This window comes from Notolepis coatsorum (genome assembly GCF_963971535.1).
Source record: "Notolepis coatsorum genome assembly, chromosome: 13".
NCBI lineage: Eukaryota > Metazoa > Chordata > Actinopteri > Aulopiformes > Paralepididae > Notolepis > Notolepis coatsorum.
In genome coordinates, this window is record NC_140177.1 from 61541483 (window position 1) to 61613571 (window position 72089).

Sequence of the window (72089 nt, forward strand, 5' to 3'; positions counted from 1 at the left end):
CATCTGTGTTTCACCACACACATGAGTGCATGCTTACCAACTGTCCGTCTGCAACACTACTATCACCGACATCTAAGAAGGGAGATCCCCCCTTGAACGGCCCTTCTAAGGTTTCTCTCCTCCACATTGCCTGTGGAGCTTTTTTTCCCTATTGTTAGGTTTTAGTGAGTTTTTCCTTACCTTCGCGTGGGGTATGTCTGGGAGTGCTTGCATTCTTTCATTTATTTGCATTCATCTAAAAAATGTTTAGACCCTATGGTGTTCTTGTTCTGTTCTTGACTTATTGTTATGTTGTCTTCTTGACTTGTTTAAAGAAGACCTGTACGGCCCATGGGGACATTAACGTGTGTTGTCGGGCCCTATAAATAAATTTGATTTGATTTGATTTGATATAGGAGTTTCTGTAGGAACTTTGTTTCTGTTGTTGCCCCTTTGACCAATCTGCTCAGTCCTAAGGTACCTTTCGTGTGGACTGAGACTTGTCAACAGTCTTTTGAGAGCATCAAGGGTATTCTGATTAGCGCTCCCGTTCTGTCAGCTCCCGATTTTCAACTGCCATTCAAGTTGGCAGTGGATGCTAGTGACCTCGGTGCTGGAGCCGTCCTCCTGCAAGAGGATGCATTAGAGGTGGAGCACCCAGTGTGCTACTTTTCTAAAAAGTTTGACAGGCATCAACTGCACTACTCTACTATAGAGAAGGAGGCGCTCGCTTTGGTTCTTGCCTTGAACCATTTTGATGTTTACGTTGGATCCTCCAGTTTACCCCTTGTTGTGTATACAGACCATAACCCTTTGGTTTTTCTTCGCAGCATGGTGAACTCGAACCATCGTTTGATGCGATGGAGTTTGTTCCTCCAGGCGTATAACTTGGATATTCGCCACATTCGTGGGAGGGACAACGTGCTAGCAGACGCCCTCTCACGATCATAGTACCGGTGTTTGTGGTACCCGTTATCACTGTTGTGGTAGTGGCCCTGACAACTAAGGGGTCACAGTTGTTTTTTTGTTTTGTCTATGAGTTGTTGTGTAGTGGTTGCCTCTTGGGCAACCAGTTTGGTGGGGGAGGTGTTATGTACTAGAGGCCTGATCACTCTGTGTCACGGGGCATGTAGGTGAGGGCTGCCACTTAGTTAATTAGTGCTGATTGGTTACCTGCTGGGAGGTTTAAAACCAGCCAGGCACACACACATGCAGGGTCTGTGTTTAGAAGAGTGTGGGTTACCAGATAGATTGTCACGTTCTTCCAGTCCTTATCCTTTTAGCTTACACCAGTAATTCCTTAATATAGTAGCACTTGAGTTAATACACAGGTTTTGGTGTCGGTTTTGCACATAGGTTGCGGGCCTTGAGCCAGGGTCGTAACATGCAGAGAGACGAAAAAGGTATGCATCTTCTTGTCCAACTCCAGGGAAGATGTTAAATAAGCTAATTTCACAAAATGTTGGAGTTTTCCTTTAAGCGTTTCAATTGGCCAGCCAAACATGTTATCTGTGTACATGTAATATTGTACTAATTGTGTATTTATTAATGAGGTAAGTTATGCCCCGAAATCCGACGTTAGAGTCAGTGTGTCAATATAGTTACTGCACTTTAGCTTTGTAGGGCAGTATGGTTATGCTGTTAAATGAAGTAGTGGTATTGCAATGGCACCATCTCCGTCTGGAGAGAGAAGACATTTGCGCTTGATATAGCGAAGTTTACCTATCCCTATATCTTCTTGCAAGCCACTGACCTTGTATGTACCAATGTATGATGATTCACAGGGATACATGTAGTATGGCTGTTTGTGTCTGTACTTTGTGTAAATTATATATACCTCTTCCTCTGATTTAAGAATATTCTCTACTAATGCAAATCCATCTCCAACCTCAATACAATTGTCTCCTTTCTTTGTGGACAAAGTAAACCGATGAGTGGAGACCTTCCTGTACTGTTGTGAAGAAGTAAACTGTGGGGGGACAGGCCCATCAGTGTGAATATTACGCAAAATTGGATCATCTGTGGGACATGGGGATCCAACATGTGGAATTTCAGACAACCTTTTCACTACCTGTTGTAGAGGCTGATGTGGCTTGCGTAGAAGATGCTTAATTTGTCCAAGATAGTTCTCAAAAGGGAATCCTGAGATATTATCTAGAGTGCCAAACTTCCTGTATTCCTCAGCCAAATGAATAAGCTGGTGTACATTGTACACAATTTCACCTCTTCCATACACTGTCCCAAAGTGTTCAACAAAAGAAACCATCAACTTGTGCGCAAAGGCCAACATTTCCTCAGAAATACTAGGGGACAGCAACAAGTACATTCCAACAGAAAACAACATGAAGTTGTCATACAGCTCACTGGGGAGGGAATCCTTCAAAACAACAGGACCCCAATACAACATGAAGGATCGCAACTCAGTAGCTTTCCAGCGATCTAACTCTGACAGTTCCCTTGGTTTACGGTTAAATTCACAAGGCATGTAGGGACGTAGCTTTAGCAGTTTACCTGAAATGGCTTGTACAGTTTTGGAAGGGACCCTTGTTGCCAAATTCTTCCCCTTTAACCATATATTAAGCAGTTTCCTTGTAACTCCGAGACAACAGAGATGCATGTAATCAGTTGGAAACATAGAAACCATCTTAACTAAACCTGTTAAAGGGCTCGTCCCATTGTGATGTGCCTCATCAACCATGTCTGAGAAACTGGAGTCTGTCCTAAGTCTGACTTTTGTTTCAGGATATGTCATTTTATTTCTCCATACACCCTCCTGAAAACACTTGTCACAACCAGAATAGCCATTAAATGCCTTGGTCTGCTTAATATAAGCTCTAGCCGGGGCATCACAAATGAAAGAAGAAATCTGTACATCAAATTGCTTGTCATTATAAATAATGCCATTAGACAGTACATTCTGAAGATCTTTGACAAACTGCTCTAGGTACTCAAAAACACTCTTTGGCTTGCTTAGACCACAAAAAATGCCAACAACAAATGGGGACTTTGTGTAGTCACATTTGAGACTTCCAAGTATGGGCCAAAACTGAAGTTTAGAACTTTTGAATAAAGGTAAACCATCTATATTAAACTGTAAATTAAGAGTTGTCAGAGTTGCCGGTAAAATCAAACATGCCAACCGTGAAAGCACCCCTTTGACTAAACCAAAATGATAGTATTCTCCCCCTTCAATCTTAGTGGTAGGCACATGTTTTTGTGTTCCTAGCAATGTTCTTCCATCTTTAGGAAGGTTGGGGTGAAACATCTTCAAAAAGGACAGCAAAGATGATAGTGCAACCAGAGAGACTGAATAGGATGTTGCCCAATATTTTAAACTTGTCATGAGGAAATCTTCATTATGCTCATCACTGTCAAAGACATGTTCAGGTTCAATTTCGTCATCCCCAGCTATACTTTCAAAATGTGCATTTGACTCACCTGGTGAGTCAATATTTTCACTTTGATCACTGATAGTTAGTGGTCTGTTTAGTGGCAAGTCTGAAGTTGATAAATCTAGTGGCAAGTCTGATCTAGTTGTTAAATCTAGTGGCAAGTCTGTCTTTGGTAAATCGAGCAGGCACTCAGTATAGGCTGTGACAGGATCTGTGTTCTCTAAAGAGTGATGGTTTGTCCTTGAATTAGCAGCAACAATTAACTTATAATCAGTGAGGATAGCCTGCTCTGTCTCTCTCACTAATTTGTTGACTCTACGTCTTTTAGCCCGAGAATAAGATGACATAGTGATGAGGTGCTGTAGTCAATGTAATGGTACATACATTGTGCTATTTACTTGGCTAGAACAGGTCTTTGCTTCAATTGCTGCAACGTGCGGCTTCTTGAAACTGGTACGTGATTCTGGAAAAAGAAAGAAAAAAGGGGGGAGGGTCGACATTAATGTGCTGCATTGCAATGTGCAGGGTGAAACGCTTGCATAATTCTACATTTTGATCAATATCAAGAGAGTCCATTATTATATTATTGTTATATTGTTCATTAGAAAATACCATGTATATAACCAAACGTCTAACTATATAGTCAATGTAATGGTACATAAATTGTGGTATTTACTTGGCTAGAACAATTAAGTCTCAAACAGCCTGCAAACTACCTGGCGTTCTATCGCCATGCTCTAAGACAAACTCTAACCTTAACCAACTTAGAAAGAGTGCAAGGGGAGATGAAGCATATAGCGATATAAACATAGTCATAGCATCAAATTAGTATTTAGATAAGCCACAGAAAAAAATCACGTTATAAAAATAAGCAGTTTCTAAGAAAAAACTATTTGTTATGTGAAGCGCTTTATCAACATGGGCGCCGCCATTTTGTTTGGTGACATCACCGTTGCGGTGCATTTAGCTAGCTGGCTACCTAGCCGCAGCCGGGATTCAAAGCCAACTAACCGGCTAACCCAGCTCGCTAAATACTGCATGTAGCTAGCAGAACTGTAAAATTAGTTTGAACAGCCATACAAAAAGAAACACGCGGTCCCGTTGTTGTCTGGTAGGCAACGTTGCATTTACGGATCCACGTGTTTACTAGGCCAGCTAGCGCGTGCTTCCTTGACTACTTCCTGTTCACCCAATAAGCATGCTTTTGATTGGCTGAGTCGCACAACGTCATTCAGTACCAACGCACGCAATTGGACCACGCAATTTCTAATCGTTGGCGCTATAATATTTACATCGAAATAACTTAAACAACCGTACGATTCCACTTGCACACTCTCCAGTTATATTAAGTTATATTAAGCACACGCTACGAATATTCATGAATATTTATCTTAGTTGACGTATATATATATTTACCTACCAAACTGCAGCATATCACATGCACAACGCCGTCAAGATCCACTGGTGCACACTCACAATAACGTTATGTTTCACAGAACACAGTTAAGATAAAAGTAATATAGCCAAAACGTTAGGTTATGACTATAACCAAGTTCTGTTAATTAGGGGTGACGCTTGGCATCACTACTGCACTATCTCGCGTACGTGCACGCGTACTGAATAAACCACAAATGTACCTCTAATACCAGTATTAGTCTGACCACACCCCTCATCAGCTTACCTTCATAAGCAGGTGTGTGGTCACCTGCTCTCCTCCTTCCCAAGCTTTCACCACAAGGTGAGGTCAAGGGCTGCAGCGGCCGTCTGATGCCAAGCGTCACCCCTAATTAACAGAACTTGGTTATAGTCATAACCTAACGTTCTGTTTCATTAGGGGCTCTGCTTGGCATCACTACTGCACAAAGGGAGGCCAAGCGGAGCCGCTGGCTGACAAATACACCCCGCTGACAGCCCCCCAAAACCATCAGAACAGGGAGGGCCGAGCCCCCCCGACCCCCCCTAATGGAGGGTATCCCCCCTATTAGAGGCTTCACGGGAAGGCGACGGACCCGACCGTGCGAAGAGGCACTCAAGCAACTTAACGCACAGGGTGAGCAGACCGTGGCTTGACCCCACGACTACACACACGCACAACCCGCATGCCACCCGGGAACGAACGGAGGAACAACCTCGTTACTGCCCCCAGAATCACGGGGTCAAGGGCAAACCCAACCCCGTGGCAAGGCCGTAGCAGCGGAGCGCGAAGGAAGACCCAGACCCACCAAAAGGACTGGACTCCCTGGAATGGGGGCCCGGAGAAGTCCATGATGCCAGCATCAAGACCCCACCAGGTGGGCACGTAGTGCCCCGCCCCCCACATCGCCAGCGTATTCGGACAAAGGCCCCCCAGTTACTGCACCTGGTAATCCCAGGCGGTATCCCAACCAAGTACTAACCAGGCCAGAACCTGCTTAGCTTCCGAGATCGGACGAGATCGGGCGTGTTCAGGTCGGTATGGCCGTAAGCCGAGCGGGCCCCGTCCCCCCAACAGTACACCGCCTGGCACATTAACCCTGCAGAACAGACAGTCAGCATGGCCGTAAGCACACAAAAAAGGTTAACCAACGGAAGCAGGCAGCGCACCGGGGAAAAACCAGGCAACAGGCTGTTAACCCTAGCCTGGAGACTGCGGACGAGACAGGCGCCAGAGGGGACAGCTGAACACAGCTGCCCCGGCGGAAGGGGCGTATGCTGGCGTTGTTGCATGACCAAGCCTCCATCTAAAAACCCCCACCCAGAGGGGTCGAGGCAGAGAAGGCTGACACGATTGGCAGACGTCATGAACGTGCAGGGGCACCCTCAAACGGTGAACCCGGGAGTTGACACTGCACCAACACACCAGGGAACCAACCACCTCGGTGTTACCCAATGCGGTGGTTGTTCCTATAACCCCTCAAGAAAAAACTCCAAAACACACCTGCGGGTATACACCGGCTATACCGCAGTACAAGTGTTTCAGTTTTCAAAAAAGGGTTAACCCAGGCCTACGGGTCGCAAACATCACTTCGGACCGGGCCTGGCGGTACGGGAAGCACAGGGTCACCAGAGGAGGTCAAAAAACCACCCCCACAGGCCCCTCTTCGCCATGCGTGAGAGAGGAGCGAAAAATAATGGAGAACCAGCCCCTAAGCACACCGTACTTGGTATTCCCAGGCGGTCTCCCAACCAAGTACTAACCAGGACCAACCTGTGTAGCGGCCGAGATCCGACGAGATCGAGCGCGTACAGAATGGCATGGCTGTAAGCCATGACGACAGTGCTGAGTAAAAACATACCCAACCAGGGTCTCCATAGCGCTTAACCCTGTGACACCCAGACCGACCTGGCATTTTTCCCCCTGAAAAAAGCCCAAGTCCCTCAGGGTACCAGAACAGCAGATCTGCATCCCCGGCGGACAACGGGTTCAACTGATCTGGACCAGCGTGACCAGAACCAGTCCCGTGCCCTAACCACGCCGACATGCCTACTCCAGGAGAAGGGCAGATATGCGTGTTGATCTTAACATGAAAAGAAGGCGCCACCCAGACGTTCGGACGAACCGCGCCTGGTGGCCCACCCCAAGGGCGTGAGACCCCACCACATATGTTCAGATCCATCCCGTCATCATCCCCCAGACATGAACGAGAATCCGTCGACAACCCACCCAGGTCATGGGATGTGGTCGTCGGAAGAGGAAAAACCCCCATCTCAGTTGCTTTATAAAAACGCTGTTTCAACCACAAGCAACCAAGGCGTGCCAGTCAATCGCCTGTTTACAGCGAGCTAGCACTATACGTGCGTCGGGACACACCCCCATCAATGAACAGGCTATTTAGACCTGTCATTGAATCCCCAAGGCGCCCAGGGGAACGACAAGAGGGGTGTGACACTCCCTAACTCCAACACTTCTGGAATAGAAAGAAGGAAGCATCAACAGTATGTATCCCAGTCTACACAGCCGGGGTAAAAAATGTTCACATTTTTACATCCCACCACCCTCCCATAGGAAAGAGACAGGGATCCCCAGAGAGACTTCCCACGCGAGCTGTACAGATTGAAAAGAATATATTGCACCTTGAGCCATGTATAAAACTGGTTTTAGGGCCTCCGGGGAAGAGGCACTGAACCCATACACACTCAATAAACGAATTGAATCGAATATACATACAATAGAAAAGGACCCTTCTAGAGGGTCCACTCACTTTGACAATCTGAGGAGGAAGGCTCTGTACTCTGATGGAGGCTTCCTCACATGGAAGAAGGAGTCCGAACTCACAGAAGGCCTGAATAGGCGCTTGGTGAGGAGGAGCCCTGACCACCCCCCCTGAAAACAGATCCATCACATGGACCTGAACAGCACACGGAAGTCCTACCAACAGAGACGCGCACGGTGACGTACTCTATGGCGGGGGAATTCCTGCGGTGCACACGCCCAATATACCAGGCCGTGGGACCAGGAACTCCCTCCCCCCCCCCCCCCCCCCCCCGTAACGTGCCGAACCGCCACGTGACGGGAACCTTGAAGGACAGGGGGTGTACCCCTGACCGACAGAACAATGGGGAGAGGAAAGGTTACCAGTTCACCCCTTTACGACCCCACACCCATGATACGATGTAACGACAAAAAGAGAATATGACACATAGTCAGCTCTATGAAGCGTTTCACAGCTCCACACAGCGCATGAGCTAACCTGCTATCTGATTTTTACTAAGGAAAAACACAGAATAGAGAGGGCTCTAAGAACCCCGGTCCAACATACACATGTGCTTCTGTGGCCAGTACAACCCAGTTGTAGGTCACATGACACACACAACCCATCATCACCTACAAAAAATGGCAAAAACACTCAACAGAGGAACGCCGTTTTTTTCACAATGAGAGAATACATCATTCTTGATTAGTATCGACCACAGGCCTTGCTAAGCACACATGACAGCAACCAAACCAATTTCCCTTTAGGAAATAAGTTTCTCCAGCAGATGTAGCACAACCTCAGCAATCAAGCTAAGAGTTACATCGTATCCCTACCACACAAAAGACACAATTAATGCACAACATGTCTGACAGGAGGATGAAAAAGTCCCCAGGGAACCGGGGGGGAAAACACAATCCTCCTATTTTACCCTCAATACGGCCAGTTAAAACAGGAAAACCACACTGTTCATTGTCATTACAGTCTGAGAAAGAACATTCTTTTACTCACTTGTCACCAAGCATAGCTTCATAGGTTAGTTACCTTAGTTGTGAGTACACGGCCGTGTTTCTCACACAACAACCAGATCATTACATCCCGTTTGCACGGAGAAGCTAACTGCCAGTGACAAAAACAGCTCACACATAACCCGCAACGTATCCTAAATGCATTGTAGCAACACACGTTTTGGGAAAAACACCGTTATTCACAATACATTTAGCAAAGTAAAACCAGAAGACGTGTTATGAGGTCTGGTCAACCCCGTTCCTACCCGGAACGCAGATCAGCGAAGTGCAGTCTCAAGACACCGTAGAAACACAGCCGTCCTGTGTTGTTCGATCCGGGCAGCGTCGCCGCTCTACCCGTCGCAACGGTCCCTTTGTTGATGCAATCCTTGCCGTCCTGGCTCAGGGTAGGGTCGACGAAAACATCCCCTGTCAAGGATGACGTCGTGGTCAAGAGTGTAAAACATGTTAAAATCAAAGCACGTTCAACAGAATAGCATCAAGCTAACGATCAGAAGCGAGCTCACGGCAGCGCGCGAGAAGCTAAGCTACCCCGCGCCAGGCCATGGCCATAGCAGCAAGCTAACGTTACCTAGCGACCACGACATGCTAGCCCCGCAGCTAACAGCTGACTGGCTAATAGAAGGCCCTAAGCAGGCCATGCAGCGATCCAGCAGGCTAACGCAGCAGTTAACAGCTGACTGGCTAACCGTAAGCTATGAACATGTAAACAATGACATAACACTCACCCAGACAGGCCGCCGTTCTGAACCTCTCCTCACTTTTTAAGAGAAAAGAGAAAACAAGATGTCAACACCGCTTCACAACGGTGACTTTACCACATCCGACGGAATCAGCACAGTACCAACTGGCCTGTGTAGCTGACTTTGAACATGAATCTGCCGCTATCGCACATTACATGCACATATCCCCTCGTGAAGGAATACTCTCATTTGGATATGAAAGATGGGGCCTTAACACGGTGACAGAGAGAATCCACTCGTCCAGAACACACAGGGATCACCAGTGTCAATGGTCGCGGCCCACTAGTTAAAACTATAATGGTCTTCAGACCAAGGTCTCCTGTCGCCTAGGTGGCTGAACAAAGGACCCTAGCCTGGGGCCGGTTTCCATAAACTTTGTCAAGTAGCCCCCATAGCACTAACAGACAAGTGGAGCCCGCCAGCAAACACTACTCACCCAACCTGGAACGCACCGCTTCTCACAACAGCGGCATGTCCGACAGTTCAGCTGTGGCCTGACAGGTTTCACCCCAACAAACACAGCAAGGAACTGCAGTTGAGAAGCATGCAGCGGCGTGCTCCCAATACGAAAACCGGTGGAGGGTTTTTAGAATGATCATCATCTTCCAGACACTCCAGTACGAAGACAATATCGCCGTATTTTCTCGAAAATAGTGAGAGAGAAAATAAAGATATGATGTCAACGTATCCTTGTTTCCCAAAGCTGCTCCTAAACCTTTCTTCCATCATGGTGTCAAGTGTGGGGATCTACCGAGGCACTTCTTCCTTGTGGTGAAAGCGAGAAGGAGGAGAGCAGGTGACCACACACCTGCTTATGAAGGTAAGCTGATGAGGGGTGTGGTCAGACTAATACTGGTATTAGAGGTACATTTGTGGTTTATTCAGTACGCGTGCACGTACGCGAGATAGTGCAGTAGTGATGCCAAGCAGAGCCCCTAATGAAACAGAACTTACTGTAAAGCACTCAGTAGAATCAAATCCGGGGGAACCAGACGTGCTGTTCTGAACAGCAGTTCACACTGAGAGAGTGCTCAGCTGCATGCTGGGACGTACGTCTGTTTAAATTGGGGGGGGGGGATTCGGATCGGTCCAACGTAATGACGACAAACAGCATACGTTGAACAGCATCCGTTGATTCAACATTTATTAGATATTGGCATTTCAATCATTAAAATGCAACCACAAAACAATATTGATTCAATGATATGTTTTCAACATTAGTCAATTGCTTTAGCGGTTAATGGGTGATTCAACATCAATCGTCGACCTTATGTAGCCAATTACTTAAATAGTTTCTTCACAAACATAGCCACAACACTGGTAAACAAACTACCCTCCCACTCAGGGCATTATGGGGTAGAACACATAGTAGCATACTACAAGAACCTAGGGGTCCACAAAGACGACTTCAAACTGGAAATGGTAACAACAGATGAGGTACTCAAAAAACTGAGCGCCCTCCAACCTAACAAGGCCACTGGCCATGACAACATCCCCTCCAAATTCCTCAGAGACTCAGCAGCCGCCATCACCCCAGTCATCACACACATAATAAACCTCTCCATAAAACAGGGACACGTCCCCAAGGACTTCAAAATCGCGAGAGTGACCCCTCTGCACAAAAAAGGCAGTAAATTAGACCCAGGCAACTACCGCCCTGTTTCTATCCTTACCTCCATCTCGAAAGTCATGGAAAAAATTGTATACGAACAGGTCGAAAAATACCTTGCGGAAAAAAATCTAATCTACGAATTCCAATCTGGCTTCAGAACATCCCACTCCACTGACACATGCCTTCTCTATTTAAACGACCACATCAAACAAGAGGTGGACGCGGGCAAATACTGCGGCATGGTCATGCTGGACCTACAAAAGGCCTTCGACACTGTCAATCACACCATTCTGATTGACAAGCTAAAAGCAATTGGTTTTGATAGTCTATCAGTGAGCTGGATGCAATCCTACCTGGAGGGGAGAGAGCAGATGGTGGAGGTAAACGGTACCCTATCCCCCCCCCTCACAGTAAGCTGTGGTGTTCCACAAGGAAGCATACTAGGTCCGCTACTGTTCCTAATTTATGCAAATGATATGTCGTCAGCTTGTGACTGCAACTTGTTCCTGTTTGCGGACGACTCAGCCCTGCTGGTCTCTGACAAGAACAAGTTACAGGTTGAAAAAACCCTCAGCTCAGAACTAGGCAAAATCTGCATATGGCTCGCTGATAACAAACTATCATTACACATGGGCAAAACAGAGTCCATTCTCTTCGTTTCAAATAACAAACTCAGCAAGACCGACGGCTTCTCAGTTACAGTGGGTGACAATATTGTCACGAGGAAAGAAGATATTACCTACCTGGGTTCCATCCTAGAGGCAAATCTTTCCTGTGACAAAATGGCATCCAATGTAATAAAAAAAGTCAACCAACGAACTCGATTCTTGTACCGGATCTCCTCACTGGTAAACAAGAATACTCTGAAGACTCTGGCAGGAGCACTCATTCAAGGGTACTACGACTATGCTTGCACCTCATGGTACCAAAGCACCTCAAAGGCGCTAAAAACAAAATTACAAACATCTCAAAACAAACTGGTCAGACTACTGCTTGACCTTACTCCTAGAACCCACCTCACCCCTGCCCACTTTGACAACTTAGGATGGCTTAGAGTAGACGACAGAATACAGCAACTTGCAATGGGCCTGGTCTACAAGATACACTACACGACCAAGGTACCCATGTACATGTCAAAATACTTCCCAAAGGTCAGTGAATACCACGATCACAACACCAGAGGGAGCTCCACAAATCATGTTAAACCCAGATTCGGCTCAAACAAGGGACTAAACACGTTTCGCAATTATGCCACATCAATGTGGAACGCCCTACCCAAAGCTGTAAAGGAATGTGAATCACTACCCACTTTCAAAAACACTCTCAAAAAACACCTACGGGAGACTGCAATTCGAAACTGGCCCCTGTAAATGTCCTAACACAACCCCCTCCAATGTACAGTAAATGACCAAGTATGGTCTTGTCAATATTCCAATGTACAGTTTTGTTTGTACAGTTGTACAGTGTACAGTGTCCCCCACCCACCCCTCCTACCCAACCCCCCCCCCCCACTCCTACCCAACCCCCCCCCCCCCCCCCCACCCAACCACCTCCAATGTATAGTCCCCCCCCCCCCCACCTACCCAATCCAATGTACAGTTTCTACGGCAAATGTATATACTTTTTTTTGTCTGGGCTCTCTTTGCATCACAAACAGTACTGTATTTACAAATATGGTATGTCATAAATATATAGATGTAGCAGTACTGTCTATCTGTATGTCATGTATGTCATATATGTTACGATGAATTGAAAATGGGGGACCCTGATGTAAACAAGACGAAAGTCTTTCTCTGGTCTGCATCCCCTTAACAATTGTATGTATTGAGCTGTACTGTACTGTACCCATTCTGCAATCTGTTAATAAAGTTTTCAATCAATCAATCAACCACTCAATCAATCAATCAATCAATCAATCAATCAATCAATCAATCAATCAATCAAGACTTTGCATAATAATAGGATACTGACAACCAAATACAAGCCCTGTAGGTGTGGTGGGGGGTTGCTTGATCTCCCGACTTCACTGGAAGGATGAGACAAGGTGTATCATCTGTTTTGTGCGCAACAGAGGGAACATGTATGCGCGTGCACGCGTGCGCGGGCGTTTGGCCTTCGCCCATATTACGACTGCACCCCTGAATACATGTATATTATCGCGACGCGATTCACTCGCTGTCAACTGTACTTTACATATTATGGAATACATGTATATTATCGCGACGCGATTCACTCGCTGTCAACTGTACTTTACATATTATCCAAACGAGGACAACGCAGCTGTCAACTGTACTTTACATATTATGGAATACATGTATATTATCGCGACGCGATTCACTCGCAACGCCATAATGTTATTTCCCTGTACATTGTAACGATAACACAACGCAGCTGTCAACTTTACTTTGTAACATTGTTTTTTCGGTCATTCATAAAATTGATTGAATGAAATTGATTGAATGAAAATAACAGATTGCAGAATGGGTACAATACATTACGGCTCAATACACACAATTGTTAAGGGGATGCAGACCAGAGAAGTGAATTTCCTGTGAAAAAACATTTATTTTTTACAGTACGTTACACACACAAATGGTACCTCGGCGCGGCTGAATAACAGTAGCAGTGATCGCCTGCTGCGTCCATCGCGTGTATGTGATTAATATGATTAATATGAACCAAAGAATATGAACCAAAGCGTGATTAATATGAACCAAAGCGTGTTAATATGTGTCGAACCAAGCGGGGATCTCATGCGCATGCGCGCGCGAGCACCTCGCGAGCACCTGGGCGAAGGAAAAGGAAATGCGCATTACCGTACTGGCGTGCGGGGAAGAATGCGGAAGCGTTCTGCGACTCTTCCGCTGGGATTAAGCTACACGCGTCCGCCTATCGGCCCTATCCCATCTCGAACTCGAACACACCTACTGACTCGTCGCACCGGCCGGCACTTATATCACCTAGACTTTGCATAATAATAGGATACCGATAGGCGATAGCATAACAACGGACTCCTCTGAGAGTTAATAAAGTAGTCTACCGCCTCTCCACCAGCGTCATTGAGTCCTCGGAGCAGCCGCCCAGCTCCGGCGGGGAGTCGCTGAAGGAAACTGTCCTTCTGCTTCTGTAAACTAACTCTAAGTTACATTGTTAATTTAGTTTGTATTTACTTTTCTAGTTTAAGTTAATCCAATTAAAGAAATTGTAACTACAATTACATTTAAAACATTTATGCATAATACTCATCTGTTCTGTGCGCGTGCGCGGGAGCGCGTGTGGCGTTTGGGCATTGCCCATATTACGACTGCACCACTGGTTACGATGAATTGAAAATGGGGGACCCTGATGTAAACAAGACGAAAGTCTTTCTCTGGTCTGCATCCCCTTAACAATTGTATGTATTGAGCTGTACTGTACTGTACCCATTCTGCAATCTGTTAATAAAGTTTTCAATCAATCAATCAATCAGCAAGTTGCACCCTTACTTAAAATGCATTATGAATTGAAAATGGGGGACCCTGATGTAAACTAGACGAAAGTCTTTCTCTGGTCTGCATCCCCTTAACAATTGTGTGTATTGAGCCATACTGTATTGTACCCATTCTGCAATCTGTTAATAACATTTTCATTCAATCAATCAATCAACGGTGTGAAGCGTATAATCAGAGGAATAAGAAGCTGGTTGTCGCCCTCTTGTGTCGGAACAGCAGTAGTAGGCTCCATGCCAGATGCTCCTCCACGGGATTGGCTGAGCGGTTGTCAGGAGTGTTTACAGGAAACATGGCTACCTTGTCTGCTGGAGAGCCTCAAGAAATGGAAGGTGAGTGGACACAACAATGTTATTATTTCCTTATTGTGTTGATTAAATCGACATTTATTTAGACAAAAATCTCATTATGTATCTGAGTGCATCCAGTGATCTACTCTAAGCTAGCTTAGCTAGTTACTGCCCACACCTCTATTCTTTGCTAGCCAGTTTAGCTGTATGCTAACAACAAGCCTCGTTGGCTTGTTTAATTAACACATCTTTCCATTTAACTTACGTTACCTGTCAGTACTAATGGCCAGATTGCTGTCTGTATATATTTGACAATCCATATTGTCAAAGTGGTTTGTCGTTTTTACGAGCTCCAGTAATCTAGCGTTATCTAGCCAATGTTAGCCATGCTAGCTAGTTACGTTAGATCCTACCTAGTTCGCTAGCCCACAGAGGCAATGTCACGATGAGGACCAGCTCCGTGCTACAGGGACAGACTGTAGCACACAGACGGGTTCACACATGGCTAGATGAGGACTAGCGATTCTAGGCCGGCTAACTAAACAGTTCGATTTAGACTAACGTAATACGTAATGCTGCTGACTATATCGTGACGTAATTCTAGTATATTATAAATGTGTTCTAAATTGTCTGGTTCACCATGCTATTGCAACTCCAAATTTGGCACAGGATGATTCCTGGACATGACTTTTCCTGACACTTCCACCGTTTAGCGTTGTATCAGGCCTAGTTCTGATCCGTCAGCCTTTTGCTAAATGTCACACTTGTCAGATTGATTATTGATTGATTGATTGATAACGTTATTAACAGATTGCAGAATGGGTACAATACAGTGCAACTCAATACAAACAACTGCTAAGAGGATGAAGACCAGAAAAAAGACTTTGATTGATTGAAAAGTTTATTAACAGATTGCAGAATGGGTACAGTACAGCTCAATACATACAATTGTTAAGGGGATGCAGACCAAAGAAAGACTTTCGTCTTGTTTACATCAGGGTCCCCCATTTTCAATTCATCATAACATATATGACATACATGACATACAGATAGACAGTACTGCTACATCTATACATTTATGACATATCAGATTTGCAAATACAGTACTGTTTGTGATACAAAAAGTGTCCAGAAAAAGAGTGTATATACATTTGACGTAGAAAACTGTACATTGGAGGAGGTTGGGTGGGTGGGTAGGGGCTGTACATTGGAGGTGGGGGGGGGGGGGACACACACTGTACACTGTACATTGGAATACTGACAAAGCCATACATGGTAATTTACTGTACAACTGGGTTAGGACATTTGTTAGGACAGTTTTGAATTGCAGTCTCCCGTAGGTGTTCTTTGAGAGTGTTTTTGAAAGTGGGTAGTGATTCACATTCCTTTACAGCTTTGGGTAGGGCGTTCCACATTGATGTGGCATAATTGCGAAACGTGTTCATCCCTTGTTTGAGCCGAATCTGGGTTTAACATGATTTGTGGAGCTCCCTCTGGTGTTGTGATCGTGGTATTCACTGACCTTTGGGAAGTATTTTGACATGTACATGGGTACCTTGGTCACGTAGTGTATCTTGTAGACCAGGCCCATTGCAAGTTGCTGTACTCTAGTAGTCTGTCGTCTACTCTAAGCCAGATACTAGCTGCACAGCTAAGTTGGTGAAGTGATGCATCCCCCTTCACTGTCTCCTGTATGTAGTGGACCGAAGGGGTGAATCTGAGGAGTCTGGCGATGATGAGACGCGTAGGAAGAGTATCAATGGCGACACCAACCAGCCCGCTACCACAGGTAACTACAGTATGTCTTTCTAATATGGAGCGATGAATAAGAGTGTGAGACTTGGTCTATTGCTCACGGTAATAAGATTCATAACAGCTTTTGTCCAAATTATCCTTACATTAAAATTGCATAACAATCATCTTTGTTGAAAATACACAAGGTGGTTGGTAATACAAGTCTTAGACCGTTTCATCCAGATACCGTCACGATTTCATCAAAACATCTGGCTTTTTTTTGTACATGCAGAGACCATTATGATTATTAGGTTAATGCAATGGCTGACATTAATCCTATAGTCTATTCTTGGCCTCGTCATAGGTAAAGAGGAGTCTCCTGTGGATATGGATACCATAACCCTGGACCCAGAGGAAGAGGTGAGAAAATGGTTTTGAGATAACCTTACTTTCTTTCAGTCAGCAATCACAGACCATGTACCAACTGGTATGCTTCTAAATTACATGGAGGTCACTGCTTTTTGTCAACATTAACCATTTGCCAATGACTTCTTCCTAGGATGTTGATCTTGTGCACTGTCGTATTGGAAGGATTGAAGGATTGGAGGTGTTACTGAAAGCTAAAGTAAGTAATTGTGCCACTGCTACTGCCACTCTCTCAATGATAGCATTGTTGTATTTACGGCCTGGGAATGTTCATTTGTTTGTGACCCATCACCCGACAAGGAAAAACTGGTGCAAATTTGAGTTTTGGCCTCCAGTTGCTCTTGCTTAATCCTATTTGAGCAAATAAAGAAATTGTAAGATAATAAGATTGTGTTCAATATTTTCTTCATCTGTGTGTGTGTGTTTTGTGTGTGTGCTTGTGCAGACACTTTCTTTACGACAGAATCTCATCAAAAAGATAGAGAACCTCGACAGCCTAACCTCACTACGGGAACTGGATCTCTATGACAATCAGATCCGCAAACTGGAGAACCTACAGAACCTCACAGAAGTCGAGTGAGTCTGAAAGGAACGGAACACCTACAGACTAAGGGTGGAAATCACCAGAGAGCTCCTGATATAGTCTCGTACTTCCCAGACCTTTCTTTATATTGTGTTTAGCACTGTACTAGTGCAGAAGAAAGGTCTAGCTAAACCCACTAGCATTTAGGAATAGAGGGGGTGGAAACATTCCAGCTTGATTGAATTTCTTGAACTAATCACACAGTCGTCTTGGTGGGGTGGGATTCTGACTGAGAATTGGCTAATGAAGGAGTTAAAGCCATTTAACCTATTTCACATCACAAAAATGCAGTCCGTATTAAGTGATGTGTTTTCTTTTTTAAATCTAGCCAAGTGTAAAGACCCTAACCCTATCAAAACAGCAGTCAAAGTGTATATTTTCAGCACTACGTTTGTTTACCAATTTTAAGTGTTATTAGCGAAATAGGAGCGTATAAAAATCTCTGCTTATTGCACCGGTAAAATGGACAGGAAGCCGCCATGAAATTGTTGTAGTCCTAGGAAAAAGGAGACCCAGGGCTTTCGATGGACGTCTAAATTTCATAAAACTACACTACCCAGCTCACACCAGCCGCAGACAAATGCAGGCCAACCATTTTTCTCTTACAAATATTGAAGTGAAAATGATGTTTATATCTCACGGGTCGAACAAACCTCAACGTTCTTGCCATAAAATACAACGTATATTTATTGTTTCTTTACCTTACTGTGAACGTCTAGGAAAAAAACGCATCTCAATCCGGTAAAAATGGGTGGAGCTATGGACGTTATACAAAAGTAACTGTACAGTAGATTTCTTTCACGATCTTTGCTGCCCTGTATCGGAGCGCCTGGTGGTACTAAATCCAGATTTACCTCTGCCATTGGAAAGAGGAGATTTGGGCTGATCCATAGATGTATGACTTGGCCATAATAAGGTAATTTATAAGCCTAATATTCTTTATTCTATATTAATATTTCAAATATGTGTCTGGATGGCAAAATTTAGTACTGTATCTACAAAAACCCCTGTAAATCATCTGCCCTTTGTTCATTTGCTTAGATTTTTACTACACTTGATCTCAAGAAGGTGCTGAATTTCACTGACCAACAAATTCACTTTTGGGCAATATTGGCATGGTGTTATTCACCGTCAAAGATGGAAAAAGAAAACTAATAATAATAATTTATATTCTCCTTTGGTTCATTACAATTTACTCAAAGCATAATAACCGACACAATATTTCTGACACTGGGAATACATTCCCTGAGGTCCATAGATACCAAGAACATGCAAACGGACCTTTTAGAAGTGGAGTAATCTTCCATTTAATTGGGTATGTACTTTTAGGCTGAAAATATGGCTAGGGCTTAAGAGGATTGATTGATTGAAAATTGTATTAACAGATTGCAGAATGGGTACAATACAGTACGGCTCAATACACACAATTGTGAAGGGGATGCAGACCAGAGAGACTTTCGTCTTCTTTACATCAGGGTCCTCATTTTCAATTCATGATAACATTTATGACATACACAACAGAGTTTCAAAAAGAGAATATATACATTTTAGGGGGAGGAAACTGTACAGTGGGGGGGGGGTTTGGACATTTACCGGGGCCAGTTTCGAATTGCGGCCTCCCGTAGGTACTCTTTTACAGCGGTTTTGAAGGTGGGTAGGGATTCACATTATTTTACGGCTGTGGGTAGGGCGTTCCACATTGTTGTGGCATAATTGCGAAACGTGTTTAGTCCCTTGTTTAAATAAGGTTAACACATTATTTTAGTCGGATATCCTGATACGACATTATCACAATACTTGGCCCATGCTGTGACATTAATGTCATTTTTATTGTTGTGAATCGATACTACACTATATCACAGTTTATCACTCAATCTTTTTTCATTTGACCATAATAAAAAGGTGAAATAATATTAATTTGGGGAATAAAATGTAAAGAAATGTGAAAATCCAAAAAAAGTGAAAATCCATGATCCAGTTAATAGATACAATTGATTGCCTTCCAGACTTTCTAGCAGTTATTCAATCTTTGAATTAAAAACTATAGTAAAGACACAGTGAAAATTATCAGTATGGCCACAACAGAATCCATACAATTTTTAATTGGTAAATTATTGTGACATTATCCAATGTCAATATATAACTGACGTTTTAGGACCTAGAAAGTTATTCCCAGGAATGCCACTTTTGAATGTGTGTATTTGCTGACTTGATTGGCAGGCAACTCGATGTCTCCTTCAACATCCTGAGGAGGATCGAGGGTCTGGAGCGGTTGACTCAGCTGAAGAAACTCTTCCTGCTTCACAACAAAATCGGCTCAGTCGCCAACTTGGAGCATCTCACAGGCCTAGAGATGTTGGAGCTGGGATCCAACCGCATCAGGGTGAGACGGGGGCCAGTGAGACAGGGGCCAGTGAGACGGGGGCCAGTGAGACAGGGGGCCAGTGAGACAGGGGCCAGTGAGACAGGGCCCAGTGAGACGGGGCCAGTGAGACGGGGGCCAGTGAGACAGGGGGCCAGTGAGACGGGGGGGGGGGGGGGCAGTGAGACAGGGGCCAGTGAGACGGGGGCCAGTGAGACGGGGACCAGTGAGACGGGGGGGGGGGGGGGGGGGGGCAGTGAGACAGGGGCCAGTGAGACGGGGGCCAGTGAGACGGGGGCCAGTGAGACGGGGGGGGCGGGACGTTCTTATGTGATTACATTGTTCCTACTAGAGTTGTGCTGCTAAATTCACTTTCAGTTCAATCAATTCAAAATGTAAATAGAAACTGCAATACATTCATTCTTATATTGGTTAGACATGACAACCTTCTCATAACAAAGGTTTTCAGTATATTCTGACGCCTACATAGACCGAATTTAGTATTTTCTTTAGGGGGGGGCTTCTTTAGGGGGAGATGGCAGGTAAACACTATATGCTACATAGAATCATCTGAAAACTGGGAACCTGAAGATAATTTTACATGCAGCCCAGCATTGCAAGTTTATAAATCTGTAATACACATTGTGTTTTGGTTAGGCACCAGAGTGTATATGGGCTTAGAACATTATGATCAAAGCTTATGATGGCCATTCCCATGCTCAATTATGTTATTAATTATTAAGCTATTGCAGCAATTTGGGGGTTGATACAATTTGTTACACCAATTTGGTGCAACATTTAACCATTTTGACCACTCAAGAATTGATATATATATATATATATGACGCATACATGGTCCAAAATACCACGTTAAGACACCAAGAAAATGCATGCAGAGATTTAGTATCAAAAACCTTTAAAGGTCCAGTGTTTTGCTATTCCTTTCACTATTTGGGAAATGTTACACAATTCCTGTGAGTCTATGGACTCATTGTTTTGTATTTCTAATCAAGTACTCTAAAGCAGCATTTTTCCACTTCAAGATTTCAAGCTGTTTTGGGCTGGGCTCCGCCCATACTCGCAAAGCGCTTTGAGTGACAGTCACCCACAGTCTGCACTGGCAGACAGAGAGAGACATACTGTAGAAAGATTGAGGGGGATACTAATTAATTTCGCCGCAGGGGGCATAATCCCATCGGACAATGCATTGGTAACTTGTTTCAAATGACAATATATACCCCTGTGAATATTATTGCACGGATCGGAATACGGGCAATGATATTTTGCAGCAGATTGACAGTGATATGCGAGTGCTCCCGACTGCGTGTGTGTTTCCCCGTGAGTGCGTACGGTGTGTGTGGGGTGCTCCGTGTCCCTCTCTCTCTCTCTCCCTCGCTCGCTCGTCACGGTCTGTGTACCGACTGCGTGTGTGTTTCCCCACACTCGCACGGTTGGGGAGTGTCTGTAATGCTCCGTGTCCCTCTCCCTCTCCATCTCTCTCTCGCTCACTCGTTCTCTGCTCTCTCTGTCGGCACCTGCGCCACGTCAACCCGTTTGAGGAAGTGTCAGTATTTCCACTCGCTCTGTTGTTGAGTGCGCTACACAACCATAGAGGGAGCGTTAGTTATGCAGATCAGCTCCTTGCTACGTAGGATAGCGAGTCAAATCAGAATGGCTTGGTTCACTGGGGGAGGATATTGTCTCAACTGAATTGGAGCAATCCGCCAAAATGAGAATTAGAGACACAGACTCCATTGATACAAACCACCATTGCTAGAAAACAATGCTAAACACTGGAAAATGCTATTTATAAGACAGGGGACCTTTAACATAGGTTTCTGTAAGAATTGCATTTTCAGTGATTGGATGGCGAGCACTTATTTTCTGGAAATCGCTCAGAAACCTCCCCATATTTCGAATAAACCCAGGCAAGCCATACATTCCCTGAATGCCCTCTGTCTCTAGTTTCTAGTTTTAAAGTGACATGAGGCTGTGATTATACTAGAGGTCACAGCAGGTCATTTTATACAGTGAGGTCAAGTTAAGTCTCACTACAATGAAATGGCTAGTGGCTACTATGATGACTAACATCATCTCGCATGAATACAATTTGGCTCATTGGATCCATAAGATCCCAATTCATGCAATTCCAAGACAGTTTAGGCCCCCCAGTATGTAAAAATGGCCAAATACACAATCTTTAGAATAGGTGGAAATAACACATTTGTACTGCATGTTTTTTGCTCAAAACTGCATGGAATTAGCATGTAAAGAGGAGACTTGGGAGCTCTTTTTTGTCCCCTTCCCGACTAGCTATCTACCAATGGATACCTTAAAGCATGCACACACTACATGACTTTAAGGGCACCTTCACACCAGCCTTGTTTAGTCCGGTTGAATCGAACCCTGGAGCGTTTACCCCACCCACACAGTAATCAAACACAGTCATCAAACTCGGGTCCGCACCAAACAACCACACCCTGGTCCCAGCGTTTCCGTTAGCCGGTAATTACCGGTATTTGACCGGCAAAATCTGTTGAAGTCCGACATATTTAATCTCTCCGGTCTTAATGTCCGGTGAAAATAATTCCCTGAGTCTAAGCACAATTTGATTATTTGAATTGTATTAAAATAGGCTAAAATTAAATAGCCTATGCGATGAACGAAACAATCATTACATTTGTTTCATCGTTGCTTCTAATAATGACAACGACGTTGTCAGCGAGAGCTTGGTGCTGGGTGTGCGAACTTTTGTGAAGCTGCAGAGCCGGAGCAGCAGCAGCACAATGCAGTACTCCAGCAGTACTCCAATTCAGCCATTAGGCTTGTTCAAGATGGATTTCGGTTTGCCTCGACTAGTAGACGAGAGTAGCCGAGTGAAGCCGGGGGAGGAGTTAAGAGGGCGGACACTGCCGATTTCACGAGAGCCTCTCGCCTAGTCTCGCGCGGCAGATACGCTTTCACGTCACCACACACACATTACACACCTGTCCAGCTCGTTACAATGCGATGGCCGTGTGCAAAATTAGATCAGATTCAAATGTACAGCACACCCTATACTGCTACAGTGGAATATACTATTCATATACCATAATGTATACCATCTTGTTGCGTGCTCCTGGCCGCACGCACAACACACTGCTGTGTGTGTGTGTCTGACAGCTTGAAGTTTATCATGATGATATGATGATAAGTTGATAACGCATAACATAATAAAGTTTTCAATCAATCAAACGTCTCATAACTCCCTGGCTGTCACATGGCTGGTGACTGACAACTTTTCTGAGCCAATAGGCGCTTTGCGCGACCGTAGCAAGTCGCTTCCCAGCCGGGAGCAGCCGGCTGAGAGGTACTGTGGAGCCTCGCTCTGAATGCTGCGCGCGGCTCGCTCCCGCGGGAGTTCCGCGCCTCGCCTCGTCAGATTTTCAGAGCAAATCGGACAACATTCTAACCGTCATGCAACGCGCTTGGCGAGGCCGTAGTAAAACCTGCGCAGATCTGCGTCCGCCTATCCCATCTTGAACAAGCCTATTTTCAATTCAATGTTGGGTGGGGGGCGCTACTGTGCGGTCCCCAGAAAAGAGCCAATAACAGCTGAATCTGCTGCTCTGCATCGACATACTCTCGCAAATAAGTCATTGGGAGGTGGAGAGAGAGAGAGTCGTCACGCAAACCCACGATAATGTTGCCGTCTCTCTCTGCCAAATTTCTCAGTTCTTCGCTTGATATAATTAATACAAATGTCCAATATAACGGAATTCGTTAGCTCATAAAAATGTGATTATAACAGACTGTTGTTTATTAATGTCGGGCGACTGCCCACAGACACCTATTTGATTTAAAGTCGGCAGCAGCACAAGTCTCGGGACTTATTTTATTTGGAATATAATGACTTTATACGCAAAAGTAGCCTAGTTTTAAGTAAAAATATTATAAATCTACATGCCTTGATGATGTCATTCTTTTGTTTTGTTGTCATTCTTTTGCCTAGCAATTGTTTTTAAGCTCAATAAACTCTGACCGGAATTTCTCTCATTTGACCGGTAGATTGAAATCTACCGGACACTGAGGCCGGCAACAATTCTTTCTAACGGAAACCCTGCCTGGTCCGCCTGTTTGAGGAGGTCTTTGTCCGCTTCCAAGTGAACCCTGGAGTGGTTCTTTTGAGGTGTGAATGCAAACCAAACCGAAAGCAGGAAAATACCAGAGAAATCTTGCATGTAATGAAGCTGATTGGGCTGTCATCATCGCCTACCAGCCCTGACTGGGGGTAGAGGATGCTGTCATCTACCTGCTGAACTGAGCCTACACTCACCTAGACAAGCCGGGGAGCACTGTGAGAGTCATGTTCTTTGATTTCTCCAGTGCTTTTGATACCATAAGGCCTGGGCTGCTGGGTGAGAAGTTGGAGGCGATGCAGGTAGAGGCCCCCCTGGTGTCCTGGGTTGTTGACTATCTGACGGGCAGACCACAGTACGTGCGCCTACGGAGCTGTGTGTCAGACAGACTGGTCAGCAACACCGGGGCCCCGCAGGGGACAGTCCTCTCTCCCTGCCTCTTCACCGTCTACACCAACGACTATCGGTCAGTCCTGTCACCTTCAGAAGTTTTCTGATGACTCTGCGATAGTGGGATGTATAAAGGACGTCGATGAGAGGGAATACCGGGAACTGGTAGTGGACTTCGTCACATGGTGCGATAAAAACCACCTGCAGCTAAATGTGGCGAAGACCAGGGAACTGGTGGTGGAGCTGGGAAGGAGGAGGAGTGCACCTGTGACCCCCGTTTCCATCAGGGGAGTCGATGTGGACATGACTGAGGAGTACAAATATCTCGGTGTGCACATCGACAACAAACTAACGGGTCAAAACACGTAGAGGCACTGTACAAGAAGGGCCAGAGCCGACTACTTCCTCAGAAGGCTGAGATCCTTCAATGTCTGTATGAGGATGTTCTATGAGTCGTTGGTGGTGGGCGCCTTCTTGTACGCTGTGACCTGCTGGGGCAGCGGACTGAGAGCAGGGGACACAAACAGGCTGGATATGGGGCGGTCAGGTGGCGTAGCAGAGATTGTGCTCGTCACCAATGCAAGAGGCTGCGGTCTCGACTCCCGGAGAGTCAGCATTGCCTTGGCTCGGGCTGATCACTATACTAACTCGTTTGGCTGAGTTAGGGGGAGGGGAGCCGTGGGTGGGTCCTGGGCGTTGTGGACAGCGACCCCTATAGTTCGGTCGGGGCGCCTGCTCAGCAAGGGTAGGATCTGGAGAGAGGTAGTGCGACCTTCCACACGTTACACTCTCCCGGTGAGAATCTGCGCGGCCAGGCTGGCTGCCGGCTGGCTGCACATGCGACGGAGGAAAGCATGTGACAGTCTCCGGCCTCTCGGACCAACAGTAGGGGAAAGTGCGCAACAACCAGGAAGGGGGTTGGGAATTGGCATAACGACTAACAGTGGGATGGGAGAAAAATCGGAAAAAGGAGGGGGAAAAAGATAATAAAAAAATAAAAAAAAATAAAAATAAAAAAAACAGGCTGGATAAGCTGGTCAGGAAGGCCAGTAGCGTGGTTGGGGTGGAGCTGGACTCTCTAGAGAGGGTGGCGGAGAGGAGGATCCTTGCTAAGCTCCAGGCTATCAGGGAAACCCCTCCCACCCACTATACACAGACTTGGCTGACAGGAGGAGCATGTTCAGTGCTAGGCTCACACTACCTAAATGCAGCACTGAATGGCACAGGAAGTCCTTCATTCCGACAGCCATCAGACTATACAATGCATCACTGCCTCACTGCATCACTGAGCACAGAGTGACAGTTACCATCTTCCTGGACTCTTACTTTTGAAACAACACTGTGCAATATTACACTTACTGTAGACTTTAGTATATTTTTACTGTATTTATCTATTGTATATTTTATTCTGTTCTTATTCTTAGGCAATTTGTTTTGTTCTTATTCGTGACTTGTTCTGTCTAAATGTTTAATGTGAGCGATTTGCAGTGTCAAATTTCCCTCGGAATAATAAAAGTATTTCTATTCTATTCATATATCTATAACATTATTTTCACAGCTGGTATTGTTGGAAATAGCCAAATAATGTTGTGTTACTTACTAAACAAATACCTTGAAAGCACAAGGCAAGGTTTTAGCAGATTCTCTTTTGCTCTGAGAGAATTAACTGTCATTATTTTTAGTCTGGGTCTAGTTTCTATTAGGGATGTCCGATATTATCGGCCGACCGATATTATCGGCCGATATCGGCAGTAAAATGTGATATCGGAAAATATCGGTATCGGTAAAAAAAAAAAAAAAAACAATAACAATATTTGTTATATATATATCCAGTGAAATGATTAGTTACCTGAAATTATTCAGTTTTTTTGGGGGGGGGGGGAACCCTGCATATATCGGTATCGGTTGATATCGGAAATTAAGAGTTGGACAATATCGGAATATCGGTATCGGTAAAAAAGCCAATATCGAGCACCCCTAGTTTCTATCCATGCAACAGCCACTGCCCGCTCTCTGTGTCGGTCTCTCTCTCCACTCGTTATTATGTTTTATTTTCAACAATACAACATCAACGTTAATATTAACAATAATAATAATGACAAGACAATAATAAATACTTACAAATCAAAACTTAACTTGACTAATAAATACAAATGACAAAATATCAAATATACCAAGTAAAATAAATAAATAAACACCCCAAACAACACCGAAGACATTAGACCCCAGACCGCCGGATCCCCCAGGACCAACATCCCACCCCACCCCAACCACACGAGCAGTCGATATCTCCAAATAAATAACATCCAGCAATGTTAGGGAACAGTTAATTACCATGTGTTTCTCAGGTTCTTTCCATCTCATAGCGATAAGCTTTTTGGCTGCTGTAACGCCTGCCAGAATAATTATTTTCTGTTGTATGGATGTTGGTAGTGAAGATATATCGTTTAGAAGTAACGTTGCTGCCTTGAGTGGAATAGATATATTACAGATGCCCGAGAGTTTAGCTGCTATAGATTTCCAAAAATGGGCCACTGGTGGGCAATCCCAGACCATATGCATATATACGTGCCGGTGGCTCTTAGAGAGCATAAATTACACTGGGAGTCGGCCACCAGTCCCATGGCAAACAGTTTCCTAGGTGTGAGATACGTTGTATGAATATAATTCAAATTAATTGGTGGTGATTAGGGTTGCGGGAGGCTAATATAGCATTTGTCCAAACGTCGTCCCAGTCAAACTCGGGGTCTAACTCTGGGATGTCCCCTCGCCAGACTGTATCTAATGTTAATTTTTTATATGTGGATTTGATTAAACGTGTATACAAATCTTAGACAAACCCTCTTGTGGTTGTCCTGTCACCGACAAGCCTGACAAAAGGGTGTGGGTGCAACGCCTGAGGAAGAGGTAAAGGAAAGGAAGAATGATTCGCCAGGTATATCATAAAACTCTTTTAGGTCCTGAAACGCTCGAAGACCGTTTTTATCATATATATCTTCCCCTCCTCTCCCATTGAGGAATATTAACAGGTTTGTGCCCAACAAATAGTTGCAAAATTGGAGAATCGAGGTGCCACAGGACCTCTCTACATTACGCCACGTTTGAATTACGTGGGATATGATTGGTCCATATCTTAGCTGGCATTTTGATATAGGAATAGTGGAGTATACTACATCCTGTAGTCTTTGTGGTGAGACCGCTGCTGCTTCTAAGGAGCGCCATGACACAGCTATTTCAGGGTCCAGCCAGTTTATCAGGGGCCTCAACGAGAAGGACCAGAAATATAACTTAAAATCTGGGATTGCCAAGCCCCCATCCTTTTTCCTACATTGAGTGGTAGTTCTTTTGATTCTCGAGTGTTTATTATTCCAAATGAATTTGGATATCATAGTTTGAGTCTTACGCCAGTGGTCTATTGGAGGAGGAAGGGGAAGCATTGAGCTGACAAAATGTATCCTAAGTACCGTACTTTTCGCACTATAAGCCGCACCTGACTATAAGCCGCAGCAGCTAAATTGAATGATGTGTACATATATAAGCCGCACTGGACTATAAGCCGCATGTGTTTTAATGTTAATTACCATATGTAAGGAGTGGAGCCTGCGGCTTAATTTGACTCAACACGGGAAACCTCACCCGGCCCGGACATGGAAAGGATTGACAGATTGATTGCTCTTTCTCGATTCTGTGGGTGGTGGTGCATGGCCGTTCTTATATTGAGCTTTATGTTCCCACCTCTACAGAGAATTACTCCCATTGGGACACAATACTGTCAGACAAATAACAAGAATTAACTCATTTGTATTAAGTTTTAGCAAATAAGGGAACAGATAAATAACATTTCAATGCAGTAAAAAAAAGCAATATTTAGATTTTCGGGTTTTGTCCACATATAAGCCGCACCGTTATATAAGCCGCAGGGTCGAAAAACGGGGGGAAAAGCCGCGGCTTATAGTCCGAAAAGTACGGTAGTATGTTTATTTTAATTATGGATGCTCGGGCCTGTAACGAATTAGGAAGGCTTGACCATCTATCCAGGCCCTGATGTATTTTATTATATATGTGCCTGTGAAGTAAAATTCAGTTGTCTGATTCAGTGTGGGAAAGATACTTAAAATGTTCAACTATGGGGATGTCTCCACTCGTTATTCTCATTGAGGATATTCAGAATATGAAACTCCTTATCCCCAAATTCAGGTGATAAATGCAGCTTTGAAGTTTGTAAAATCATGATTATAACAAGCTGGCGGAGAACAAAACAAATTGTCATCCACACTGCAATGGGCTATATAGTATCTCCCAGATCTCCACTCACCCTTTTTTTTTTTTTTTTTTAATGTCCTTAAAAGACAGAGTACCGTAATTCCTCTAATAGTAACCCCGGCTTGTATTTGTTTCAACTGTAGCGGATACCAGGCTTGTATTAGGAGGAGGCATGTATAAGAGAGAGGCCTATATTTCTCATTTTCAAACAGATCATAATGAATAAATCAACATTTTGTGTCAGTTTGAACCCAGTAATATGTACTGGGTTCATTTATTGAAACCAAGTACTGTATGAAATACGGTAGTAAACAGTGCAATTACAGGTGGTCAAAAAAAGTTAAATAAAGTAAAATAGTGCAATCACAATACTGGTATAATAATAATAATAACAACTTCGTTTTATACAATTCTGAGGTAGGCTTACTCTCTTGGTAAACATTAACACCATACCATTATATGGTATTTACTGCACAGCCAGGCCAGCATATAACAACAATAACAAAATATATTACCTATGGTAAATCCGTTGAGGGAAATACCGTAATTCCTCTAATATACATGAAACCCGGCTTGTATTAGGAGGCCGGCTTATAATTGCTTAGCTCAACAGCGCACCCGGTCATTAATAGAGACCCGGTTTTTAATTGAATACCGGTTACTATTAGAGGAATTACGGTATCTTCATTCGGGGGCGACAGTGACTCAGGAGAGTGGCTGTCTGGTAATCTGAAGGTTCCCAGTTTGATCCCGGGATCCTCCCAGCAGCATGTTGAAGTATCCTTGAGCTGTTGGTGTGAGTGAATGTGAACGGGTGAATGTGAGGCAAGTTGCAAAGCGCTTTTGGATAAAGGCGCTATATAAATGCAGTCCATTTTCCATTCATTCTGTTCGCGCTCCCTCACTAGTTCAAAGTCAATGTAACCACAGCAGAATGCTCTCTTTCTCTGTCTCTCTCTCCCGTGTCTTGTGCTCTCGTTTAGTTTAGTTTTAATTTACTATGTTTTAGGGCTGACCCCTATTAGTCGACTAATCGGTCGAAAGGAGCCGTAGTCGACTGCCAACCTCTTAGTCGAGAAAAAAAATATAATAATAATAATTATTTTTATTTTTATTTTTTTTATCATTCTTTCCAAAAGAAAAGAGGCATAGAAGCGTGGCTAACGCTAATGGCACACATATCAGAGGCTAACTGCCTAAGAAAACAGGCACAGAGGCACTGAAAGAGGATTTCACCCATCTAATGAACACACTAGACAAATATCAAGATGTATCCATCAGTGGACCAATTGCATGCTTTTGCAGAGGACAAGAAGCCTTCCGTTGACTCCTTCAGACACCCCCACAGTCCAAATGGAATGATAAAAAAAATATATATATACTTTTTTTTTTTTTCAAATAATTTTTCTTAGGGTGTTGTCACACCTGTAGTTCGTTTGCTTTGTTCCGATTCAGGGAGACACTATAATGATACAATGTTGCACTTGTCCCTTAGTTCGTTTGTGTTCACACGGCTGTGTTAACAGCGGATCAAAACAAACGCACGCGCGAGCAAACTGTCACTCATTGGTCAGATTTTGGGGTGTCCCCCCCCCTAACCCTGAATCTCCGCGTTACATTGAAATCGGGGAGGGGAGAGCAGGGGGAGCAAATGAATGAATGGATGAGAGCCGTGATGTAAGTGGATACGGCTGTGGGGGTGCTAGAGACATGATCGAATAGACTTGTATGCGCCAGAATCTCCTGAACACGGCGCGAGCCATTCCTAATCGACTAATTCGGCAGCGAAAAAGCCAGTTTTTAAGCAGAGCATCCCCCATGCACATGCGCAGATTGCCCACGGATTGTGATGCAACGCACACCCGCCCTGGACTGTTCCATCAGAGGGGGGGAGCTTCGGTGGCCAGTGTCCTTTCAGCCGAACAGGATAATGAAACAATGATCCCACTAAATGACCAGACGCGTCTTATGGCGACATCTACAATTACCTCATTGAGTCTCCAGGTAGACTAATGTTTATATTTAAGTGCAGTGGTCTGTAGCCACTCACACTGGCCACCGAAGCTCCCCCCTCTGATGGAACAGTCCAGGGCGCGTGTGCGTTGCGTCATCATGCAGCGCGTATACAGTACGGCAAGTGAGTTGTGTCGGTTTGTTAAACCGATTGCATTCTCACAGCGTACAGGTCGCGTCGGGTTCGTTTGGAAGTGCGCCGAGACCACCCTCTCTAGGTGGTCTCGGCCCGCTTGTTTTGTTCCGCAACAGAATGTAATTGCTGTGTTCATATATGCCCAACTGAACCGAAATAGGGGGTAAACGCTCCAGGTTTCGGAACAACAGCTCCAAACGAGCTAGGTGTGAAAACGCCCTTAGTCGACTAATTAGTCGACTATCTGCAAATTTCGGCCAATCATAGTCGACTATCCAAATCCTTAGTTGGGGACAGCCCTACTCTGTTTATTTGATCAGGGACAGTGCATATTAATCAACACTTAATAAATGAATACAAATAAGAAAACTGTAAATATGCCAACATTAGCAGGGTTGCTAGTTTTAAATTGTAGTCCCTGGGCTAGATGTTTAAGCCAGAAAATAAACAGAAAAATAGGACATTAAAGCTAAAACAGTTTAAAACATATTCTGTACATTCACTCACTATGCATTCGTGCATCTATAAAAAACAGTGTACAGGGACAAATCAAAGCCCATACATGTATAAGCACCGTATAGGCAGGCACACATATACGTTGGCTGTAGCTCATTGCCTGTTCCTGACAGGGTCCAGATATTTAGCCCGCTTGATATTTTCCGAGCATCAGTTAGTCCCTTGTGTCACACCTTGAACAGTTATAGCAATCGAAATTACGTAGACTTACGAGCTCGGAAGTTTTTCCTCTGATCTGGGTATTTTTCTCCAAAAAACGTATCGGCAAGTGGAAAATCAGGGCTATAATCATGTAGTCTGAACTCTGCATTAAATTAAGTTGTCTAGTTTCTAAGGCTGTCAATCTATTAAAAAATATTAGTGCTGTCATGCGATTAAAAAAAATTATCTAATTAATTACAGGATTTGTAATTAATCTAATTAATCTCATTTTAATCGCATAACTATTTTAGGCCTGATATTTTATATTCTATAATCATATTTCAAATTGCATGTGTACGGATGGCAGAATGCAGTACTGTATCTACAAAACCTTCTGTTTAATCATCTTCCCTTTATTCATTTGCTTAGATTTTTCATGTCTGGTCAATTTTAGCATGGTGCTATTCAGTCAAAAAAAATATTGATATTCTCATTTGGTTCATTACAATTTACTCAAGCCTAGTAACAGACACAGTATTTCTGACACTGGGAATACATTCCCTGAGATCCATAGATTCAGATACCAAGAACATGCAAATGGACCATTTAAAAAAAAAAGTCTGTAAATGTTAATCGCATGATTGTCCATAGTTTTTTCTTTTATTATCTTTTCCCCCCCTCCTTTTTCCGATTTTTCTCCCATCCCACTGTTAGTCGTTATGCCAATTCCCAACCCCCTTCCTGGTTGTTGTGCACCCCCCCCCCTACTGTTGGTCCGGGAGGCCGGAGACTATCACATGCTTTCCTCCGACACATGTGCAGCCAGCCGGCAGCCAGCCTGGCAGCGCAGACTGTCACTGGGAGAGTGTAACGTGTGGAAGGTCACACTACCTCCCTCCAGATCCTTCCCTCGCTGTGCAGGCGCCCCGACCGAACTGTAGGAGTCGCTGTTTACAACGACCAGCTTTCCCACCCCTAACACTGCCAATTGTGTTAGTATGAGCGACCAGCCAAGCTGGTAGCAATGCCGAGAGCTGGGCTCGAACCCAGCGTCTCCTGCGTTAGTGGCGAGTGCCTTGCCCACTACACCACCTAGCCGCCCTGATTGTCCATAGTTAATCGTGATTAACTCATTCAATGCCAGCCACGAGAAAAGTCGGGTTAACTCACCAATGTTCAGCGCCAATCATGAGAAAATGATTTCAGGAAGATTCGATAATCAGGCGAAAAATTACAATGTGTTTACCGTTTAGTGTATTCCACTAAAGGGCTATTATCGCGTCAGAATCACCAAAACTATACTCTTATTCAAAACGGTATAAAGCGGAAATGTACGGATGAAAAAACTATCCGTTTTGTACATGTTGACTGGAAGCAACTCACTGACAATCGACGGGTGTATTAGATATAAGATATATTTTAAGCACTCGCAAATCTCGCAGTCCCCCCATTGATTAAAACGATGGCGTACTAGCGCCCTCTGGCGCATTAAGCGATGGCCGCAGAATGAGTTAATCGCAAATGAATCGCATATTTTGTATCTGTTCTAAATCTACCTTAAACGGCAGCCATGTCCCGCCCCAAAACAGCTTGAAATCTTGAAGTGGAAAAATGCTGCTTTAGAGCAGGGGTTCCCAAACTTTTCAGGCCAGGGCCCAGAAAATAAGGCGTCAGAGAGCCGCGGCCCAATGCACATCGTCTGGCTTTTTTTTTTTTTTTTTTTGCCAGGCGACCGATTTTTTTAGCCAAATATCACTTCAATCCTATTAAGTTAGTTCAAGTTAGTTATTCATTTATATGTGCTATTTATGAGCGGGCTAACTTGTTGCAAAATAATAATGATAATAATCATAGCCTCATTAAAATACTATTGTTGCTTCGGTTGTTTTCAGCGTTTTATGTGCATAATCTGTTATTTAGTTTGAAATGTTCGTTGAAATAAGTAGATTTTTCGTTTTTGTTTATTTATTAAGTTAATATAAAACCATATAGTCACATTTTAGAATACAATAGAATAGAATTTTAGAATACAACTAGAAACACTGTCCTGGCCTGCTTCTAAGTTCAGTGGCCTGACAAAAAAAAAAAAAAAAATTATTTTTTTTATATATATTTTTTTAATCATCTCGCGGCCCACCCGTGGCTGCTCGCGGCCCACCTTTGGGTCGCGACCCCGACTTTGGGAACCACTGCTTTAGAGTACTTGATTAGAAATACAAAACATTGACTTTAAAAAAGAATAATAATAATTACAGATGTGTTCCAGGAATTGTGTAAAATTGACCAAATAGTGAAAGGAATAGCTAAACAGGGGACCTTTAAATAATTGTGCGTTAACTTTGACAGCCTTACTAGTTTCATATGATACCAGTATCTTCACTATAGCTTTAAAACCATTAAGCGCTGCTACAGCCTCTGAAAGACAGCCGATGGATCCCAGACTGAGAGGGATAACTCCAGGTTTTAAAAAGTTTGGGAATTACACAAAATGTCTGAAAAACCTGAAAGGGGGGCGCAGTTATTCAGTTTCGATATACATGTGACTACACATTTTATGCAATTGTACACTCACTGTGATTTGTGAATCTTCTGCTATAGAGTGCTTTGATGTAGTCATATTTCCACTGTAATTCAAAGTAATCTTTGTGTTTTACGGTCTTTCTATGTTGTGTTTTTACAGGTCATAGAGAACTTGGACGCGTTGGCCTCCTTGCAAAGTTTGTTTCTTGGCACCAATAAGATAACTCAGCTTCAGCACCTAGAGGGTTTGCACAGTCTTACAGTTTTAAGTATTCAGGTATTTACACTCAAATCCTTGTCCACACTTATAGTGGTGATAATAAGAATTGTACAGCAGCCTGTTAATGAGACATGGCTTAATTACTGAAAAGGGAGTTGAATTTGTGTGTTTGTCTTAACTATCTATATCCATCTATCCTATATCTCTCTCTCTCTCCAGAGTAACCGTATCACTAAAATTGAGGGTATGCAGAACCTGGTGAACCTCAGAGAGCTCTATCTGAGTCACAACGGCATTGAGGTCATCGAGGGCCTTGAGAACAATGTGAGTGGTAAATCGCTTAGTACTGAAAGAGCTGGGTGTCTTCTGAGAGAGCTGGGTGTCTTCTGAAAGGGCTTGGTGTCTTCTAAAAGAGCTGGGTGTCTTCTGAAAGGGCTGGGTGTCTTCTGAGAGAGCTAGGTGTCTTCTGAGAGAGCTTGGTGTCTTCTTCTTTTTTAACAAATGTTTTTTATTTTCCTTTTTTTTTTACATGAAACAAGACCAACTATACAGTAGCAGTAATAATCAACGATAAATCACAGGACAATAACAGAAATAATAATAACAATAATGACAGTCCAGTAATTAAATCAGAATGAAAGTAGATTAAAAGACATAAAAATAATAAATACAATACATGGGCTCTTGCTCGCCCCCCCCCCCTCCCCCCCAGGACCCCCACTTGGACTATACATCCACTACTTCATTCAACATCAGAAAATTCCAAATTTGTATGCGTTCCTTTATCTTATCCACCACAGCTATCCATACTGCTATGCTGGCTTCATTAACACCTAAAATTCGTGCAGTGGATATCTCTAGATAAATCACATCGACTTAGGTGAGAACCCATGCCTTCCGGCACATTTTATCCGGTTGAATCCAGTGTGACGCTATCAACTTTTTGGCAGCCGTAAGACCCGCCAAAATGAGTCTCTTTACATGTACAGAGGTCAATAACTGAGAAACATCATTCAACAACAATACAGAAGGCAGTGTCGGTATGGTCCGAGACAAAAATTCTGATAATTGAGTGGTGACATTTTCCCAGAAAGTCTTGACAGGAGGGCATTCCCAATACATATGCATATATGTACCAATAGCATCGTTTGAACACAAGGAGCATCGAGAGTCCGGTCTGAGACCCATTAGGTGCAATCGTCTAGGGGTCAAGTAAGTCCTATGAATAAAGTTAAGATTAATCTGTTGGTGATCTGGGTTGCGTGATGCTAGCCGAACATTTTCCCAGACTGCATCCCAATCAAAATCTACTTCCAGGTTTGGGATATCCTTCCTCCAGACCGAGTCTAGGGGAAGGAACTTATATGAGGACGTAAGTAAGTGGCGATAAAAGTCAGAGACGAAGCCTCTCGATGTCTCCTTGTCATAAAATAATTTGTGAAATCTGTGGTGCTCAAGTGGAATATCTAATGGAACTCTGTGAGCCTTCAAAGCTGCTCTTATTTGTAGATAGAAGAGATAAGTAGAACTGGTGAGGTCAAATTTGTTGAATATATCTCGATAACTGCGGAGACCATGGTCATCGAAGATATCCCCCAGTGGTGTATGCCTTTATTTTCCCATCCAGGGTATCTGATTGTTTTCCAATAAGGATTAAATTGTTATTAAAGCTTGGTGTCTTCTGAAAGGGCTCTGTGTCTTCTGAAATGGCTGGGTCTCTTCTGAAAGGGCATCTCTATGTTTGCTAGCTGCAGTGTGTAGCAAAATGCTGACTTGACAACTTTCTTTTCTTCCCAACAGAAAAAGCTCACAACTCTGGACATTGCAGCCAATCGAGTACGGAAAATTGAAAATATCAGCCATCTAACGGAGCTTCAGGAATTCTGGGTATGGATATAAGTGAATTATAACTGCTAGGTCGTTCACTTAATTCTCTCTTGTGTGGCACCTAAACTTTTCTTTTTGTAATTTTTTTTTTAAAGTTGCCTAGAGAAGGTTGATATGGTAGGGCGGCTACGTGGTGCAGTGGGCAATGCGCTCACCACGAATACTGGAGACGCTGGGTTCGCCTGTTCGAGCCCAGCGCTCCACATTGCTTTCAGTTTAGCTGGTCGTCCGTACTAATACACATTGGCAGTATTAGGGGGTGGGAAACTGATAGGTGGGGATCGGGCGTTGTGGACAGCGACTCCTACAGGTCGGTTGGTGCGCCTGCGCAGTAGAATCAGGAAGCGATGGGGGCGGCGCCCCTCCAAAGCGCAGACCCCTGATGCTGAAAGATTGTGCCGCGCAGGTGAAAAGATGCGACTGCTGTATCGAGTATCGGAGGGGACTCGTGCTATGTATGACTTAGTCCACATTGCAGCGTTCAAGAAACAGCGTTCGAGACAGGGGAGGGTTGAATTGGATGATACGAAATTGGGATGGGAGAAAAATAGAAAATGGGAGAAATAAGTGGATAAAAAAAAAGAAAGTTGATATGGTAAAAAGATGCAGTTGAGGTCATACCCTTTGTTGTCACCCTCCGGCAGCATAAATCTATTTGGAAACTGTGCTTTTTGATCTTTTGATAATGTGTCATCTTCTGAAAAATTTCTTTAATAATCATTTAAGCCATAGCCATAAGCTATTGCATGCACTTATCTGTGTTTCATTACACATGTGTGCATGCTTACCAACTGTTTCGCCTGTTTTATTGCAACACTACTATCACCGACATCTAAGAAGGGAGATCCCCCCTTGAACGGCCCTTCTAAGGTTTCTCTCCTCCACATTGCCTGTGGTGCATTTTTTTCCTATTGCTAGGTTTTAGTGAGTTTTTCCTTACTTTCGTGTGTGGTATGTCTGGGAGTGTTGCATTCATTTATTTAAAAAATATTTGGACTTCATGGTGTTTTTGTTTTGTTCTTGATTTATTGTGATGTTTCTTCTTGACTTGTTTAAAGAAGACGTGTCCGGCCCATAGGGACATTAACGTGTGTTGTCGGGCCTGTTGGATTCTGATCTTTATCTTTATCTTTATTACGGATCCCCATTAGTCATCACCGCAGCAACAACTAGTCTTCCTGGGGTCCACACCAGGGTTAGAAATTAACATTTTTTTTCAAGGGCTTTTTTTGCCCCCCTTAATTGATTTTCGGGGGCTTTTTTTTGTATTTCGGGGGCACTGAATTTGTATGATAAACGGTAGGGGTGGGACGGTTCACAAAATGGACGGTTCGGTTCGTATCTCGGTTTTGGGGTCACGGTTTTCAGTTCGGTTCGATATACGTAAATTTTTATAAAAAAAAATTTAACACTCAAATCTAAACATGCTTCTCATTTATTAAAAAAATAAATAAAAAAGTTTACAGTGTTAGTGTTTACAGCCTTAAATAATGTTTGGCACACAAAGACCGAACTGACTGAAAAATATAGGCTACATTTGTAGTATTAACTTAGTGCAAACAAACAATATGCTCAGCCAGCACTAGACTTTCCTTTCTTTAATATAAACACAAAAAAACAATGTCAACCATGTTTAAATTCCCTGATTGTCAGTTCTTAATGGAAAGATTCGTGTTCTGCTTGAAATTATTATGTATCTGTCTACATTTATTTAGACTAACATTATTTAAATATTGAGTGCAACTGTGGTGGATTACGTAATTCGGTGAGTTGGAACTATCTATGGGTTGGCGCCGGGTCCCCACGGACATTTTAGTGTCACGCACCTTCAGCTCGGGCAATGTTATTATCAGCTCCGGTAGCTCCGGTAACGTTAGGAGGTGATGGCATGCAGTGGGAAAGCGGCAATAGTCCCGGTTGGAGTTAGTAAAACACAGTTGTATGTTAGCCTTCTTGGATGTTGAATAAACGCCTATCATTGTCTTTAAACACCCTGCCTCTCAGACTCCCATTTCCTCCTCCGCTAGCTAGTAGCTACGGTAACATTTCGTTGACTGTATTACCTCGCGGGCTGATTCTATAGTTAAAACGTGCGTTGTTTTGTACAAACTGCTAACGCTATGGCAAGATGTGTGTATGCCTATGTAATGTTAATGGCTATGTTTTTAAAGTCGTAATGAAGATTGATTTAGATTGTGCTTGCCATTTGTACACAAACTGACTAGCACCTGGCTCAGCTGCAGTGCTGCTGATTACCGGATAAATATATATAATTAGTAAACTGTCGGGGGCATTTTGTGCCCCCCTTAACTGATTTTCGAGGGCATTTTGTCCATTTTCAAGGGCATTATGCCCCAAGCCCCCGTTAATTTCGAACCCTGGTCCACACACAACAAAAACAGTACATACATACATACATAACATTATAGTAGCATACAACTAAAAATGTATTCCAATATTCCTACATATAAAAATATTTCCAAATAGCATTACAGTACACAAACAGAGTATCAGATCACAGAAAATACAATAAAAGGGATTAAACTCTCAGACAGTCATATCTTTACAGTGTAAACTACAGTATCTGTGTTTTTCTTTAATGTAAACTAATTTCTTTTTCTCAATGCTCTTTTCAAATTATTTTTAAAACTTATCTTACTGGTTATCTGAGTAAGATGTACTGGCAGTTTATTCCAATATGACATGGCTCTATATAACACAGTTTTCTTTGCTGCATTGGTTTTTGGTAGTAGCAGTGTGAACGTTTCCCTACAGGCATGCCTAGTATTATACTTATGTCGATCATGTGTACATGTTAGCTGTGAATACAAACAGATAGGTTCTCTTGAGATATATATATTCCTCATGAACAAGATCAGGCTGTATCCCATCTTCGTCTTTTGGCTTGTGTTATCCTCTCCATCCACTGACCTCTGCGTTGTGTTTGTTTCTCTCAGACGTCTCATATACTGGCTGTACAATCTTTATCATTCCCCGTTAATGCAATCCGCAGGCATAAGTATTCACCACCTTCGTAAGAATTCGACACCTTGACAGCATAATACCTTTCTTGAAAGAGCGTTGTTTATTATATAAACAACCTCATAATCGGATGAGAACCAATTCGTATTGTCATTGCTATCGTCCTTCTGCTATTCAGTCCAATAGTGGCTCAGGCCTTGTCGTTAGCCAAAACCCTCCTCGTGTTAGCCGAAGCTAATGATGATGTGGCCTTCTCTCCCCCCCCCCCCCCCCCCCTCTCTGTGATCAGAGGAGGGAGCCGTCTCCAAGTCGTTCTTAGTCGTTCTTGGTCTGCCCTAGTCAGATTGTAGTCTGCCTTACACCCGGAAACACTGTCGGATTTATAGGATCTTCGTCATAGCAACGACGGCCTCGCCCCTCTCCTGGTTGTCATGCGACGCGCTGTCATGACAACTGCTAATAACCTTTACCACACATTTCAAAATGTTTCATTACTGTCAAACCCTCCATCGCTCTGCTCCTGCTGCCTAGCTGTTATCAGTTTGTTTATGTGCCGATGGCAACCTTGGCATGCCCTGAGCTCTCAGTCTGCTGCTGCAACCCCCTCTGCCCAGTTTGACTAGAGATAGACACACACATGCAAACCCGATGCAAAGCAGAAAAACAACACCAGCAGTCCTCTGCACACTCGACTTCCCTTGTTTTTCCATTAGTCTACCACCTTCTCCACACCCATATCTGTCCCTGTTTGTCGTCTTCCGTCGTGACACCAGCAGCTACCGATACCCACTCCCGCGCCCTATCTTCGTCCCAGGTTGGCCCCCGGCGCGCGCCAGTTCTTCTGGACCGTGTCCTCTGAAAACCCTGCCTATTTATCAGGTGTGAGAAACTGCCACCTGGAGATCAAACTCCCTCTTTATTTTCATAATTAACCTATTTAAATTAACTGCACTTCATCTCTCTGTGCAGTTCTTATTTAATCCATTGTATAATTAAACTCTATTTAATTAACTTGTCTATCAATATTATCCTTATAGTAATCCCCTTTCTCCCTGCTCCAGTATCACCACTAGATGGCAGTAGACATATGGAATCACTCTGTCATCATTTCCTGATGAACTTCCCTGCACTACCCCCCCTCCGCCACTAAAGGGTAGTAGAGACCTATCTTCAAATATTTGCCTGCATTATCCCACTGCCACCCCTAGATGGCGGCCAAACTCAGTCTAGAGTATTTTAGCTGACGTGTCACTCTCTGGTTCTTATCTGTTCTTATCTCCTCGTGGCTCTGTGCGGCCATCTTGTCTCTGTGCAAATGGCTACTCTCTCAAACAAACGGCCGCTGCCCTCCTTTTTAAAGGCCTAACAACAAAAACAACTGTCTCTTAAAGTCTCGTCGGCAAACGGGTCATAATGATACCTACAGGTCACATGACAATAGATGATCTACTAAACATGCAAGTACTGGACAGGTCAAAATAGACTGAATGCCAAATGACGGTAGGTCTGAAAAACGTAGGTAGATTCTCCCGACTCACAGTCCTGCGTGCGTGTTGCTTTTTAACAGCGGAGGAGTGCAAGAATGTGACAATTTGACCATGTGACCGCGGCAGCGCGAGAGAGCGGCAATGCGGAAATAGGCTGTCTATTGCCATTCTCTAAGACAAACGCTAACCTTAACCAGCTCCTTAACAGCGCCTAAACTTAACCGTTCTAACCTTAACCAACTCCGAAACAATGCCTAACCTTAACCTTAACCATGCCTAACCTTAACCTTAACCATAGAAAGAATATTGCCATTCTCTAAGACAAACTCTAACCTTAACCAGCTCCTTAACAGCACCTAAACTTAACCGTTCTAACCTTAACCAACTCCGAAACAATGCCTAACCTTAACCTTAACCATGCCTAACCTTAACCGGCGAAAGAATACACGTTAAAAAAAAATTGATGGGATTCGAACTTGTCAACAACGGACCGCAGGACCGCTGCGCTCCCAGGTGAGCTGAGCTTCGAATGAAAATCATGGCGGATTAGGGCGGTTACATAATGCCGCAAGCTCTGCCACTCCGCTCTGCGGTTGCCGCGCCTGCCGCGGGGCGTGTCGCAGCCAATCAGGGAAAACGCGGAAGCAACGGCAGCACTGCTCCGCTGTTAATAAGCAATAGGCGTCCTGCGTTCCCGCCTCCTTGTGAGGAGAACAACCCTTATAGTACAGACACACAAAAATGGAATTAACCCTTAGAACACTGCCTTCCTTCACCGGCCCTGTTTGTTTTCATTCTGTAGATAAAACCCCTCTCGGTTTTCAAAACACCACTCTGCCTCTCTGCCTGTCCCAAAACACACTCCTACACCGTGACTGTTTCCTCTGTGTCTTCAAAACACATTACAGCTGGCTTCTCTCTGTCAAACTAATCATGTTTACGGATGCACTATCATTCTTTATTTGGCTTAAAGATCAAACAACCATGGGTGCACAGTGAACTCACATCTTTCTCCCAAAGCGCTGTTTCTCCTACAGCTGGTTCGCGCCTCATGACCGCTCGGCGCTCTCTCCCAGGGCTGGGCGGCCTTGCTTCGATCATGATTCTCCCACACATGATGACTGTTGTTCACTGTCGCCCCATTATTGAAAAAGTCTCTTTCCGTTGTTCTTATCTCTTGCAAATCCGGGTCACGGCACCAACTGTTGGATTCTGATCAATCAGCCAGTATCCCGTCTTCGTCTGTTTGGCTTGTGTTATCCTCTCCATCCACTGACCTCTGCATTGTTTGTTTCTCTCCGACGTCTCATATACTGGCTGTACAATCTTTATCATTCCCCGTTAATGCAATCCGCAGGCACAAGTATTCACCACCTTCGTAAGAATTCGACACCTTGACAGCATAATACCATTCTTGAAAGAGCGTTGTTTATTATATAAACAGAACCTCATAATCGGATCGGAACCAATTCGTATTGTCATTGCTATCGTCCTTCTGCTATTCAGTCCAATAGTGGCTCAGGCCTTGTCGTTAGCCAAAACCCTCCTCGTGTTAGCGGAAGCTAATGATGATGTGGCCTCCCCCCCCCCCCTCTGTGATGAGAGGAGGGAGCCGTCTCAAAGTCGTTCTTAGTCGTTCTTGGTCTGCCCTAGTCAGATTGTAGTCTGCCTTACACCCGGAAACACTGTCGGATTTATAGGATCTTCGTCATAGCAACGACGGCCTCGCCCCTCTCCTGGTTGTCATGCGACGCGCTGTCATGACAACTGCTAATAACCTTTACCACACATTTCAAAACGTTTCATTACTGTCAAACCCTCCATCGCTCTGCTCCTGCTGCCTAGCTGTTATCAGTTTGTTTATGTGCCGATGGCGACCTCGGCATGCCCTGAGCTCTCAGTCTGCTGCTGCAACCCCCTATGCCCAGTTTGACTAGAGATAGACACACACATGCAAACCCTGATGCAAACCCTGATGATAATGGTAATGATGATAAAGGTATTACCCTCTTAACACTTTGAGCGCCAGCCGTGTTTTCCTTTTTACCGGCTGGAATACCACCATCCACTCCCAATGTTAACGTTAATATCGCCTAATCTATGTTTTAAATTATGGCTATGTGTCTAATCTGCCCGTCGCTTATCAAAGAATCATTTTCCAGTCAACATTGTCAAGGCAGATTGTTTTTTTATCGCTTCATTTCCGTTTGATAGCATTTTGAAAATCACCTGTTTTCGCGGAAAAAACAACCCATGCCTATGATAATCGCCTTTTACTGGAATATTCCAGAACGTTGTCATTTGTCGGCCTATTTATGAATCGTTTTCAAATAAACGCTAGATGATCGATAGTATATGTGTGCGCACGCACGCTCGTGCCGCGCGCTGATAATCGCTGCTCTTATTTCCTCATGGCTTTTACAGTCAAAACAGCCATATCACATATCACATAAACGCTTATATATCCGTGAAAACGAGTCTGATTATCCTAACACTGATAACATAGATTCCTTACCTGAGGTCAGATGGTATCTAAATGGTTTATTCCAATTTCCGATCGCCATTAGAAAAAATCGCTAATTGTATTGATCCATCGTGTGTACAGTATAACCCATATTCGCCGTGGCTCAGAGGCTCCAGAATGAACTCTGGTAGACCCCGGCTGCATCAGTGAGAAGTAAAATGTGGAGTCAGAAATCCGTTCTCCCATTCACTTTCATTGAGTCCATTCCAAAAGGGGGATTTACCATCTGGGAGACGATAGGGGGTGCTTTTTTCACATCTGAGCGCCGGCGGTCCCTGGATCTCCAACGGTAGGCTCGCGTGATGCAATCTGATTTCAGATCGCTAATAAAAAAATTAAAAATAAAACGAGAATACTCGTGACGTGGCATTCAACGGTCGGGGGGTAAACCCGAGAAAAGCCGTTAGTGGCATACAAAGTGTTAAAGCTTGTCTCTATATATCAGTTATAAACCAAATATACATTGAAAAAACACCGATTTCTTTCAGGCCTTACAAATAAATTTGATTTGATAAGTATAAAACTAATAATGTCCTTCTTTTCCATGTGATTTCTCCCTTTTCTTAGATGAACGATAACCAGATAGATAACTGGTCAGATCTTGATGAGTTGAAGAACGCTAAAACTCTGGAGACGGTCTACCTTGAGAGGAACCCATTACAGAAGGACCCTCAGTACCGGCGAAAGATCATGCTGGCACTGCCCAGCGTGCGCCAGATTGATGCCACTTTCATCCGTTTCTGAGCTGTAGTACATTTCACCCGCCCTCCCTTATCACTCTGCCTGCCCTGCCCACAACATGGACCTCAGCTTGACACATTTTGGCATCACGGACGTTGGCATATACCGCACACACGTGCACACACACACGGTCGTACTCGCTTACACACAAATAAACAATGTAAGCTTATCACGTGACCTTACATACGTGCATGTACACATTCATGCACAACTTTGATCTATGCTATTGTGCAAAAGCATTAATTTATTGGCCTGGATATGGACTGTGAATAGAAGATAACATAATTATCTTTATCCTTACCCAACCCAATTTCTTTGTCTTTCCTTCCATTCCATATTATTTTGCATGTGTGAAAAACAGGGTGGGTGCTCATTCTATCCCCACCCTTGTAGTGCCCCCCCCCCCCCCTACAAAACAAGAAAAACAACAACCAGTCTTACTTTATTGCACCATTATTGAATCTGCACTTCAGTGTTATGTGAGGAAGGGGCATTGTTCTAGCTATTCGAGGGATTGTTTTGAGTATTAATCATTTGTTCTTGGGACAGGATGGGTCTGGTGATCGCGCAAGGTACACATAATAAAGCTTAAAGCCGCATAAAGCTAAGAGCCGTGCTGAGCTAGGATCACTGTCCATATAAACCTCAAGATAACTTCAAGGTAAAAATCCACCATGAAACAGAATTTCTGTGTTATTCCTATAGATTTACCTTTAACGTTTTAAAAAAGAAAATGCACTTTAACACGTTGATCGCCATGGTTAAATTCATAATTTACCATCCCTAGCCAGCTCTATTTGTCTATGGAGAAGTTCCCCTTCTTTGCAGGGCTATAACTTTTTAAATTGTATTGCTAAATTGACATTATTATGGCCCATTCAATGTCCTATATCTATTGTTCACGGTGTAGCAACGTTATACTTTTTCATTCACATATTCATACTAAAATACGGTCTAAAGTATAAGTATGCTTTTATCGTTTTCTGCAGCTTTCTCCAGAACTTGATTTATAGCCCTAAATGCATTATATTGATGATCAAATACAGTTTGATAGCGATCGGTGCCAGATAAAAAAATTCAACTGCACGTAGTTCTAGAAGTTACTACGTATTTAAGCATTACATCACGCGCAGGAGTGGTTTGTGAACAATAAACCATGCCTAGGGGTGGTCGTTAGACCCCCCTAGGCATGGTTTATTGTTCACAAATCACGACTGCAAGTGGTGTAAAGCTTTTATACAACTGCCAGATTCATCCAACCTTATTGCTATACAAAAAACCATCCGCCAGAAAAAGTAGTTCCCACAACTACAAAAAAGACAATTTGTCTCCATGTGGAAGCAGCTTGAAGTGCATCCAACTGTGCATCCAACTGTGTTATTGGCAAACTAACACATCCAACTGCCTTTCAACTAAGGCATCCAACCAACTAACACATCCAACTGTGTATTATTGGAATGATTGATTGAACATTTTATTTTACCAGATGCAGAATGGGTACAATACAGTACGGCTCAATACACACAATTGTTAAGGGGATGCAGACCTACTTTCTATAGAACTTCATTCTTAGATGCTTCTATAGAAAGTAGGTAAAACAAATTAAAACGTTTTCTTTGCCCTATAGGAAAAAAAAGTTTTCTTCGCCCTATTTTTTTATTTATTTTTTTAGCCTAAACTTAACCAGTTGGAAACCAGGTGTACAGTAATAAAATTAGCAATCAACCAATCAATGAATTCAATAGACCATGCTCACTTAAAACAGCGCAGCACTCAGCTGCTCCTCTCAGTCTGACTTTCCCCCGCTGTTGCAGACAGGAGTGTGTGTGTGTGGCGGTGGGTGGAGACTAGAGCCATCGCTGAAGTCAGAGGCAAGGAAAAAGAAATTGAAAAAAAAATCGCAAATCAATCAATCAATCTGCGATTTTTCTTTTGTTCTGTATTGACTCATGAACCAACAATTACATCATCCAACATTGTTTAAAGGACTAACACATTCACTGTGACAGAATCGCTTCATATTTAGTCGTTATGGCGCTATCAACATATCCATTTTGTCATCTTGCTTTCTCCCGGAGTGAGCCGGGCAGCCGGCGGAGTGATATGTGATTCGGTTGTGGGCGGGTCCTGAGCCCAGGACCGTGGATTGTTCCCAATAAAGATGTGTAAATGGACTGTTTCAGCCAATCAGAATCGAGAAATTTGCATGCCGTTGTATAAGATCTGATGTTGACCGGATGGGCGGGGGGTCGTTTATAATTCCGTGGGCAACGTTATATCATTCATCTAGTGTGGGTGATATGATCATTAGAGCAGTTAGTATAGAGGACATTAGAAAATAACGCTGAAACTCACTGTAGCTTCCTCGCGCCGTTGGCAGATGAGCGTGGAACAGAATTTTTTCTATTATGGGATGGAGAAATACACGATCCATTTCCAGGTTGTATAATAGTATATACGTCCAAATCATGTTGTTTATCGAGTTATTGGCAACGGATCGCTATGTATTGTGTCGAGCTCGAGTCCCGGGACCTATAGCGAGTGATCGGACCGAATTGAAATGAGCACCAGCTTCTACATCCTGTTTCTCCCCTGGGCGATCCCCCGATCGGCCACCAGATGGCGCTCTTGAACCGTTAGAGAGTTGAGTGGAGCTCAGCAGTATATCTCAGGTCCCCGGGGGAGAAATATGATTTCGATCACAGATTTTTGAAATATTGATATTAAAGACGTGTTACGGCGTCTTCGGCAGAATGAGCATGGCGGGGAAAGACGAGTTTCGGCGTCTCCGGCGATTAAAGTGTTAAGATGTATTAATAGTTGATGTTATTATTTTGACTTGGTTACATTGTCAAGTTAAAAACTAGCTACTTTAAATAAACTATTAAATTTATAGATTATTCATCACTCTGATTTGGTGCAAATTGTGCTCTCCAGATAAGGCTACACTCTCATCTGTCTTTAATGTGGCACTGTGGCAACCAAATTACTTAAGTACAGGCTCTGCGACAGTTTATTGTAGTGGATCTGGAGTATTAAATCCACCAGGTGGAGCTTTATTTAGCATCTGAATCAATAGACCTGTTTACTGTTTGTAAACAATGATAATGTTTTTTAGACAAAACTCTTGCTTCCTAAACCAAACCACACGCATATTTTGTGGGGGGAGACTCCAGGGACAGTTTGAGTGAAACTAGGTGACGTCTGACGACCTGTCCATGCAAGCACTTTCCTCTTTCCCTGGGGTCTTTCCCCAAAAGATGCACATGTGGTTTAGTTTCAGAAGCAGAGTTTTGCCTACAAGATGATCATGAAAAAAGCTTCTATGGCTCTTTGAGCTGCTCAGCGCATTGCCTTCATTCTGTGCCATTTCCTATTTCTATGCAGTCATTCTAGATTTGTAAAGATGAACAATTCCCTCCCAAAACTAGAAGCAAGAGAGTGAGTCTGTCTGAGACTGATCTTGGAGCTGCTCCACTGGCAGCAAATAGGAGACTGACTCAGATGATACCTAGGGTGGTTTTACAGGGTTGATGGCGGTGATCAATATAGTAAATCTAATTTGGTTGTAAAAGCTCCTATTCTTGTGAAACCATAAAATCAGTCTTGTATTCATGGTTAAAGAAGCATCCAACTTCTGCCTTGAAGATGTCAGATGAGTGTTGGTTCCCTAGCTTCTAGCTTTAGGAGAGAGTTCATTTGCAGAAATATCTATTGAACTGTCGAAGGAATTACATTTAACTTCTCTTTAAGGGTGGATTTTTCTTATATATAATAAGAGGTCAGCTAGTCTCAGCACTTATCAGATATTTTTTGGACACTAACATCTTAAGCCTTTAAACATTGTTTTTAAGAATTGAAATTCTCACTGCAGCATCCTCGTATTTAAGTACTTTGCTATATTCCATGCCTTTGCTGTCATAAGGATTATCGTCGGTGTATACTTGTTGGGCATGGTTTCCATTTCCATAGGATTTATTACTTCATTAAACACTGAGCTGACCACACATACCGACTGACTCGTCCATGTGGTCTCATGTATATAATGCTTGAGTGCACTTGATTTACCCTCTGAGTCTGTTATATTAAAGAGATGCATCTTTTGTATGTGGAATTTTCTGTTTCAGAACTAAATGTAGAAATGCAGTGGCTACTTTGCATAGGCTACTCTCAAAGAAATTAGCATGAATCCCTGAGTACAGAATCACTGCCTTCCACCAAGTAGACTCAAAATGTGTCTCCACTAGCCGTGCTTTGGCCTGTCTGGTTTTGATTGAAATTGTACATTGGAGGGGGTTGGGTTTGGACATTTACAGGGGCCAGTTTCGAATTGCAGTCTCCCATAGGTGCTCTTTGAGAGTGGTTTTGAAGGTGGGTAGGGCGTTCCACATTGATGTGGTATAATTGCGAAACATGTTTAGTCCCTTGTTTGAGCCGAATCTGGGTTAAACATGATTTGTGGAGCTCCCTCTGGTGTTGTGGTCGTGGTATTCACTGACCTTTGGGAAGTATTTTGACATGTACATGGGTACCTTAGTGGTGTAGTGTATCTTGTAGACCAGGCCCATTGCAAGTTGCTGTACTCTAAGCCATCCTAGGTTGTCAAAGTGGGCAGGGGTGAGGTGGGTTCTTGGAGTAAGGTCAAGCAGAAGTCTGTTTGTTTTGAGATGTTTGTAATTTTGTTTTTAGCGCCTTTGAGTTGCTTTGGTACCATGAGGTGCAAGCATAGTCGTAGTACCCTTGAATGAGTGCTCCTGCCAGAGTCTTCAGGGTATTCTTGTTTACCAGAGAGGAGATCCGGTACAATAATTTTTTTTATTACATTTGATGCCATTTTGTCACAGGAAAGATGCCTCTAGGATGGAGCCCAGGTATGTAATTTCATCTTTCCTTGTGACAATATTGTCACCCACTGTAACTGAGAAGCCGTCGGTCTTGCTGAGTTTGTTATTTGATCCGAAGAGAATGGACTGTTTTACCCAGGTGTAATGATAGTTTGTTATCAGCGAGCCAGGTGCAGATTCTGCCTAGTTCCGAGCTGAGGGTTTTTTCAACCTGTAACTTGTTCTTGTCAGAGACCAGCAGGGCTGAGTCGTCCGCGAACAGGAACAAGCTGATGACGTCATTTGCATAAATTAGGAACAGTAACGGTCCTAGTATGCTTCCTTGTGGAACACCACAGCTCACTGGAAGGGGGGATAGAGTACCATTTTCCTCCACCATCTGTTCTCTCCCCTCCAGGTAGGATTGCATCCAGCTCGCTGATAGACTATCAAGTCTGGCACACAGTGAGTGTCTCCTTTGTCTTTAGAACCAGGCCAAACCTAGCTGGCCCACGGCTGAGACGGCCACCTTTCACAACCTGGCCAAAGCCAACTGGGACTGTACCATAATGGTTTAGCTTGTGTACCACGGTTGGTGGTGTGCATTTTGAAAGGTTGTTTTCAAAAGATAGTTTACAAGAAATGCAATGAGTCACAAACCCAACCATACCATGCTAGACCATGGCTAGCCCCAGCCAGGCTGAACATAGCTAATGGAGACATGGTGGATGCAACATTATTCTCTATAGTCTACTCTATACAGTAGTTTTTGCTTCGCTGCCTTGATTGTTCTGAATGTATTTGAAATAGGCTAAATAAAGACAGGGTAGTCTAGGGTGCAATTCTTTTTCTGACGAAACAGGTAACATTTTCATGCTGTAAGATAAATTATAGAGTATATGAGGGCCGACGTTCCACTCTACTGGTTAAAGTTGCTTACTTGTGAGTAGTACGTTCATTGATAAAGAAAAATAATCTCTGCAGCCGCTCCGGTGTAAAACAAAGATATCCAAATGGTTTATTTCTCTTCCACAGCAAAGTCTTTCTTTACAGAAGTGATCCTAAAGCTATTTTCCTAAATATTCACGTCACTACTACAAGGTAAGAAAACTGTATTTTCCCAGTCTCTAAAATCACAGCCGACTCGACACATGACAAAATTCCTCCACACCTGAAAGCCGCAAATCAACTTTCTCAACTCTTTCCACAGCAAAACGGTAGGCAAGGCACCCTGGTCTAGAAATGCAGGCTTCAATCTATGTTGTTTAGTCCAGAGTCATGTAAAAGAGAGTTGCGACAGTCTCATAGGCTTTCATTGTTATTGTGGAATGCGGAAGTTGAGCGCCTCATGTGGCGGACGTAGTTCCAAGCTCTGCGAGCAGGACAAATTTCCAGCTTTGAACGCGATTACTTTTCATTGTTTACGAGGCACTCTTGCTGGTAAGTTTACTTTACTTTACTTACTTTTTACATTTTAACGCATTAGCAGACCACTCATGGATTTAGTCAATATTGGTATTTTATGTAGCAAGCTTTAGTTAATGTTTATCGTAAGTTAATAGCTTGTTAGATTCTAAATGCAGTTAGATAACGTTACCATACTGACTTGGCCTACCAAATTATTTGCAGTTATTGGTGTTCGTTAGTTTATCTTTGTTTATTAGATTTATTGTTAAAGTGAGCAACACGTAGTTTCGATCGTATTCGTATTAGTACATCTGATTACAATCAAGAATCAAGAGGTTTATTTGTCACATACTACATACCAGGGCATACAGTGAAATGCGGGTGGCCATGCCTGCATTAATTGTGCAAAATATAATAATAAAATAGGCATATAAAAAAATACCATGCATGGTAAAAAAAATAAAAAAGACATGCTAGGTTCCAGAGAAACTGGTTCCTATATACACTTCTATACAATTTACAATGTTAACTCTTAATGTATCTAAACTATACTATACAGTACCTCCTTTTAAAGTGACTTAACACTTAGTTCTGTTTCGTAATGGATCTCGCTCAGCGTCACGACTGCACTATACTTCACACGCGCACTGAATAAAAAATTCCACAATACCTTTACATCCCAACATTCGTCTGGCCACACCCCTATCAGCTTACCTTCATAAGCAGGTGTGTGGTCACCTACTCGCCTCCTTCGCTTTCACCACAAGGAAGTGCCTTCGGTAGATCCCCACTTGACGAGGTTGTTAGTAGAAGAAAGTTGGAAAACAAGAGATACGTTGACATATCTTTATTTTCTCTCACTATTTTCGAGAAAATACGGCGATATTGTCTTCGTTACTGGAGTGTCTGGAAGATGATGATCATTCTACACCTACACCGTTTTTTTTCGTATTAGGAGCTCACGCCGCTGACATGCTTCCCAACTACAATCCTGCTTGCTGCGGCTGGATGGGGTAAGACCCTCCAGCAACACAGCTGGAATGTAGGACACACCGACTGTTGTGAGAAGCGGTGGGTTCCAGGTTGGGTATGTACTGTTTTGATTGCGAGCTCTGGTTGTTGTTGATGCTATGGGGGTTAGCTAACAATTTACAAAACGGCGACCCCAGGCTAAGGTCCTCTACTCGGCTTAAAACGGTGGTCGGAGGATCTTGGCCTGATGCCCATGATGACTAATCTAGTGGCCCGCGCTAGGTTCTGGTGATCCCAGGATTCTAGAGCGGATGCTTCTCTGTCCCGTGTAGGCCCCATCTTTCATATACAAATGAAAGTTTACCCTAACGAGGAAATGTGGGCATAAGATCTTCTTTATTGGAAGTTCCATGCTCAAAGGGCCCCGTGTGTGCCTGGATCACCGTTGAAACTGTGTTCTGACATCTCTTTTTCTTTTCCCTGTTAGGGAAGGGATTGGGACAGCGGCCTGTCTGCAGTGTAGCTTGTTATGTCATTGTATACAGTTCAGGTGTTGGCTGGTTAGCTTGCGTGCTAGTTATGGCCTACTGCCAGTCAGCTGTTAGCCGCGCAGCTGTTAGCTGCGGCGTTAGCTCGCTGTGTTTACCAGGCTGTTATACGTTAGCTTGTGGCTATCAGCCGATCGGCTGTTAGCTTAATGCTACACTGTTGAAAGTTCTGAGACTATAACATGCTTTAAACACTGACTACGACGTCATCTTTGACCGAGGATGTTAGTCGAACCTACCGGGAGCCCGGCCGGCGAGGACTGCGTCAACAAGGAGAACCGTAGCGGCGGGGTGGAGCAGCGACGCTGCCCGTGTCGTCAACACAGGATGCTGTGTTTACTATCGGTGCCCTGTTAGCCAGACTGCAGTTCGCGTGGTCTGCGCTCACGGTAGGAAAGGTCCCGACCAGACCTTAAAACGCGTCTTCTTCCTTCCCTTCTAATGTTTTGTAATAACGATGTTTTCCAAAACGGGTGTTGCTGCAATACATTTAGGATACGACGCGAGTTGTGTGTGAATTGTCTTGTCACTGGTATTAGCTTCTCCATGCAAATCGGGTTTTTTGTTACATATGTAAAAATGATCTGGTTTGTTGTGTTGAGAAACATCATGTGTGTTCATGTACCGTGTACTCACAACTATGGGGGTTAAATTAACCTATAAAGCTATTCTCAGTGACATATGAGTGAAGAATGAATTCTTTTCTCAGCCTGTAATGACAATGAACAGTGTGTTCACATATTAACGGGTTTACCTGTTCAACTGGCCGTATTAAGGGTAAGGTAGGAGGGGTGTTCCCCCCGGTTCCCTGGGGACTTCCCCACCCTCCTCTCAGACATGTTGTTTACAATATATTGTGTCACTGTGTTGTGGGATACGATGTAACCCTTAGCTTGGTTGCTGGGGTTGTGCTAAAACCGCTTGAGAAACTATATTTTCCTAAAGAAAAGATTGTTTGGTCACTTTTCGTGTGTGCTTTTTTTTCTTTTTTTTTAATATTTTATTTTACATTTTTCAGAACATTGTACAAACATGACAAACAGTATACCAACATGACATACAGACACACTCAGACAGTGAAAGTAAAAAAAAATGCATTAAAGAAAAAAAAACAATAACAATTTTTTTACATTTGCTATTACAACACGGTTACCAGCCATACATGACTGAGAAATATTGTGTTTGGGGTCCCTCATAGGGGGACTGTGAGATCAGACGGGCGAATCAGCTGCCGCCTCTAGCCTCATCGAGATAGGCTAAGAACGGGTCCCAGATTTTTGAAAACCTTTTAAGTGAATCTGTTCTCAGGAACCTTAGTCTCTCCATCCGTATGACAGAGGTCATGTCCGCCATCCACAGTTGGAAAGAAGGTGCTGAGGAGGACTTCCACTCCATCAGTATTTGTTTTTTAGCAACCGTTGTCCCCAGTGTCAAAGATTGTTGTACAGCTGTAGGAAAGCTCAGAGAGGACTCAGAGCAGCCGAAGATGGCAAGCTCTGCCCCCGGCTGTATAGTTATCTTGTAGGCCTTAGAGAACCAGTCAAATATTTTGGCCCAGAATCCTGTTAGTGAAGGGCAAAACCAGAAGGCATGAGAAAGTGTACCCTCTGATACCTGGCACCTGTCGCACAGAGGTGAAACAGAGGGGTAGATCTTGTGCAATCTATGCTTGGAGTAGTGGAGACGATGCACAACTTTAAATTGGATCAGCTGGTGTCTACTATTGACTGAGCCAAGTTGTACTATAGACGGACTCCTATCCCATATAATATCAGATAGATCAATACCGAGTTCCTCCTGCCATTGTTCTTTAATCTTCTCAGTAGAGGCCATATTACAGTTGTCAAACAGACACACAAACCTAGAGATGAGGTGCTTGGAGTGGGGAGGGCTCAGCAATATATCAAAGAAAGAATGTTCAATTGGGAGCTCTTCGAAAGCCTGAACTTTGGATCTAACATAATTTCTGACTTGTAAAAATCTGAGCCAGTTGGTGCCGGGCAACTCAAACTTCCTCTTTAGTAGATCGAAGGATGCAAAGTGACCGTCTATGTATAAGTCCTTAATAGAAGCTAGCCCCTTCCCACTCCAGGCAAGGTAGCCCCCGTCTGTCCATGGAGCCGAAAAAGTGTGATTAAAACAGATTGGTGCATGGATAGAAACATCTGGTAGGCTCAAAGCACCCCTGATTTGATTTAAAATTCGGACAGAGTTTTCCACGACAAAACTTAGTTTCAAGCTTCTTAAGATCCCGGGTACCCCTGGTTTGACAAATAGCATAGCTGGCAAGGATGAGTTAATAAGGGAATTAGCCTCCATTCTCAGCCACAAGGGGGCCCCAGGAGTCAATCCACCTGTTGTCCCCTGCCGCCAGTACATCAGAGCCCTTACATTGGCAGCCCAGTAGTAGTGCCTAAATACTGGCAAGGCCCGCCCTCCCTCAGATTTATGTTTTTGCAAGTGCATTTTTGAGATTCTGTGATTCTTATAATTCCAGATGTAAGACAGAATTACAGAGTCCAGTTCCTTGAAAAAAGACTTTGTGAGAAAGATGGGAAGATTTTGACAAAGGTATAGGAATCTGGGGAGAGAAACCATCTTGACAGAGTTTATGCGGCCTATCATGGAGAGGGGTAGCACTTTCCAATTTTCAATGCATTGTTTTAGCCTTGAAACATAGTCGGCAAAGTTCAATTTAAATATTAATTTAGGATCTTTGGGTATGGTCAGACCAAGATAGGTGAGGCGATCTTTTGCCAATTTGAATGGGAGATTTTCCAGGAAACCGGGAGTGAAGGTGTCAGAAAGAGGCATAAAGTCACTCTTTGTCCAGTTAATTGTGTATCCGGATAGCTCACCGAAAGAGGTAATTCATTCTAAAAGAGGGGGAATCGATATCTCTGAATTGTGTAGGTATAATATTACATCGTCAGCATACAAGCTGATGCGTGTCTCGACGCCTCCAACTTTCAAGCCTACAAGACTTGGGTGACTGCGTATTTTTAGGGCAAGGGGTTCGAGCGCAATGACGAAAAGCGCCGGCAAAAGAGGGCAACCCTGCTGGACAGAACGGAGCAGTGGAAACCTGGTTGACTTCTCCCCGTTGGTTATAACTGAACATGTTGGACTGGCATATATGAGCTTTACCCAGGATATAAATGTATCACCAAACCCGAATCTATGCAGTGACTCAAACATATAAGGCCACTCAACCTGATCGAACGCCTTCTGTGCGTCAAGTGATAAAATCGCAGCACCCCTGGTCCGACTATGACCAGCATACATGGTGTTGAGGAGGCGTCTGACATTGAAGAAGGAAAATCTATTCGGAATGAACCCTGTTTGGTCAGGGTGAATGATGGTTGACAGGTGTTTATTTAGTCGAACAGCCAGCATTTTAGTAATTACCTTTCTGTCGACATTTTGGAGTGCTATGGGTCTGAAGCTGGCCGGGTCTACTTCCTCCTTCCCCTTTTTTAATATGAGGGCAATATTAGCTTCGTATAATGTTTTGGGTAGGACTCCGTCCTTCTCAGAACTGGATATCATTCTGAGGAGGAGTGGTGCGAGAATGTCACAGAATTTCTTGTAAAATTCAGCACTGTATCCATCTGGCCCAGCTGCTTTACCTGATGAGAATGATTTAATGGTTGAAGTTATTTCTCCCAATGTGAAATCACAGTCTAAATCCTTTCTAGCATCATCACTCAGTTTGGGTGTTTCAAGAGGGTCAAAGAAGTCGTTCAAATCAGATTGAGTGGGATCACATTTAGATGAATAAAGTTCACTGTAAAACTCCTTAAAACGGTCATTTATCTCCCTGGGGTTAGTCAGCAGGGCGCCACTCTTAGACTTGATGGAGAGGATTGACCTAGAGGCCTGAGAACCCTTGAGCTGTCGCGCCAGGAGACGCTCAGGCTTATCTCCCATTTCAAATTGCTTTTGTCTTAGTTTTAAAAGGAGTGTGTTTATTTGACCACCCAATATACAGTTATATTCATACTTTAGCTTCAATATTTTATTATAATCTTCAGGGGATTTTGAGGCCTGATATACCGTCTCGAGGGCGGGAAGAGCATTGTTAATCTCAATCAGTCGCCTTTCTCTCTCCCTTTTGGCAGTGGATTCATATGAGATTACATCCCCACGAATTACAACTTTTTTTTTTTTTGATCCACTTTTTCTCCCATTTTTCCATATTTTCTCCCATCCCAATTTCGTATCATCCAATTCAACCCTCCCCTGTCACGAACGCTGTTTCTTGCCTCCCACAAGCCGGCTGCAATGTGGACTAAGTCATACATAGCACAAGTCCCCTCCGGTACTTGAGGTAACAGCAGTCGCATCTTTTCACCTGCGCAGCTCGATCTCTCAGTGTCGAGGAGTAACGCGTGGGAGGCTCACGCTGCCCCCGACACTTCCTGATTCTACTGCGCAGGCGCACCCCCACGAATTACAACCTTTAATGTTTCCCACAGTGTGGAGTCTGACACTTCACCATTGTCGTTAAATTCCATAAAAGATGTTAATTTGGTGGTGATATACTCTACAAACTTCCCTTCAGCAAGTAAGGAGGGGTTGAGACGCCAAGAGTATGTTTGCTTGGGGATGGAGAGATCTAGGGACATTGGGGCTGTGGTCAGAAATCAATATGTTGTTGTATTTTGTGTTGGTGACATGGGAGATTAGTTGGGAGTCTAATAAAAAATAGTCTATTCTACTATAGGATTTATGGGGATGAGAGTAGAATGAGTAATCCCTGTCAGTCGGGTGCTGAACCCTCCAAATATCTACTAGGTTCCTGGATTTAATCAGGTTGTTCAGAACCCGAACTGATGAGATATCTGGGGGTGGGCGTGTAGATAGTCTGTCCATGTATGGGTCTAGATAACAGTTCAGGTCACCGCCAATTATTACATTTGAGTTACTAGTGTCGGGGAGCAGGTTGAAAACGTTCTTAAAAAAATTTGGGTCATCAGTATTTGTACCATAGATGTTAAGTAAAGTCAAGGGGAATGAATTAATGGTGCCTGAAACTAAAATATATCTACCAAAAGGATCAGCAGTCATAGAAGTCAATTGAAATGGGACATTTTTCTTAAAAAGGATAGCCACGCCGCGAGCATGGGAGGAGAAAGGCGAGTGATAGGCCTGCGAAATCCAATTACACCTCAGGCTACGTTGTTGTGTGGCTTTGACGTGTGTCTCCTGTAAAAATATCACGTCCGCAGACAGAGATTTAAGGTGCCTGAAGACTTTTTGCCTTTTCATGATATTGCCTAGTCCTCTTACGTTCCAGGAAACTAACGTGGCAGCTTTACCTCCGATCTGGATCTTATTCTGAGTTGCTGCCATATATAAGCAAGAAAAGAAAAACACTTCTGCTAATAAGCACAGATATATATAGCAAAATAATAGAGCGGCTGGTAGTTATATAAAGGTGAGAAATTAAAAACAATTTCACAAACCTGTCTGAGTGTAACATAGAAAACAAAAAACAGAAACCCCCCCTAGCCCCGTGTCCCCCTGAGCTAGGCACGTAATGCCTATATCAAACCCGTCTGTGTTTAACACAATAACAAACAAACCCTCCCTCCCCCCGTATCCCCCTGAACTTGACACGTGATGTACCGTTTTAATCAGCACAACCAGTTACTGTAGTTAGGACGAAGTTTGTAACCCCATGATTATACTATATTGTAACATACACTTCTGATATGCAAGTCCTTTCACATCACACATCCCATAAACAAAGCCTGTAGTGTTCCCAAAGACCATTTATAACAGCCTAATGAGTAATTAGGGAAAAAGGCAAACAAACAAACTGTAAATAATTATTCGAATGGGATATGTGGGCAGTCCTAATAATTGGTCACTTACTGCTAATACCCTCGTAAAAAAGCTCTGCTTCCTCCGCGGTCTCGAACATGCGAGTCAGTCCGTTAACGGTAACCCGAAGGCGGGCTGGATAGACGAGGCCGAAGCGTATCCCATCTTTGTAGAGCTGGGATTTCACCTTGTTAAAGGTGGCCCGTTTCTTGGCGAGTGTGGCGCTGAAATCTTCAAAGATCCTGATAGAATGCCCTTTGTATACGACGTCTCGGTTCTTCTTAGCCCACAAAAGCACCCGTTCCTTTTGGGTATATTTATGGAAGCGGACAATGAAGTGTCGGGATCCTTGCTGCGGCTTCGGGCCCAGACTGCGGTGTGCACGGTCCAACTCCAGGTTGGGGTCCAGCTGCGCGTCTCTCGCCACCTCCATGAACAGCGCTGCCATGAAGAGCCGGGGGTCTTCTCCCTCCATTCCCTCTGGGATGCCGATCACACAGAGATTTTGTCGCTTAGAGCGTGACACCAGATCCTCGATGGTTAGTTGCAACTTCTCATTCATCTGAGTAGTGGATTCCAGTTTGGACTTCAACACGGCCACATCACGTCCCAGTGTGGTAATATCATCTGAATGTGCAGAAAGAGCCGTCTCCATTGCAGTCATCGTGGTGGTGTGTGAAGTTACCGTGTCGGTGATTTGTTGAAGAGAGGCTTGGAGTGGGGCTAAGGCGGCGTTCATGGATGCGGTAAGTTCATCTGTTACATTTTTACGCAGCTTATCAAGTTCACCCACCAGCATTTCGAGTGTTAGCTGCGCCGCGTTAGCATTAGCTACTGACGCTGTTGGCAATGGAGTCTTGCTAGTAGCAGATCTCTCCTCGTGCTGCGGGCTAAAGTGTTGATGGATTAGTAGTTGGCTCTGGTTCTTGCGACCACGACCCGTCATTCTGGTACCGGGAAGAAGTTATGGTACTTAGTGTACCTTAAAGAGTGGAGGATATTAGCAAAAGTCGAGGTGCAAATGCTTCAAATTATCAAAAGTTTCGGGGAGCAAACGTTGTGCGTCCTATCAGCCCAACGCCATAACCGGAAGTCACTTTTCGTGTGTGCTTAGCAAGGCCTGTGGCCGATACTAATCGAGAATTGTGTATTCTCTCATTATGAAAAACGCTGTTCCTCTGTAGAGTGTATTTGCCATTTTTTGTGGTGATAAAGGGTTGTGTGTGTCTACAACTGGGTTAGGTTGGCCACAGAAGCACATGTGTAAGTCTGGTACCGGGGCTCTTAAGGGGGCCCTCTCTATTCTGTGTTTTTTCCTTAGTAAAAATCAGATAGCAGGTTAGCACATGAGCTGTGTGAAGCTGTTAGACACTTCATGTAGCTGACTGTGACTGTCATGCTCTTTTTTGTCATTACATCGTATCATGGGTGTGGGGTCGTAAAGGGGTGAACTGGTAATCCTTCCCTCCCCTTTTGATGGGCAGGGGTTACAACCTCCTGTCCTTCAAGGTGGAATATTGGGCGTGTGCACCGCAGAAATTCCCCCGCCATAGAGTACGTCATTGTGCGCGTCTCTGTTGGTAAGACTTCCGTGAGCTGTTCAGGTCCATATGATGGATCTGTTTCAGGGAGTGGTCAGGGCTCCTCCTCACGAAGCTCCTACTCGGGCCTTCTGTGAGTTAGGACTCTCCTTCCCTGTGAGGGAGCCTCCTCAGAGTTCAGAGCCTCCTCCTCAGATTGTCAAGGTGAGTAGAACTTCAAAAAGGAGTCCTGCTCTATTGTGTGTGTATTCGATTCAATTCGATTATTGAGTGTGTATTGGTTCAGTGCCTCCTCCTCGGAGAGCCCTAACCCAAAATTTTACATGGCTCAATGTTGCAATATATTCTTTTCAATCTATACAGCTCGCGTGGGAAGTCTCTCTGGGGATTTCCGTCTCCTCCCTATGGGAGGGTGGTGGGATGTAAAAATGTAAAAAAAAAATGACCCCCAGCGGCGTCACGAGGGATTCATGTCAGTCTGTGTTCTTTCTTTTTTGAATAAAAAGAAGAAGGTACATGAAGCACGACGGCTCCGTATCGTTCTCCCAGGCGACTTGGAGGAACAATGTTTGGTGTCTTGCTAGACTATCCATTGATGTGTTTGGGTCTCGACGCATACATAGTGCTGGCTCAGGTGTGTTTCTGTGAGGGGGCGGAGCTAGGCGTTCATGGAGTGAGTCGTGTTTCACGTGAGCTCCCTTCTATCGTGCAAAATATACGTTTCTCCCCATTAGTCTTTATTTTATTTTTATTTGTTATTTGTCTGCTTGTTGAGTCGTCGAGTTTCAACTACTTTCGTTGACTTTTTTCAACTTTCTGCGATGTCGGTGGAGACCAGATCCATGAGCACTCCAGCAGGCAAACTGCCACCGGATCTACCCTCACCGTCGCCCGGTATCAGTGAGATAAGTGAAGCTGTTCTCTCGGTCATGACCAAACTCCATGCAGACTTTGAGATACGCTTCGCTGAAACACAAAGAAAAGTGCAGGCGGAATTTTTTGATACCATTCATCGAGAGATATCAGAAGAAATTAGGTTGGCGGTCGACCCGTTGAGAGAAAAGATGGAGTCGCTGCATGCTGTCTCCTCGGCTAATGCTAACGAACTAGCCACGCTAACGACAGAGGCCTCACTACAAGGCGAGAGGCTGGCGGGTCTGGAGACCTCCCTGCTGGCTAGGCAGGCTGAAGTTGCCAAACTACAGTCGGTAATTGTGGAGATGCAGTCCCGGGAGAGACGCTACAACATCAGGATTGTTGGTGTACCGGAGGGCAGTGAGGGAGGCCGTCTCTCGGAGAACATGCCGGAATTATTGCAGAAAATACTGGGGAAAGATGTCCTCCCCAGCCCTCCCGTATGGGAGTCGGCCTACAGAGCGGGCAAGACCAGTCCTGGAGTGAACAAAGAGCCGAGGCCCATCATTGTCAAGCTAAACAGGCTCCAACAGAGAGAGCTCATCATGCGGTCGGCCCGTGCCAGAAGGGGTAAACTAAGTCTCGGCGATCACAAAGTGGCCATTTTCGAAGACTTTACGCCGGAGGTTCAAGCACAGAGAGGCGAATACAAAGTGGTCATGGCCAGGCTATGGAAACTAGGCCTGAGGCCTACGCTATTCGCTCCCGCGAAATTATCTGTGCTGGGTAAGGGCGATGATCGTCGTTCATTTTGGTCGTTGGCTAAAGCGGAGGAATATCTCGGGGGGATAGCCGAGACTGTAGCTTGATATCTATGTCGGGTGAGTGACTTGGCGATGTGGGCCTGAATACATTGATAGGGTGGACTACTCGCAAATGCTTGTTGTCATGCCCAGACAGGCTAACTGTCCACTGCCCACCCAAGCTAGCGGGGCATCCCAATGACTTATGTTACTTGCTAATGCTGACCTCATGGTCGTACGTGTGTGTCGCCTCTATGAAAGCTAGCGAGCTAGCTGGACAACGTACATATCAGATTCTAGCGTGCTGGCTGGATTCACCACTAGCTTACGCGCTAGCCTCGGGCTAGCTAGCAGGCTGTGTCTATCGCCTGCGCCGAGACATTCGAGACCCGTTAATGTTTACGTATTTTGGTTGCTGTTTAAGTGACATCGGTTTGCACAATTCAACGGTGATCGGTTCCTTAACTAACTTCTTGTATGCTTTTATTTTTATATCCAGGCTGTTTTGTGTTTTGAGCTTTGGGCTCCAGTAGTAGAAGGTCGGTTGAATATATATATACAATATATGATAACAGGTTGTGTCAGGTATAGCTTATTACTATCCCCGGGTTAATGAAGGTGTTTAATTCTATTCTTATATAGGTTATGTCATTCCAGCCTTTGTGCCTGACCAGAGGGGCTGTTACATGCGTGCACCTGGACCATAACCCTTTTTTCCTTTTCTTCTTATTGGCGCTGTTTAAATGACGTCTGTTTGCGCAATTTAACTGTGATCCGATCCTGCCTTAGATCTGCTGGTATGCTTTAATTTAATTTTGTTTTAAATTTTCCTTTATCCATTTATGCTATAACATTGCGACATTAATATGCAGATTCGGAGGTAGATGGTTACAGGGATGATGTTGAGTTATTATATAATAATGGCTATTTTTTCCCTTATAGTTGTCTTATGTTAGGGCCAAGGCTCACGGTGGTTTTCGACCGATATCTTTATTGAATTAAAAAAAAAATTTATTTGTGTTTATTGGACTAGTGGGGGTTTAATCAGGGGTTTATCTAGAGAGGGGGTCGGAGTGGAGAGCGTCTTATTGGATACATGATTCCAGTGGGAAAGGATAGGAAGATGACCATCCTTAGTGGATGGGGCATAGGGAGGGGATTGGAGAGTGGGTATAGGAGGGTTAATAATAGGATGGGTGGGTTAGGGTTTAGAGTAGAAGGAGGGGGGGTTGTAACTGGGGTGGTATTTTTCTGTGTTTTATGTACTGTTGTCTTATATGTGTGTAATTGTTCCTCCTCTGAACTCCTGGGATTGACCGTCTGGGCCCGCCTGGATCAGCGCCTCGGTCCTCAGCCTGGCTGCACTGGTATGTTCTCTACGCATTTAGACAAATTCGACCATGGCTAAATTGAATATTTTAATTTGGAACGCAGGGGGTCTTAACGCCCCACACAAGCGTGCCAGTGTCCTTTGGTTATTGAAGAGAAGAAATATTGACATTGCTCTCCTTAGTGAGACGCATTTATTGGTGGGTGATGTGTCAAGGCTAGCAAATCGACAATATCACGTTATCTCCTCATCCTCAGCCGATGATAAGACGAAAGGAGTCGTCATAGTTACAAGACATAACCTTGATATCAAAGTCCTGGATGTGTGGTCGGACACGGAGGGAAGGATTACTATAGCAAAAGTTGAGTTCTCTCATAGGAAGATGGCAATAATAGCATTGTATGCCCCTAACACATTTGATTCAGCGTTCTATAATACAATCACAAAGAATATGTTGGAACTTACTGGATACGCTCTCATTGTGGGTGGCGATTTTAATGCGTGCTGGGATGCGGAGATGGATAAGTCCGGGTCCTCTGAAACAAGCGACCAAAAACGGTCCTCTAAGGCCCTCAGGATGTGGGCCCAGGACACGGGACTCGCAGACCTATGGCGCATATCCAATCCCACCCTCAAGGATTACTCTCACCTGTCAGCCAGACACAAAACCTTCTCTCGAATAGACTATGCATTCGCGTCCCCTAATATGTTTGATAGTTTCGACATCTCATTGGTTCCCCTGGCTCTCTCGGACCACAAGGGGATCTTCCTTATGGCAACCTTTGGCAGGCTCTCCACGAGAGCTCCCAGGTGGCGTTTTAACTCCACCTTATTAAAGAACGATGATTTCTGTTCTGAGTTCAGGAGTAAACTAGCTGAATTCTTGCAGATCAATGTTGGCACGGTCGATGACCCCAGGGTCCTGTGGAACGCATTGAAAGGATTTATCAGGGGTCATGTCACACTTTTCGCCTCCAATTTGCGTAAATCCCGGTCAAAAAAACTAGAAGGACTGGAAACATTATATGCGGACCTATACGCATCTTTGCAAACTAACTATAGTGAACGACTAAACACACAACGTAAGATAGTCAAGAAAGAAATAAACTCCATACTTAAACAACAGTCTGAGTTCTTGATACATAGGACAAGGCAAAATTACTACTTTCACGGCTCCAGGCCTAGCCATCTATTGGCAATGAAAATGCGCTCGAATGATCATTTCTCGGATATCCCCTCGATCAAGACGCGACAGGGTACAGTCACTACTGATTCGAAAAAGATCAACGACACTTTTAAAGAGTTTTACTCACAGTTATATAGCTCAGAGGTTAATCTCGACAACTCTAAATTTGAATCGTTCATTGGCGGGCTTGAGATACCCCACATTTCTGAGGAAGAGGCTAAGGAACTGGGGAAACCGATCACTCTTATGGAACTAAGGGAGACGATTGCTGAAATGCAGAGGGGTAAGGCACCAGGCTGGGATGGTATTCCACCCGAGGTATATTTAGCTTTCTGGGACCAACTGGGTCCATTGATGCTCGATATGATCAATTACGCTATCGAACAAGGGGAGTTTTCAAGAGATTCTTTACTTCTCAAGAAGGACAAAGATCCCAATGATTGTGGTAGCTATAGGCCCTTGAGTCTTCTCTGGGCCGATTTAAAAGTGTTTGCCAAGGTGCTGGCCCGCCGCCTGCAGAGATTTATGACGGTATTGGTACACTGCGATCAAACTGGTTTTATCCCGGGGCGCCTGGCTGCAGATAATCTTAGGAGGCTGTTGCATGTAGTCGATAACAGTAAAGACAATACAGCTCCGTCCACAGTTCTGTCTTTGGATGCCATGAAGGCGTTTGACAGACTAGAATGGTCATACCTGTGGAAGGTACTTGAGGTTATGGGTCTTGGAAAGAATTTTATTCATATGATTAAAGTCCTGTATGCCTCGCCGTCGGCAATGATACTGACAGGCAAAAACTGTTCCACACTTTTCCCAGTCTCCAGATCTTCTAGACAGGGTTGCATTTTAAATACTTAGGCATAGAGATATTCCCCACGCTGAGTCAAACTACTAAGTACAACTTCACGTCCTGCCTAGGATACATTTTGTTAGCTCAATGCTCCCCCTGCCCCCTCCAATAGACCACTGGCGCAAGGTACAATCGATGGTATCTAAGTTTATCTGGAATAACAAACGCCCGAGAATCAAAAGAGCTACTACTCAGCGTAGGAAACAAGATGGGGGGCCTCGCAATCCCTGATTTTAAGCTTTATTTCTGGTCCTTTTCACTGAGACCTCTGATGTGCTGGCTAGACCCTGTAGATGCTGTATCTTGGCGCTCCTTAGAAGCGGCGGCGGTCTCACCGCTAAGATTGCAGGATGTGGTGTACTCCACTGTCCCTATTTCGAAATGCCGACTGAGGTATGGACCGATCATAACTCATGTGATCCAGATGTGGCGTAATGTACAGAAGTCGTGTGGGGTTAAATGCCCATGGCACCTGGACTCTCCAATTTTTAATAACCAGCAATTACGTGTTGGGCACAAGCCGGTTAATATTCCTCAATGGCAAAGGAGGGGGGTTCATACTCTGGAGGATATTTATGATAAGAACGGCCTCCGTGCGTTTCAGGACTTAAGAGAATTTTATGATCTTCCCGGCGAGTCCTTCTTTCTTTACCTTCAATTAAGGTCAGCGCTGAGGGCGCATGGCGTGCCGTGGGCTCAAGCTTTGCAACCACACCCCTTCCGCAGGCTCATAGTGGACAGGACGACCTCCAGAGGGTTTGTCTCTGACTTTTATACGCTCTTAATTCAGTCCACGTATAAAAATGTATCATTGGATACAATCTGGCGTGTGGATATCCCGGAGTTGGACCCCGAGTTTGACTGGGATGATGTTTGGGCAAATGTGGCATTGTCTTCCCGCAACCCCAATCACCAGCAAATTAATTTTAATTATATTCATAGGACCTATCTTACACCTAGGAAGCTATTTGCTATGGGACTGATAACCGACTCTCGGTGCACTTTGTGCTCTCAAAAGGCCACTGGCACTTATATACATATGTATTGGGATTGCCCACCAGTGGCCCGCTTCTGGAGGTCAATAACGGACAAACTTTCAGATCTGTGTGGCTTTACTATCCCATTCACAGCTGTTACGCTACTCCTGAACGATATAACAACACTACCCGCGTCCGTACATTGTCAGGCTTTCTAACAACACTACCCGCGTCTGTACAACTAAAAAGGGTTGTCCTAGCGGGCGTCACAGCAGCGAAGAAGCTAATAGCAATGAGATGGAAGGAGCCTGAGAAGCTCAGTGATTAACTGGTCCCTAACACTGTTGGATGTGATTTATCTTGAGATATCCACGGCGCGGGTGATTGGGGTGGGGCAGGCTGGGATTGACCTATGGTTCGCAGCAGCTGAGAAGGTCAGGACCGCCGTGTGCGGCTGAGCGGGGTTGGGGTGCTTGTTCGGGGGAGTCCGGCGGTCTCGTGGGAGGGGGAGGAGGAAATGTCTTGTCTGTCTTGTCTTTTGTGATGTCTTGAATTTAACTAGGGATTTTATTGGGGGGCAGCTAATTAGCTATTTCGTAATTTATTAGATAGTACCCCTGGAATTTTGAATTTAAAATTTAAAAAGGTTGAACTCTGTTTTCTTTTCTTTTTGTCTTTATAATTTATAAATTGTTATATTCTGTTTTTTTTTTTTTTTTTACTTTATTTTTTAGCGTTTATCGCTTTTCTGGTCAAGCATGACCGACAGATACAGGGTGAAACGGGATATAGATCAGGGGAAGACATTCTGATAAATGACGGCGGGTCCGGGAATCGAACTCGGAGTCCACCAGATCCGTGACGCAGCACGGTTTTCCCCAACGCTGAAATAGCGCCGAGATATGCGGTGAGCTACTGGAGCCCCCCTATATTCTGTATTATTATTGTTTTTGTTATTTTCCTGTGAAGTTCTGTGTATTGTGATTGTGATTAATGTGTTGTCTTGTTTCATGTAAGTAATAATAAAAAAAAATAAAAAAAAAGTGTGTTTCTGTGACAGAATCACACAGGGGCTAAGTGCGTCTTGGTTGCTTGTTAAAACAGCGTTTTTATAGGGCAACTGGGATGGAGTTTTGTCTCTTCCGAGCGCCAGTTTACTAGGTTGTCTCGATGAATTCTCGTTCATATCTGGGGGATGTTAACGGAATAGATCTGAACATAGGTAGAGGGGTCTCACTGCTGGGCTCGTCAGTTCGAGCCCAGCGCTCCACATTTGCTTTCAGTTTAGCTGGTCGTCCGTACTAATACACATTGGCCGTATTAGGGGGTGGGAAACTGATGGGTGGGGATCGGGCGTTGTGGACAGCGACTCCTACAGGTCGGTTGGTGCGCCTGCGCAGTAGAATCAGGAAGTGTCGGGGGCAGCGTGAGCCTCCCACGCGTTACTCCTCGCCACTGAGAGATCGAGCTGCGCAGGTGAAAAGATGCGACTGCTGTTACCTCAAGTACCGGAGGGGACTTGTGCTATGTATGACTTAGTCCACATTGCAGCCGGCTTGTGGGAGGCAAGAAACGGCGTCCGTGACAGGGGAGGGTTGAATTGGATGATACGAAATTGGGATGGGAGAAAATATAGAAAATGGGAGAAAAAGTGGATAAAAAAAAAAGGTAGAGGGGTCTCACGCCCTTGGGGTTGGCCACTGAGCACGGTCTAAATGGGGACCGTCTGGGTGGCGCCCTCTTTTCATGTTTTAGATCGACACGCATACCTACCCCCTCTCCTGGAGTGGGCATGTTGGCGTGGTTAGGACACGGGACTGGTCTGGTCATGCTGGTCCAGGTCAGTTAACCCGTTGTCCGCCGGGGATGCAGATCTGCTGTTCTGGTACCTTGAGGGACTTGTGCTTTTTTTGGGGGGAAAAATGCCGGACGGTCCGGGTGTCACAGGGTTAGGCGCTATGGAGACCCTTTGTTGGGTACATGTTGTACTCTGCACTATCGTAATGGCTTACGGCCATGCCAACCTGTACACGCCCGATCTCGTTCGATCTCGGACGCTACGCAGGTTCGGTCCTGGTTAGTACTTTGTTGGGAGACCGCCTGGGAATACCAAGTGCGGTGTGCTTGGGGCTGGTTCTCCATTCTTTTCGCTCCTCTCTCACGTGTGGCGAAGAGGGGGCTGTTGGGGTGGTCTTGGACCTCCTCTGGTAACCCTGTGCTTCCCGTGCCGCCGGGCCCGGTCCGAAGTAAAGTTTCGTTGATACCGTAGGCCTGGGATAACCCTTTTTTGAAAACTGAAACACTTGTACTGCGGTATAGCCAGTGTATGCCCGCAGGTGTGTTTTGGAGTTTTTTCTTGAGGGGTTATAGGAACAACCACGCATAGGGTAATGACAGGGTGGTTGGTTCCCTGGTGTGTTGGAGCAGAGTCAACTCCCGGGTTACCCGGTTGAGTGTGCCCCTGCACGTTCATGACGTCTGCCAATCATGTCAGCCTTCTCTGCCTCAAACCCCTCTGGGTGGGTTTTTTTTAATGGAGGCTTTGTCATGCAACAACGCCAGCATACGCCCCTTCCGCCGGGGGGGCTGTTTTCAGCTGACTCCTTTGGCGCCTGTCTCGTCCGCAGTGCTCCAGGCTCAGGTTACAGCCTGTTGCCTGGTTTCCCCGGTGCGCTGCCTGCTTCCGTTGGTTAACCTTTTTTGTGTGCTTACGGCCATGCTGACTGCCTGTTCTGCAGGGTCAGTGTGCCAGGCGGTGTGCTATTGGGGGGAAAGGGCCCGCTCTTGGAGGGGCCTTATCCGAATACGCTGGCGATGTGGGGGGCAATGTCACTAAGTGACCACCTGGTGGGGTCTTGATGCCTGGCGTCATTGACCTCTCCGGGCCCCCGTTTTCCAGGGGATCCAGTCCCTTCAGTGGGTCTGGGTCTTCCTTCGCGCTCTGCTGCTATGGCCTTGCCACGGGGTTGGGTTTGCTCTTGACCCCGTGATTTTGGGGGCTGTAACGAGGTTGTTCCTTCCGTTCGTTCCCGGGTGGCATGCGGGTTGTGCGTGTGTGTAGTCGTGGGGTCAAGCCACGGTCTGCTCACCCTGTGCGTTGAGTTGCTTGAGTGCCTCTTCGCACGGTCGGATCCGTCGCCCTCCCGTGAACCTCCAATAGGGGGGGTAACCTCCATTAGGGAGGGTCGGGGGGGCTCGGTCCTCCCCGGTCTGATGGTTGTGGGGGGCCTCAGCGGGGTACATTTGTCGTGCTATGGCTCTCGCTCAGCCTCCCTTGTGCAGTTGTGACGCTGAGCGAGATCCATTACGAAACAGAACGATAGGTTATAACTATAACCAAGTTCTGTGAGTAATGGTGACGCTCAGCGTCAGGCGCCGCTGTGGCCCTTGATCTCACCTTGTGGTGAAAGCTTGGGAAGGAGGCGAGTAGGTGACCACACACCTGCTTATGAAGGTAAGCTGATAGGGGTGTGGCCAGACGAATGTTGGGATGTAAAGGTACATTGTGGACTTTTTTATTCAGTGCGCGTGCACGAGTGAAGTATAGTGCAGTCGTGACGCTGAGCGTCACCATTACTCACAGAACTTGGTTATAGTTATAACCTATCGTTAACCTTTCAGATGAAGAACCATAAAAGTCTGAACAATTCATCTGTGATCATCCACATTTATGCTGCTGTTATGTTTATGTTTTTGTGGGGTCACTGGGTGGTGAGAGGACATGAGGTCAAACCAATGGTTCACATGCACAAGATTACAAGATTACAAACATCACAAAACAAACTGGTCAGACTTTGCCTCATGATATCTCCTTCATGGGCTACAAACTTAACACCACTCCCAGCACTGTCACTCTCCTCTCTCGAATATCATGCAGTAACTGTCTCTAATCCTTTCAATCTCACCATTGTTACACTCTATCGCCCTCCAGGTCCGCTCGATCACTTCACAGATGAGCTGGACATGCTTCTAAGCTCCTTACCGGAAGATGGTACTCCTCTCCTTCTATTGGGCGACTTCAACCTGCCTGACTCATCTCAGTCAGTCATAGTGGTCTCCCTCCTACAATCGTTTGACCTGACTCCCACTGCCATGCCTCCCACCCACAAAGCAGGCAACTCCTTGGATCTCATATTTTCCCGTAACTCCAGCATCATTAACACCACGGTAACTCCCCTACATGTATCTGACCATTCCTTTATATCCTTCTCACTAACTCTCATGCTTAACCGAAAGGTCTTCACCCCAACTCAAACCGTCTCACTCAGACGCAACCTGCCCTCCCTATCCCCCTCCACCCTCTCCTCTGACATACTATCCGCTCTATCTTTGAGTGACACCTTCTCTGCTCTCTCCACAGAGATGGCAACCTCCACCCTCTCAGCCCTTGCAACCTCCTTCGACAAGCTCTGTCCCCTCGTTGAGAAACCTGCCCGCCGTTCCCCACCCAGTCCATGGCTGACAGATCCAGTGAGAGAACAAAGACAGGTCCTGAGAGCGGCTGAGAGGAAGTATAGAAAGTCACGCCTCACTGCTGACATCGACACATATCACAACCTCTTGTTAACATTCTCAAACCATTACTAATGCCAAAGCTTCTTTCTTTCACCATAGGATCATCGAGGCCTCTGTCAAGAATCTTCGCAAACTGCATGCTACCATGTCCTCCCTCCTCACTCCCCCCCCACCCCCTCCTCCCTCATCTTTCTCTGCCGAAGACTTCGTGATCTTCTTTGAGGAAAAAGTGGAGAACATCCGCAGCTCCTTCTCCCAACCCCCACCCATTCCAAATGCTGAATCGAGAACCTCATCCTTCACTCTGTCATCTTTCTCTCCCATTACAGAAGCCGAGACCCTGACACTGGTAACGTCGAACCGTCCGACTACATGCCAGCTGGACCAGCTACCCTCCCCACTCCTCCAGACCATAGCACCAGACATCCTCCCATTCCTAACTGCAACCATCAACTCCTCACTCAACTCGGGGGTGGTCCCCACCTCCCTAAAACAAGCCAGAGTCACGCCGCTCATAAAAAAACCAACCCTGAACCCCACCGTCATAGGCAACTACCGTCCTGTCTCTCTTCTCTCCTTCCTTTCTAAAACACTTGAACGTGCTGTATCCAACCAACTTACTGCTTATCTCTTACAGAATGACCTCCTAGACCCTAATCAGTCTGCCTTCCGGACTGGCCACTCCACAGAAACGGTCCTCATTGCGGTCACAGAGGCACTTCACTTAGCAAAAGCGAAAGGCCTCTCCTCTGTCCTGATTCTCCTAGATCTATCTGCAGCCTTCGACACACTCAACCATCAGATCCTCCTCGCGGCCCTCGCAGGAATGGGAGTGGCTGGCTCTGCGCTGACATGGCTGACATCATACCTCAATGACCGCTCCTACCAAGTGTCATGGAGAGGGACCCTGTCGGTCACCCGCCCCCTGCGGACGGGTGTCCCCCAGGGCTCGGTTCTAGGACCCCTTCTCTTCTCCCTCTACACTAAATCACTGGGTAACATTATCACGTCTCATGGCTTCTCCTATCATTGTTATGCCGACGATACTCAACTCTTCCTCTCCTTCCCTCCCTCAGATATCCACATCTCCGCCTAGATGACGACCAACCACCTCAAACTGAACCTAAGCAAAACAGAATTGCTTCACCTGCCGGCCAAATCCTCCCCCCTGACAGACCTTTCCATCACAGTCGAGAATGCAGCTGTGACCGCGTCCCCGACCGCCAAGAACCTTGGTGTTGTCCTCGATGACCAGTTGAACTTCTCTGCTCACATCGCAGCGACAACCAGAACCTGCAGATTCCTCCTGAGCAACGTCAGAAGGATCCGCCCCTTCCTGACAAAAGAAGCCACCCAACTCGTCGTCCAATCAACAGTCATCTCCCGCCTCGACTACTGCAACCACTGCAAGCTGGCCTCCCGGCCACTGCCACTAAGCCTCTTCAACTCATTCAGAACGCAGCGGCCCGCCTGATCTCAAACCTACCGAAGTCGGCCATGTCACCCCACTTCTTAGGGACCTGCACTGGCTCCCCATTGCTGCACGAATCCGCTTCAAGGCCCTCGACCTGGCATACCGTGCGGCAAAGGGAACCGCTCCCACCTACCTCCGGTCAATGGTCTCTAACTACACACCCGCAAGACCCCTACGCTCTGCATCTTCTGGCCGCCTCAGACCTACTCCTATCCAAGCTCTGGGAGGGTCATCAAAGAGAAGTCGCCTATTCTCAGTCCTTGCCCCACAATGGTGGAATGAACTACCCACCCCAGTTAGGACAGCCGAAACCTGTCCAATCTTTCGCCGTCGACTAAAGACGCACTTCTTCAACCATTATCTGAATTTTCTTTTTAAATAATAAAAAAAATACAAAATAAAAAAAATCTAACCCTAACTAACCTTACTGTCATGCACTTGTCCTAATAAACTAACCTACACTGTAGCACTCAACACTTTATGAACATTGTTACTCAGCTGATAGAGTTGTGCCCTTCCTGATGACTTGTCGTACAGAACTTGTAAGTCGCTTTGGATAAAAGCGTCAGCTAAATGACTAAATGTAAATGTAAATGTACTTGACCTTACCCCTAGAACCCACCTCACCCCTGCCCACTTTGACAACCTAGGATGGCTTAGAGTAGACGACAGAGTACAGCAACTTGCAATGGGCCTGGTCTACAAGATACACTATACGACTAAGGTACCCATGTACATGTCAAAATACTTCCCAAAGGTCAGTGAATACCACGACCACAACACCAGAGGAAGCGCAACAAATCATGTTAAACCCAGAATCGGCTCAAACAAGGGACTAAACATGTTTCGCAATTATGCCACATCAATGTGGGAACGCCCTACCCAAAGCTGTAAAGGAATGTGAATCCCTACCCACATTCAAAACCGCTCTTAAAGAGCACCTACGGGAGGCTGCAATTCGAAACTGGCCACCGTAAATGTCCAAATCCCCCACCCCCTCCTAATAGACAGTCTCCTCCCCACCGCATGTATATTCTCTCCCCGCCGTATGTATATTTCTCTCCCACCCACCCACCCACCCCCTCCTAATGTACAGTCTCCTCCCCACCGTATGTATATTTTTCTCCCACCCACCCACCCACCCCCTCCTAATGTACAGTCCCCTCCCCATCATATGTATATACTCTGTCAGGATCTATGGGTAACAGTACTGTATATTTGAATACCGTTTA

The 72089-nt window shown here is 44.7% G+C and overlaps 1 protein-coding gene across 1 annotated transcript; it reads left to right on the forward strand.

Moving 5' to 3' along the window:
- Nucleotides 1-14667: 14667 nt before the first annotated feature.
- On the forward strand, nucleotides 14668-47758 carry ppp1r7 (protein phosphatase 1, regulatory (inhibitor) subunit 7). Its single transcript, XM_084327885.1, has 10 exons — nucleotides 14668-14746; nucleotides 16404-16493; nucleotides 16803-16858; nucleotides 16998-17063; nucleotides 17310-17440; nucleotides 19668-19830; nucleotides 34067-34183; nucleotides 34346-34450; nucleotides 35927-36013; nucleotides 43574-47758. The coding sequence occupies exons 1-10, from the start codon at nucleotides 14707-14709 to the stop codon at nucleotides 43748-43750; spliced, it is 1032 nt and encodes a 343-aa protein (XP_084184011.1). The 5' UTR covers nucleotides 14668-14706; the 3' UTR covers nucleotides 43751-47758.
- Nucleotides 47759-72089: the final 24331 nt, after the last annotated feature.

Excerpts from the sequence above, each read along its gene's own strand:
- ppp1r7 (XM_084327885.1), top strand. The coding sequence starts at position 14,707 with ATGGCTACCTTGTCTGCTGGAGAGCCTCAAGAAATGGAAG. Across the intron at positions 16,859-16,997 it reads CCCTGGACCCAGAGGAAGAG|GATGTTGATCTTGTGCACTG; the intron begins GTGAGAAAATGG and ends ACTTCTTCCTAG. Across the intron at positions 19,831-34,066 it reads TGGGATCCAACCGCATCAGG|GTCATAGAGAACTTGGACGC; the intron begins GTGAGACGGGGG and ends GTGTTTTTACAG.